This window comes from Clarias gariepinus, chromosome 20 (genome assembly GCF_024256425.1).
Source record: "Clarias gariepinus isolate MV-2021 ecotype Netherlands chromosome 20, CGAR_prim_01v2, whole genome shotgun sequence".
In the NCBI taxonomy this organism is placed as follows: Eukaryota; Metazoa; Chordata; class Actinopteri; order Siluriformes; family Clariidae; genus Clarias; species Clarias gariepinus.
This window is the reverse complement of record NC_071119.1, coordinates 7,406,341-7,478,429: the sequence shown is the minus strand read 5'-3', so window position 1 is coordinate 7,478,429 and position 72,089 is coordinate 7,406,341. Positions and strand designations below refer to the sequence as shown.

General features: G+C 39.8%; 2 protein-coding genes across 2 annotated transcripts in view; one reads left to right on the top strand and one right to left on the bottom strand.

Annotated features, from left to right (window-relative positions):
* Positions 1-4,967, top strand: part of LOC128508246 (CD209 antigen-like protein C) — an 8,376-nt gene extending 3,409 nt beyond the window's left edge. The window contains exons 2-5 of the mRNA XM_053479470.1: positions 3,687-4,028; positions 4,337-4,461; positions 4,554-4,660; positions 4,757-4,967. Of these exons, the coding sequence (XP_053335445.1) occupies positions 3,687-4,028; positions 4,337-4,461; positions 4,554-4,660; positions 4,757-4,901 (719 nt within the window). The 3' untranslated portion in view covers positions 4,902-4,967. The remainder of the gene's footprint in view (positions 1-3,686; positions 4,029-4,336; positions 4,462-4,553; positions 4,661-4,756) is intronic.
* Positions 4,968-29,191: 24,224 nt separating this feature from the next.
* On the bottom strand, positions 29,192-49,976 carry LOC128508245 (CD209 antigen-like protein A). The gene is made up of 5 exons (XM_053479469.1): positions 49,733-49,976; positions 39,847-40,065; positions 33,506-33,633; positions 29,506-29,612; positions 29,192-29,339 (listed from the first exon to the last, which is right to left on the bottom strand). Exons 1-5 carry the CDS (start codon positions 49,974-49,976, stop codon positions 29,192-29,194), a joined length of 846 nt encoding a protein of 281 aa, XP_053335444.1.
* Positions 49,977-72,089: the final 22,113 nt, after the last annotated feature.

Genomic DNA, 72,089 nt, shown 5'->3' with positions numbered 1-72,089 from the left:
AGAGAAATGAACATTCAATTCACGAGCAACAGCTCTGGTGGACATTCCTGCTGTCAGCATGCCAATTGCACGCTCCCTCAAAACTTGCGACATCTGTGGCATTGTGCTGTGTGATTCAACTAAACCTTTCAAAGTGGCCTTTTACAGGTGGCCAGTCTAAGGCACACCTGTGCAATAATCATGCTGTCTAATCAGCATCTTGATGTGGCACACCTGTGAGGTGGGATGGATTATCTCGACAAAGGAGAAGTGCTCACTATCACAGATTTTGACTGATTTGTGAACAATATTTGAAAGATATGGTTATTTTGTGTATGTAGAAAATGTTTCAGATATTTGACTTCATCTCATAAAAAATGGGAGCAAAAACAAAAGTTTTATTTTTTTTAAGTTTATATTTTTGTTCAGTATATTTAATTAAATTCAATATATCATGAAGTATATTGTTAAATATAAAATTCAATACATTAAGATATACACTACATTTAAATATATTTCTCAATATATGAAAAGCGGCAATTCCTTATGTATTTTTCAATATATTGTAATACAGTGAATCCTCGGATTACGAGTAATGTGGTTTGCGAGTGTTCCGCAAGACGAGCAAAGATTTTTAATAAATTTTGATTTGGAAAACGAACAAGTCTTGGTTTACGAGCACCAAGTATCATGTTTCTCGCATGCGCTTTTTGTTTTGACGCCGAGCGTCACGTGATCACAACTGAGCCAATGGTTTTTCTCTCTCTTGTGCTGCGGAATTCTTAGTGCTCGTCTCTTACTGGTATAATCAACATCCATACACGTGTGTACTGTTTACTATAACACTGTGACTACGTGTGTGTGTAAAACGTATTTTATATTGTGTATGTAAGCGCGTGTGTACAGCGCGCGTGTACTTTTTCTTATAACACACGTGTGTGCGCGCGTGTAAAGCAAAAGAAAGGCTCATTAGAAGGTTAAAAATCAATTTTCCCACTCCCTTTCTGTTTCAGCCTGTGTGAGCTTGTGTGTGCGCGTGCGTAATTTGACAGTGCCGGGTCACACTCTCTCTCTCTCTCTCTCTCTCTCTCTCTCTCCCCCCTTAAGTGTGTGTGTGTGTGTGTGTGTGTGTGTGTGAAGCGCCCCCTCTCTGCTTCACAAACATACACACACTCTGCCTTACACAGAAACTCATTGCGATTATTTTCAAAGGTAAAGTGCAGGTTCATTTGTTTGTTTGTTTTACTTTACAGCAGTGATTCCATTAGTATGCGCTCACATGAGTGTCATTAGCGATGTTCCTTGCAAATTTTTCAGACAAAACAGTCTTTCCGTTAATGTGTGTTTGTGAAATTCAAATTGGAAAGGATAAAGGTTTACTGTGTAATAAAGTCTCATTAAATCAATTTTCTCCCTCAGCCTCTCTAATGTGTGTGCGCGTGCGTAATTTGACACCGTGCAGGTTCACACACTCTCTCTCGGGCCGGGAGGGGCTTCACACACACACACACACACACACACACACACACACAGCACCTGCGCGCATAAACAGAATCACTTATCTGTCGTGATTTATTTTTACTTATTTATGCTAAAATGCATATATTTATATATGTTTTAATTATATATTTTTTATTATTTTATATACTTATTTTCTGGGGCTGTGGCATGAATAATTTGAGTTTCTATTATTGCTTATGAGAAAATTTAATTTGGTCTACGAGTGTTTTAGAATAAATTATGCTCGTAATCCAAGGTTCCACTGTATATTGTAATTGTAATATATTGTAATACAATATATTATTCCGTATATTGTGAATATATTTAGACATTACCCAAATCCAGGATGAGGCTATCGTGCATTTAAACTCTGGAATAACCTGCCAACTACAGTCCATTTTAACACTTTTTTATATACTTTGACATTTAATGTCTCAGGCCTGAAGGTTGCATGTTTTTCCTCCTGGTACTCTGGTTTCCTCCCACAGTCTACATGCCAAGTAGGCTAATGACCATTTCCAAAATTGCTTGTCGTGTGTGTGTGTGTGTGTGTGTGTGTGTATGTGTATGTGTGTGTTAATGCCCTCTGATTGATTTACATCATGGGAACACAAAAGAAAAACCATACACACATAAAAATTCTTAAATCCATTATCTTAATTAACATAAACCTAAAGCTATAAACATGAAAATCACACTCTAAATGAAAACCATAAATTAATAACATTAAAAGTTAAACATACAATCAAACAGCTGATTTGTTTAATGTTTGTGATTGCTGATTTACACTTAATGAAAAGAAAATAGGTTTAAAACTAATAAACATGATAAATTATTAACCAGCTGCTCATGATGAGGGAGAAACAGGTGAACTGAATTCTCTGTAACACTGATCTGCAGTGAGATCATGTTTGACGCTGAACCAGTCAGATCACAATCTTTTACTTAGTTGCCAATAAGCACTAAGACTCAGCCCAATATAAAAATTCACTGAGCTCAGTGAATGCAAACACTGAATTGTAAACACAAACTAAGGTGTTAAAACAAAGCAGAAAAAATTTAGAAGTGTAATTGTAAAATAGTATTGTAATTGTAAATGTAATTGTAAATCAGCAAAGCTGTGTATGCTTTAAGTGTGTAAGTGTAAGCTAATCTGATGCCCAAAACAAACCAGTGCATGTTCCCTTGTTAGGGAGTACAGATAATGTACCATAAAACATTCATGATTCAACCGTGTCCAGCAGTCATCCTCTAAGGTTTCTAACATTCGAACTAAGGTTAAAAATGCACGTGTAAAGCTATTGTATAAACTAAACACACACTGCTCATACCTCAGCTTCACTTAGTGTGCATATTAAAAAAAAAATTCATGCTATTTCTTGTCTTCAGCCCAGTGATTACACTACAGTATCACACATGGCTTTGTTATATAACATGATGTACACACAACATCTAAATTACATTTTACATTTACATGTTCTGTGAAATTACATACATTTCATAAAACACACTGTGGACATAAGCGTTGAATACCTTTCATTTATACCGCTGTAATGACTTCAACGTCAGTGAAAGTGTGTTAACATTATTGTCTTGGCTTGAACATTCTCCAAAACCCTTTGAACACATTTAAACCACACAGATCAGCCACTGTGTCACACAGGAAGTGTCTTCACTTTACTGATCACATGACAGAAAGAAGTGACGTGATTGGCTCATTACAAGAAAATGAGTTTTGCTTAAAAGTAAAAATCCTCAAAATTTGCTCAAAATCCTAAACTTTAATTATTCTAAAATAAGGTTATAATAGCAGTTTTCAAATTAAAACTTTTGTTATAGACAATGTTGTGTTTTAGAGAATAATAATTCTACTGAGAAGAAGTGTTTATATGACTGATATTTACAGATTAATGGACTATCAAAAGTTTACACAACTCTCTGTTCAATTAAAAGTTCATTCTGAGTGGCCAGACATGATCCAGTTTTATTTTATTTTTTATTTTTATTTATTTTTATGATTATTAGTGGAATATTAAGATCTATGTAAATGCATGACAGATTCTACATTATACACACACTAATGTTGCACTTATGTGAATAATTACATAAGTGATCATGTTCAGGTGTTAGAGGCATGGTCTGTAATTAAATTTAAATTTAATATTGTTAAACTTGCAAAACACTTTTCTGTGGTCACATATCATTAGGTGGAGACACTACATGGAGAATATGTTACAGAGTGACTACAGTGTGTCTGGTGCTGCTGTGTGTTCTCCTGCTGTCTGCCATCACACTGCTGTGGATCGAATACAACATCCTGAATACAGAAAACATCCAGTTACAGACCAGTTACAACAACCTGACTATAGAGAGAGACCAGTTACAGACCAGTTACAACAACCTGACTATAGAGAGAGACCAGTTACAGACCAGTTACAACAACCTGACTATAGAGAGAGACCAGTTACAGACCAGTAACAAAAACTTAACCACAGAAAGAGACCAGTTACAGAAGGAAAAAAAGGAAGTCCAGAAGCTTCTAAAACGAGGTGCGTAATACCGTAAAACTGTCACATGATTGTTAATGAACACCGTCTTAGTTTTAATTATTCATAGTTACATTCAACATAAAAAAATAAAATAAAAAATTCTGTTATCAGTGCATGATATTGTAGCGGATAGTCTGTAGTAGTCAGTACTTTGTTGTTGTTGTTGTCGTCGTTGTCATAATAACACTAGGAAACCAGAAGCACTAAGTTGTCAGTGGTGTAACTTACTCACTTACAAATAATAATTGTTAGGCCTAAAAAATGTTAATCATTATTCTCAGTTTATATATAAATTCCTCTGATTACAGGATGGGTCCATGTCAGCTCCAGTATTTACTACATCTCTACTGAAAACAAGACCTGGACTGAGAGCAGACAGGACTGTATAAAGAGAGGAGCAGACCTGGTGATCATAAACAGCAAAGAGGAACAGGTGTGTGCATGCGTGTGTGTGTGTGTGTGTGTGTGTGTGTGTCAGAGAGAGATTTTTGTTTATTTGTATATTTTTACGACAAATCGTGACAGGAGTTTATCAAAAAGCAGCTGAGCAGCAGAAAAGCTTGGATTGGTCTGAGTGACACAGTCAGAGAGGGCGAGTGGAAGTGGGTGGACGATACACGACTGAGCACCAAGTAAGAAATCACTGAACTAATAATTTACTCATGATACAGTTACTGACTCTTCATTAGTCTGAGAAACACAGCAGGTCCTCTGATTCTCTCCTTCAGGTTCTGGATAAGTGGAGAACCCAACGGTAAAAAAACCGAAGACTGTGTTGTAACTGGTCATAAAACTGATCCTGTGTGGAACTGGGCTGATTATCCCTGTAATGATAAGTTTGTTTGGATCTGTGAGAAGACAATCTTTAACTGAACTGCTGTATGTGAATAAAAAGCAGTAAATTGAATGTACATGTGTATCTGTGTGTGTGAGTGTGTTGTGTCTTTAAAATCCTCATTACTGTTAATAACTCTGTAACCATCATGGTGTCACCTGTTTAGCTTTTAGGTTTATTTATGAAACGCTACAGATTCTACAGTAGTGACGTGTACAAACACCAGAGCTGTGGGGTTAATTTGGGATTTAACTGCATTTGGATGATTTTACAGTCATGCGTGTGTGTCAACATGGCCGCCAGATTAACTCACGTTAAATCTGATTTACGTGTTGCAGCCTAAACAATTACCTTAAAATAACTAAAGTCCTGATGTACCTGTGCAATCAGACCACAGAGACTGCATCACTCTCCCCTAGGATTCAGCAATATAGTAATATTTCTGGACCTTTGAATGAATTTAAAATCATGTTTTAACAGATCTTACATTACCTGGGAAATTAACTAAAATCATTTCAGTGTAATCTGTCATACAGAGTCAGACTTCTAAGCATAAACAGTGTATAAGAGTGAATTATAGACAGATGAGAGTGATGCACTGGTAGATCAGTTATTAGGAGGTGAGACAGTGATGTGCTGCTTTATAAATGAATGATGTGATTTAAACTCACTTCAATGTAAAGTTCTTTTAACAGCAGACAAGCAGCTTCACATGAAGTCCAGGTGTAGAGTGAGATATCGGCCTCATCGAGAGCATCCTGTCAGGAAGCATCACAGCCTTGTCTGTATCAGCACAAATCAGCTAAACACACGATGCACATGATCCATTCTGACCTGCAGTCTGTCTACAGCCAGTGTTGATGGACCAAGGCCAGGAAGATAGTGAGGGACCTCAGACATCTGAACCATGGACTCTCTGTGTTACAGTCAGGGAAGTGTTTTCCCCAGACCATTCGGAGTACACACTCTCACGCACACGCACACACACACACACACACGCACACACACACACACACACACACACACACACACACATACACACACATCTCTCTCTCTCTCTTACCCACACACACACACACACACACACACACATACACACACACACACACACACTCATCTACACTACATCCTTACAAATACAGAAGTTGTATCCCATGTTTATAAATATATTTATTTATTACTTACAGTAACCTTTTGACCTCAGCCTGATACTGCACATATCTTACTGTATATGTGTGTGTGTGTGTGTGTGTGTGTGTGTGACAAACAAAAGGTGAAATTACTGTAAAAAACCTGTAAAATTCAGTCCAGTGGAATACAGATACAAACTGTACAGTCTTGTCTTTCATGTCTGAGATCAGGACTGTTTTTACAAGCAACCATGGAGTAGAAGTTTCATTCTACAAAATAACCAAACTATAATAATCTCATGATGAAATGAGAAACATAAGACTGAGTAATAGTAGGAGGAGAGTGTTAGCCTGAATAGAGCTGTATGTTAATCTCTCTACAGAAAGCTATTAGGAAAGTATATTAAATATAAAAGAATGATTTAACTTACTGTACTTTGACACAACGCAGAACATGATAGCACCTGATAGAGGTTATCACCTTTAGTATACTGTATATAAACACACTCAACCCCAAGAACTGTTGTATAAAAGTAATGAAACACTTGAGGTCATGCTGTTTTACTGAATCAACATGGCTGTGACATCTTCTGTACTCAATACAACAGCACAACTTAGAGTTGATTTGGTTCAGATGACACACACACACACACGCACACACTCACACACACACACACTGGGGAAGATGTTAGCTTACTTATAATTTCTCTTTAAAGTATCCTGCTTGGTTTAATCATGGTCTGACTAAAACCGGACTAACGGGGATCAGCTCTATTACAGCAGACCAATAGATCTAATCAGGAGTCAGATCTATTGGTCTGCTGTAAGCAGCCGCAGGAGTAGGGTTGGGTACTGAAAACCTATATAACCGGTATGTACTGGCCCGAAACAGAACGTGAATTTCGGTGCATCATTTTGATGCCACTTAAATGCCTGAACTGTCAATTGAAATATTCGTTCCCTGGGGCTGTGATGACACAGTTGTAATAAGCACCAGATTCATCAACACACATGATCGCTAGTAAAAATTTAAATACTGCATTCATGGTGTGTCAAAAATGATCGGGAAAATAAATTATTTCCTTAATTAGAAAAATCTTGAGAACTTCGGAAAGCTTTGATAATAGAAATCCAAAACGTTGCAGTTGTCCTTTTTATTTTTGTAGATTAAAAGTTTATTAGATTAGATTAAAAAATTAAAAGCACAAATCATCAGGAAATAAGAGACCATCCGAGCTTTCGTTAAAATGCCCAAAACTAAACGGTAGAAAGTGTGGCTATATTTCACAAGAAAGGGTTCCGACACCGCAATGTGCAGGGAATGTTTTACAGCAGTTTCGTGTTAAGCGGGAAACACATAAAATCTAATGAAACATTTGAGGGCACACGAAATAAAGTTAAAAGCAGAGGGACGCACCATGTATGACAGCTTGCGGACAACAGCTGGCACTATTGGTGTGGGTGAACCCCAGCCCCATTCATACCAACCGTAGCAAAAAGGAGTCCACCGATTATGATGACGACAGCAGCCTTTCCGCAGGTTAGAAGTAGAATAATTTAATGTTAATTGCAAAATGCAAATCTTGCAACAAATGGTCAAACGATTTGTAAAATACTAATGTACAGTAACATGGATTCTGTTTATAATTATGGGTTTCCAGCTAGTACTACAACAGTGACATACTGTAAGGTGGCTTATGTTTTTTTTTTTTTGTATTTACTTATATATTTATATATACTTTAAATTTTTAATATATTGATTTTAAGCATTACATTTTTTGGTTAATAAAAATGCATTCTTGAGTCATCCACCATCATTTTGTGCCTTTTGTAAAGTATCGGTTCAGGCACCGTTTTGGCACTGGTATCGTTTTAAAAGTATCGATTTGGCACCGCTATCGAAAAAATACCAAACGATGACCAACCCTACGCAGGAGTGCACTCTGATTAATCAGAATAGTGGAGCAGCACCATTCACAGAAGGATGTGTGCTGAAGACACCTGTGAGGAGAGGACGATCACTGGAATTGATTCTACAAGGCACACACACACGCAAGAACACACACACACACACAAGTCCTAAAAAGATGCTTTTAAATTCACCTTAAATTCATTAATCGGCGTGTATAAACCAACAGCCTTAACAAAAGGCAGCGTTTTGATCAAAGGGATGATAAACGCGTGCGGAAAAATGCAGACATGAAGGACTATACTCTACTATACAAGAATATAGAGAATAAGAATCATGTTTATAATAAGATAATTAATTAAATAATAAAATTTTACCAAATAAGAACTTTATCTAAAAGCCAGACCGACCAAATTTCTCATTCACTGCTGAAGTAGTTAAATATTCTTATACTGTAGATACGTAGGTTACATTTTTAAAGTACAATCGCAAGTATATTACAAACAGGATGTATTGTTGTAAAATATGAATTAAACAGTATTAGACACAAATTTATGATATAGTAGTATATATGCAATAAAAAGGTTTTTACACATGAGTGCTCAAATGTAAAGCAAATGCAATTATTAATTTATTGTGTATATTTACCTTCATTCAGCCATTTAAGTTATAGGAAAAATAACGTTCCTACCAGCCCACTATTATTTTCTGTTCAAATTTAAAGATGCCCGCGTGTGTGTGCAAATAGACAAATTTTACAAAGAATACAAAAGTGTATAATCTTTAATAAAGTTAGCCTAATACAATATTGTTTCCAATGCTGAAGCAAACATGATTTTGTTTTAGTCTATTCTTTGAATACAACGCGACAGCGCACTCCGAGGTGAAGCGCATCCACAGTTACTGTAATGCCTCTTTTCACCCTTCATTCAAATGCAGATTGACCTGTATATCAACCTACATGTGAAGCGCGTGTCGACACACACAAACCGCACGGCAAAGAACAGCTTTATTTATTTCAGTCATAAATTCACAATCACATTCCAGCTCTTATTCCCAGCCGTGGTCAAATAATGGATGAAATAATTTTTTTAATGCTGGACACAAACAGCAAAAAACATGATAAAAAGCCCTAAGCACTTTATGAAATAATATTTACATAATATGATAAAATTATATATATATATATATATATATATATATATATATATATATATATATATATATATATTGTTCATTCATGTCTTCTGATGATGTCGACACATTTTTACGTTTTAAATAAGATTTGTTGGCATATTCACGAATCAGGACATTCGCATAGTTAACACTATCAGATAGCCTACTATCAGGAAATTTAATTAATTTCAAGACCATTTAAACCGAGGCATTGCCATGTCTTTCATTGTTTTGTCCCTGTTAAGACATTACAAAAACTATATAAGAAACTTTTAAAGCACAAATTTGAGCATTTTAAATTCCCAAATGTTGCCTGCGGCAAGTCGCGGCACGTCGCGCGCTAATTTGTGGCATCTCGCTGAAAAACACGCGCAGTCTTAATGGCGACATCTGTATGTAGCTGAGGTAAACATTCCAAGAACCGACCATGTACATGACTACTGGAGTGGACACTTGAATCCTCGCTGATATCAGTTTGCACTGAGACACTTGAAGCCTAACTTCCCTGTGAGCTGCTTCACCCTAACCACTTTTATAATGAATAGAAATACATCACTTTTTATCTTCTCTCCCCCTTGTACCCTGTGCACCTCAGTTGCATTAACAAGTCTCATCACACAATCACTAAAAATAAGAAACAAAAATTAAAATTAAAATAAGGGAAGAGGCGTCATGTTAAACCATATTGAATGACACAACACTGCTCTCTAGTGGCACAATGTTGCACTTAATTTAGTAATCACTAGAGTTTGTAGAAATATTTAAAAGGATAAAGATAAAAAGATCAGCATCTGACACATAACTTCTCTTCTGCATTTGGATTTAAATCAATGTATGAAACATAAACACATCATTGAAAGATTGAGTTCTGACTAATGTACAGAGAAAACCTTTTTTTATTTATATAAAGTGAGTTGCTTTAAATCTTGTGTAAGATTGTGTAAAACATCAAGCAGCTAATTATTTTAATAAGGCAACTGATCCTACTCAGTTTAATCAGGACTTGTAAAAGTATGCTCTAGTCATGACAAAGCATCAGTCTGTTTGATGTAAAAAGACATGACTACAATAAAAGGACATCATCAAATAAAATGTTGTCATTTTAGCAGTATAAAAGCAGACATTTTACTTTGTTGTTCATTTTATTTCTCCAGGTTTCAGAGTTGTTTATGTCATCCAACATATGGAATGTCAAGACGTTAAAGCACTGGATTACATGAAGACATAGACATGGACACAGACATGTAGACAGTTTAATGCATGTAGACTCAGAACACTCTGATAGACAATAAGTTTTTCTATGCATATTTGCACACCATTATATTTCTATTTGTACAGTATATTTCTATTTTCAGTTTCTATTTTTAGTTCTATATTTCCTAGTTAAATTTTATTTTTATTTTTTTATTTAAAATTTCTATCGTATTTCTTTTATTCATATTTATTACTTATTATAAGCTTTAATTCTCTTTTTAAGGTCACTGGCGGTCGTGTAAGCATTTCACTACATTTCGTACTGTGTATGACTATGTGACAAATAAATTTAAATTTGAATTTGATGTGTATTGATGGATGCTATAGCGTCAAAATGAAATGTTTTTTTCCCAACTTGTTATATTAAGAGTCTCTCAGTGAGGTTTGTATCTGTACTAAAAACACTGAACAGGAAAACACACTGATCATGGTTAAATAAATACATGGCAGTCTGGATATCATTTATGAGCAATTTGTTATGAAAGCACTTTTTATATCAGACATTTTCTTTATGCTACACTTGGATCACAAAATCAGCTCAAACACTTAGGGTGTGTTTAGGATTGTATGGAGTTTTGCGGGATTATTTGGAGTTTGGGTGAGGTAATGGTTTTGAAACATAAGCTAAAGTAACACACTAGCATTAATTATTTTCCTACAACAGCATGTCTTGAAGTGTCCTGAAGTTCTAAAGCACTGATATTGGAGACTCCTTCCACAAAAAAAAATAAGTAAATATAAAATCTCTTATTTGTCTTGCTTTAGTTTAATCCCTGGAGGAGTTGAGATGCTTCTGTAATAGAGATGACTTTGATGCTACCTTTATCCTGTTTATTAAATATTTGTCTGTCACACTTTACAATTATAAATATTATATCAAAGAGATATCACTTCCATGAGTAATAAAGCAAAGCTTAGCAAACACAAGAACACAGCCATAAAAATCTCACTCACTCACTCATCTTCTATACGGCTTTATTCTGTATTCAGTGTCGCGGAGACACCTAGGAGGCTTAGGGCATGAGGCGGGGTACACCCTGAACAGAATGCCAATCCATCGCAGGGAACACAAACACACACATACACTCACAAACCCATTCACACACTTTGGGAATGCCAATTAGCCTAACCTACATATCTTTGGACTGTGGGAGGAAACCGGAGAACCCGGAGGAAACCCACCAAGCATGGGGAGAACAGGCAAACTTGTGCAAACAAGACAAGATGGGAATCGAGCCCAGACCCTGGAGGTGCAAAGCGACAGTGCTAACCGCTACACCACCGTGTCGCCGCTATAAAAATCTATCCGATATAAACAAAAATAAAAATACTGCAACCCTGCATTAGAAGCCATGCTTCATTTATTTATTTTATTTTTTTTTTCTGTACCTGTGCATTTCCCAGCATCACCGTCTTCATTCTGTGTGTTGGGGTCATGACCTTGTACATTGTCTCCTATCTTTTTCATAACTACTGTACTTGCATCTCCTCATGTTGAGAAGAACTTCTCTGTGTGGATGAGACTGTTAGGCCTGATAGTCTCTGTAGAGCTTGTAAATTAAATGTCATGATGGCAGTAAAGATCTGAAAGAATTTGATTAGATTAGTAGATTTCCTTTTCCAGAGACTTTTATGCAGCTTTAATGAGAGATTGTAAAACAAAATTGTAAAATAAGCATTAGACACTGTTCTCTTATAATAATGACAACAATAATAATAATAGTAATAAATAAATAAATATTCACATCAGAAACCACACAGAACACACAGTTACACACACACACACACACACACAGGAAGGGACACTTTTTATTTAATATTCTTTTTATTTTAACAGTAAGTTTTCAGAAGAGGATGTGAGTTGTGGATTCTCATTTGCACAGAACGCTGCATGTTTCCTTTTTTTTTCAAGAAAACAGGGAGGCGTTTGAGGAAATCAGAGGAGATACAGATAACATAAGATATGTTTTACAGATGTTTGACAGCATTAAATGTATAAATGGACTTAAATACCTACTTCATTACTAATTGATACACTGTTTACATTAATTACTTTGATTATAATTGAAATCATCTTTACAGTTTGAATAGAAAAGCAGCTGCAAACCAGGAATAAAGCACTTTATAGTTATTTTACATCATATCTCTCACTCTAGGAGCAAAAACAATATAATCCATTTCAATCCAGCCTTGCTTGACCTCAGGCTTCTGGGCCCAGTTTTTCAAGTAATCCAGTGGGATTTTGGATCACAGATTGGATCAAATCTTGGAAATGGGGTCTTCAAGAGTAAAAGAGGGATTCTGAATGAAGATCTGACCACGTAATCCAATCTTGCATATGATGTAAGATTGGATTACATCACATAATCCAATCTTACATATGATTTGGTAGCTCAGTGGTTAAGGCATTGGACCACGGTTCGGAAGATCCCAGGTTCAAAACCCACAACCACCAAGTTGCCACTGTTGGGCCCTTGAGCAAGGCCCTTAACCCTCAACTGCTCAGATGTGTAATGAGATAAAAAAAATGTAAGTCGCTCTGGATAAGAGCGTCTGCCAAATGCCTAAATGTAAATGTAAATTTGGATCAAACCTGTCCTTTGCGTTATTCAAAACTTTGAACTTAGATTGGGACCTATTTGATTAAAAAACAAAAAACAAAACAGGATTATCCTGATCCCATTAGAAGGGTGGATTCAGTTGTGATTTTTTGACCCAAATAAACCAAATTATATGCAAATCATATATATATATATATATATATATATATATATATATATATATATATACTCAGCCAAAAAAGAAACGTCCCTTTTTTCAGGACTGTGTATTTCAACAATTATTTTGTAAAAATCCAAATAACTTTACAGATCTTCATTGTAAAGGGTTTAAACAATGTTTTTAATGCATGTTTAATTAACCATAATCAATAAATTAACATGCACCTGTGGAATGGTCGTTAAGACCTTAACAGCTTACAGAAATTAGGCATTTAAGGTCACAGTTCTAAAAACGCAGGACACTAAAGAGACTTGTCTACCGACTGTGAAAAACACCCAAAGAAAGATGCCCAGGGTCCCTGCTCATCTGCGTGAACGTGCATTAGGCATGCTACAGGGAGGCATGAGGACTGCTGATGTGGCTAGGGCAATAAATTGCCATGTCCACACTGTGAGACACCTAAGACAGCGCTACAGGGAGACAGGAAGGACAGCTGATCATTCTCGCAGTGGAAGACCACGTGTAACAACACCTGCACAGGATCGGTACATCCGAAAATCACACCTGCGTGACAGGATGGCTACAGGATGTACAGGATGGCAGGATGGCTACAACAACTGCCCGAGTCACACCAGGAACACACAATCCCTCCATCAGTGCTCAAACTGTCCGCAATAGGCAGTCCATGAGGAGGAGATGCACTGCAGTACTTCAAGCAGCTGTTGGCCACACCAGATACTGACTGGTACTTTTGATTTTGAGCCTCCTTTCATTCAGGGACACATTGTAAAACATTTTTAGTTTATGTCTTATGGTGTTGACTCTTTTAGTGTTCATACAAATATTTACACATTACTTTACTGAAAGTAAAAACAGTTGAAAGTCAGGGGACCTTTCTTTTTTTGCTGAGTATATAAGAGTGGAGGCAGAAGCACTCAGATTGACTACATCTTGTGTCGACGTTGTCATCTGAAAGAGATTAGTGACTGCAAAGTGTTGGTAGGGGAGAGTGTAGCCAGACAACACAGAATGGTGGTGTGTAAAATAACCCTGGTGGTGAGGAAGGTGAAGAGATGTTTAGAATAGATGGCTGATCATCAGCTAAAGTTCAATCTCAGTAAAACCGAACTGTTGTTTATCCCTTGTGACTCATCCCCAGGTCAAGGCCTTGTGGTATCCCAGGACACCAACCAAATTACTCCTTCAGCCACCGCCAGCAATCTTGGGGTAACCCGTGGACAATCATCTGTCATTTTCCCCACACATCGCTAACCTTACTCACTCTTGTAGATTTCTTCCTTACAATATCAGAAGTATTCGCCCATTTCTTTCTTCACAGGCTACTCAGGTGCTTGTTCAGTCACTTGTTATTTTAAGACTGGACTACTGCAACTTACTCCTGGCAGGCCTGCCTCTGTCCACGATTCGTTTTCTGCAACTGATCCAGAATGCAGCAGCACGTCTCGTTTTTACCTTCCCAAGTTCTAACACACCACCCCAATCCTCGGCTCCCTGCACTGGCTTCCTGTAGCTGCCCGCATCAAATTCAAAACGCTGATGCTTTCCTAATGGCCCAGCACCCACTTACCTCTCTGCTCTAATTACACCACGCACTGCACCACGTTCCCTCCGATCCTCCAGCACCGCTTGCCTCATCCCACCATCCCTCAGGGATCGAGGGCGGTGATCCAGGCTCTTTTCTGTTCTGGCACTGAGGTGGTGGAATGAACTTCCTCTAGATGTCCGTACAGCAGAGACTTTGACTATCTTTAAACGACGACTCAAGTCGCATCTGTTTCTCCAGTACTTGGACTACTCCCCCCAAGAAAAAAAAAATCTCTTTCCAGTTGAGTTGGACTAATGGCGCTTAGTTATTGACCTAGTTAACCCAGTGTATGTAAGTATGTATCCAATGATGTAAACTTTAAAGCACTTTTTGTAAGTCGCTCTGGGTAAGAGCATCTGCCAAATGCATAAATGTAAAATGTGAATGTAAATGTAAAGAAGACAAAGGCAGAGCAGAGGACAAAGTGGTGGAAGCTGAGAAAGAAAAATATTGTGTAGTCTTTAGGGAGGAGTTTGGACAGGCTATGGGTGGTCAGAAGGTGCTTTCAGTTGACTGGACAACTACAGCCAATGTGATCAGGGACACTAAAAGGAGGGTACTTGGTGTATCATCAAGCAAGGCAAAAGTGGACAAGGAGACTTGGTGGTGGAACGAGGAAGTCTAGGAGTGTATACAGGAAAAGAGGCTAGCTAAGAAGAAGTGGGACTTTGAAAGGACTGAAGAGAATAGACAGGAGTACAGGGAGATGCAGCGTAAGGTGAAGGTAGAGGTGGCAAAGGGCAAACAAGGAGCATATGAGGACTTGTATGCTAGATTGGATAGTAAGGAGGGTGAGGTGGACCTATACAGGTAGGCAAGGCAGAAAGATAGAGATGGGAAGGATGTGCAGCAGGTTAGAGTGATTAAAGATAGAGATAGAAATGTACTGACAAATGCCAAGAGGGTAATAGGAAGATGGAAGGAGTACTTTGAGGAGTTGATGAATAAGGAAAAAGAAAGAGAACAAAGATTAGAAGAGGCTACTGTTGTGGAGCAGGAAGTAGCAAATATTAGTAAAAGTGAGGTGAGAAGGGCGTTGAAGAGGATGAAAAGTGGAAAGGCTGTTGGTCCTGATTACATACCTGTGGAGATATGGAAGTGCTTAGGAGAGGTGGCAGTAGAGTTTCTAACTAGTTTGTTTAACAAGATTTTGGAGAGTGAGAGGATTCCAGAAGAATGGAAAAGTGTATTGGTGCTGATTTTTAAGAACAAGGAATATGTGCAGAGCTGATGGCAATTACAGAGGCATAAAGCTAATGAGCCATACAATGAAGCTGTGGGAAAGAGTAGTGAAAGCTAGGTTAAGGTCAGAGGTGAGCATTTTTGAGCAGCAATATGGTTTCATGCCTAGAAAGAGTACATCAGATGCAGTATTTGTTATGAGGATGCTGGTGGAGAAGTACAGAGAAAATAATAAAGAGTTGCATTGTATCTTTGTAGTTCCCTTTCGAAGGCTACACTCGATGCTGCTAGGGGAACATCTTGTCATGTTACCGATTGGGAAGCATGTGTGTATCAAACACGCCAAATTTTGGCTTATACAGTGGTGTGAAAAACTATTTGCCCCCTTCCTGATTTCTTATTCTTTTGCATGTTTGTCACACTTAAATGTTTCTGCTCATCAAAAACCGTTAACTATTAGTCAAAGATAACATAATTGAACACAAAATGCAGTTTTTTAATGAAGGTTTACGTTATTAAGGGAGAAAAAAAACTCCAAATCTACATGGCTCTGTGTGAAAAAGTGATTGCCCCCCTTGTTAAAAAATAACTTAACTGTGGTTTATCACACCTGAGTTAAATTTCTGTAGTCACCCCCAGGCCTGATTACTGCCACACCTGTTTTAATCAAGAAATCACTTAAATAAGAGCTACCTGACACAGAGAAGTAGACCAAAAGCACCTCAAAAGCTAGACCAAAGCAATTCAGGAATAAATGAGAACAAAAGTAATTGAGATCCATCAGTCTGGTTATAAAGCCATTTCTAAAGCTTTGGGACTCCAGCGAACCACAGTGAGAGCCATTATCCACAAATGGCAAAAACCTGAAACAGTGGTGAACCTTCCCAGGAGTGGCCGGCCGACCAAAATTACCCCAAGAGCGCAAAAACAACTCATCCGAGAGGCCACAAAAGACCCCAGGACAACATCTAAAGAACTGCAGGCCTCACTTGCCTCAATTAAGGTCAGTGTTCACGACTCCACCATAAGAAAAAGACAAAAACGGCCTGCATGGCAGATTTCCAAGGCGCAAACCACTTTTAAGCAAAAAGAACATTATAAGGCTCGTCTCAATTTTGCTAAAAAACATCTTGATGATTGCCAAAGCTTTTGGGAAAATACCTTGTGGACCAACGGAACAAAAGTTAAACTTTTTGGAAGGTGCGTGTCCCGTTACATCTGGCGTAAATGTAACACAGCATTTCAGAAAAAGAACATCATACCAACAGTAAAATATGGTGGTGGTAGTGTGATGGTCTGGGGTTGTTTTGCTGCTTCAGGACCTGGAAGGCTTGCTGTGATAGATGGAACCATGAATTCTACTGTCTACCAAAAAATCCTGAAGGAGAATGTCCGGCCATCTGTTCGTCAACTCAAGCTGAAGCAATCTTGGGTGCTGCAGCAGGACAATGACCCAAAACACACCAGCAAATCCACCTCTGAATGGCTGAAGAAAAACAAAATGAAGACTTTGGAGTGGCCTAGTCAAAGTCCTGACCTGAATCCTATTGAGATGTTGTGGCATGACCTTAAAAAGGCGGTTCATGCTAGAAAACCCTCAAATAAAGCTGAATTACAACAATTCTGCAGAGTGGGCCAAAATTCCTCCAGAGCGCTGTAAAAGACTCGTTGCAAATTAACGCAAACGCTTGATTGCAGTTATTGCTGCTAAGGGTGGCCCAACCAGTTATTAGGTTCAGGGGGCAATTACTTTTTCACACAGGGCCATGTAGGTTTGGATTTTTTTTCTCTCTAAATAATAAAAACCATCATTTAAAAACTGCATTTTGTATTTACTTGTGTTATCTTTGACTAATAGTTAAATGTGTTTGATGATCAGAAACATTTTGTGTGACAAACATGCAAAAGAATAAGAAATCAGGAAGGGGGCAAATAGTTTTTCACACCACTGTATAACCTCGGTCGGGTGACGTCATCTGATGAGACGCACCTGCAGGTTATAAATAGGAGTGAACCAGAAACATTCCTCAGATTCTTTGTCTTCACCGACATTGTGCGCGTGTGTTTGTCAGCAAGCATAAAATACATTCAAAGCAGATAAAAGCATAAAACTCACCAGCAATAATGGCGGAGTTTAGAGCTAGGTGTCTCTCTCCTTGTGAAAGGGCGATTCACATGTCCTCTGCTTCAATGTTTGGGTGAGAGCCACGCTCTCGAAGGACTTAGAGGAGAGTGTAAGCATTGATTGGCCACAGGAGCAAGCTCACCCAAAATAATAAAAATTAGACAACAGATTTCTGTCGGGTGGCCAGCAGATGGAGCCACGATGTTGCTCTCTACCCTTTTTTGATGACCTCCACAACAAATTATCTTGTTCATGGCGTAAACCTTTCTTATCTCATATTTTTGTACCTTCGACTTAATTTTATTCGAACATTGTTGATGCAAAAGCATGAAGTTATATGGTGATGCCTCAGATAGAAGAGACGCTCGCAGGCTATCTCTCTCCTGTTTTTGTATCGTTGCCGCGAAAGTTTTGCGTTTGTATGTTTAAATTACATACCTTTTTTATTTATATAATAATAATATTAATAGCAACTAGTTTTTACATCTTCATACTATTTGGCTTCGCCTTTTTCCGCGCTTTTTGGAGAACGCACAAGTTTCTTCGTCTAAAAACAACAAACGGAATTCAGCTCCAAACAACTAAACTCAGAATCTAATATTCAGCTCGTTCAGTGTGTGGAGTGCAGGATGTTTAGACATTCTTCCTCCGTCGTTAGTGGTAATTTTATTTGTGATAGGTGTGTGTTAGTGAGCACTCTGACGGAGAAGATATCAGCGTTAGAGGAGCGCATCCAGACTTTTAGTATTAGAGAGAGAGTGTGAGAGCAGCGTTATTCCCATAGCGGACAGTCAGTGTGCCGCAGGCGGAGATAACCAGCCCCCAACTCCGGCATTAGAGCCCCCACAGTGGGGCGAGTGGGTGACGACTCGGCGGCATACTCGTTCAGCCAAAGCTAACGCTAAGGCTAGCACACCTCTTCTGCGCTTCACCGGTCCAACAGGTTTGCTCTCCTCAGTGATGCACCCACTGAGAAACCTGAAAGAGCTCTGGTTATGGGAGACTCAATAATGAGACATGTGAAATTAGCTAGGCCTTTAGGTGGTTAGGTGTATCCCGGGAGCCAGAGCACCGGGCATAGCAGGTAATCTAAGGGCTCTAGGACAGCACAGGTTCTCCAAGATAGTGGTACATGCTGGAGCTAATGATATATGCCCTCGTCAGTCAGAGGTTAGTAAGGGTAACTTTATAGAGGTGTTTAAATTAGCGAATGCGATGTCCTATGACGTAATATGCTCTGGTCCCATCCCAATGAGACGTGGCGACATAGCTTACAGCAGGTTATGGTCGCTGAACCGCTGGATGTCCAGGTGGGCTTCATTGATAATTGGAAGACCTTTGAGGGCAAAACTGGCCTGTTAGGGCGGGACGGTGTCCATCTTACTCGGGAAGGTGTCGCTCTCATTTCTTGCAGTATAGCTCATAGTCTCAGAAGAGGCCTAGTTAATCGGTGACAATCCAGAGCCCAGGCCAGGGAGCAGACAGACAGGCTAAACCAACCGTCTGCTAGCTGCATAGAGTCGTCACTCAGGGTTCATTATATTGAGACTGTGTCTGTTCCCCAGGCTAAAAATAAATTTAGAAAGACTCAGAAAGTCTGTTTTAGTAATTTAATTAACATAAAGACCACAAACTCAGATCATACTAAATGCGCAGCCGGCACATCTGATCTGAAGCTAGGACTGTTAAATATTGGATTCTGCATCTAAAGCAGTTATAGTTAATGAAATTATCACGGATCAGGAATTTAATATACTTTGTTTAACAGAAACCTGGATTAAACAGGACGAGTAAGTACCTCTAAATGAAGCTAGTCCTCCTGGATACAGCTACATACACCAGCCTCGGCTAACTGGTAGAGGAGGAGGCGTCGCAGTTATTCACAATGATAATTTGACTACTATTAAAAACACGGACACAAATTTAATTCATTTGAAATTCTTTATAGTAACATAAGTGTATTTAACTATATTAAGTCAGCTCAGTCGATTCCGCTAATTGTCATTTACAGACCTCCAGGGCCGTACTCTGAATTTCTTAGTGAATTTGCAGATTTCCACTCAAACCTAGTCGTTTCTGTAGACAAAGTGTTAATTGCTGGAGATTTTAATATTCATTTTGAAAATCCAGAAGACCCTCTGAGAACAGCATTTATGTCCACACTGGACTCAGTAGGAGTAAATCAGTGTGTAGTAGGACCCACTTATAAAGCAGGTCACACTTTAGATTTAATAATATTATTCTGATTAAGTATAAGAAATTTATTCACAATTCCGCTATCTGAAGTTATCTTAGATCACTATCTTGTCACAATTCAAGTGTGTCACAGTAATAATGTACGCACAGCGCCATGCTACCGTATTAAACAAACATTCACATCAACTACTAAACAGAGTTTTATCAGTAATCTCCCAGAGTTCCCAACTTCGATTAGATTACCGTGTGACCCCACAGAACTCGATCAGGCGACTGAGTCAAGTCGACATTTCGCTATACCTTAGAAATGTAAATAAAAGAAAAATTATTAGAGATAAGAAACTTGCTCCCTGGTATAACGATCACACTCGCACTTTAAAACAGACATTAGGAAATTAGAATGTAAATGGCGTCAAACTAAATTGTTAATATTTCAAATAGCATGGAAGGAGAGCATCCTGAACTAAAGAAAAGCTCTAAGTGTAGCTAGATCAACATATCTCTCCACTCTTATAGAAAATAACAAAAATAATCCTAGATTTTTATTTAATGCTGTAGCCAAATTAACCAGAAATAAGACCACTGCAGAAATCTCCACAACAACATCATGCAATAGTAAGGACTTCATGAACTTTTTTAATAATAAAATTGTAAATATTAGGCATGAAATTGAGGTTTTGAAACCAGACAATGCAATTGATGCAGATGTTAATCTAGCTATGTCAGATCAGAACCTAGAATACTTTACTTCCCTTGAAGAGAATAAACTAATTTCACTCATCTCTTTTGCAAATTCATCAACCTGTATATTAGATCCTGTACCCACACATTTTCTTAAACAGATAGTACCAGCAATAACAGAACCCCTGTTGAGAATAATTAATTCTTCAATCAGCATTGGTTATGTTCCAAAATCTTTTTAAATTAGCAGTTATCAAACCAATAATTAAGAAACCTGACCTCGACCCCTGTCAGCTGTCCAGTTACAGGCCAATATCAAACCTCCCCTTTATGTCCAAGAATCTGGAAAAGATAGTAGCGGAGCAGCTATGCTCATATCTACATAGAAATGGCATACATGAACTGTATCAGTCAGGATTTAGGCCTCATCACAGCACAAAGACAGCGCTCGTTAAAGTAGTAAATGACATCCTATTGGCCTCTGATCAGGGTTGTGTAACTATGCTTGTATTCCTCGACCTCAGTGCAGCTTTTGACACCATTGATCACGCTATTCTGCTTCACAGATTAGAAAATGTAGTAGGAATTAAGGGTACAGCCCTCTCCTGGCTCAGATCCTATCTGACTTATCGTTATCAGTATGTAGACTTAAATGGTGATTATTCTGCATGTTCTCTAGTGGAGTTTGGCGTTCCGCAGGGTTCAGTTTTAGGTCCACTGCTTTTTTTCCCTTTACATGCTTCCTCGGGGCAACATAATCCGTAAGCATGGTATTAGTTTTCATTGTTATGCTGATGATACATAGTTATATGTCTTAGCAAAATCTGATGAAAAAAACAGCTTACTAAAATTGAGCAATGTGTGCAGGACATAAGAAATTGGATGCTAATTAACTTCCTTCTGCTTAATCCGGATAAGACAGAAGTTCTAGTCATAGGACCGCATACAGCTAGGAGTAAAATTTTAGATCACACCGTAACTTTAGATGGCCTTTCTGTTCCATCAAGTGCAACAGTGAAAGACCTTGGTGTGATTATTGATTCCAGCCTTTCATTTGAAGCTCGTGTAGATAATATTACCAAGATAGCATTCTTTCACCTCAGAAATATTGCCAGGATAAGAAATTTATTGTCGCTAAACGATGCAGAAAAACTAGTTCATGCTTTTATCACCTCTAGGTTGGACTATTGTAATGCCTTACTGTCTGGTTGTTCAGCTAGATGCATAAATAAGCTTCAGCTAGTCCAGAATGCAGCAGCGAGAGTCCTCACTCGAATAAAAAAATATGAGCACATCACCACTATCTTATCTTCACTGCATTGGCTCCCTGTGAATTTTCGCATTGATTTTAAAATACTACTCTTGACATATAAAGCATTAAATGGTCTCGCGCCGCAGTACCTGAGCGAATTGCTAGTGTCTTATGAACCGCCATGCCTACTTCAATTAAAGGATGCAGGCTGCTTGTCAGTACCGCGTATTATGAAAATACAGCTGGGGGCAGAGCTTTTTCTTACAAAGCCCCAAAATTATGGAATAGTCTTCCAAATAGTGTTCGGGACTCAAACACAGTCTCAGTGTTTAAGTCCAGGCTAAAAACCTATTTATTTAGCCAAGCATTTTTATAAATAGATTTGCCTTAGGTAAAGGAGCAGATCTGGAGGACTCATGGACGTAGAGTATTATGGTAAACTGGTTTGTTTGGATGCTGTCTTCCTCACTCCCATTGATCACTCAGGTTTGCTGATGGTAAGGTGATTGTTTCCTTTACATTTCGGGAAGCCCTCATAGTAATGCTGTCATAGTTAGTCCTGCCGAAGTCTCTGCTTGCATTCTACAGTTAATATACATTCACATTATACATTGTGTGACTGTGACCATACCTAACTGCCATCTCTCCTCTTCTTCTCTTTCTCCCCCTCATTCTCTTTCCTCTCTCCTCCTGTCTCCCCCTTTCACTCTTTCTCTCTCTCTATCGAGCTACACATGTCGTTCCCGAGCTGCCAGTGATCCAGACTCCCTCTGCCCTCCGGACCTGTCTGACCCATCCTGGTGCCCCGCTTCTGGCTGAAGATCTCGTCACATGGATGCCCCGTGTGTCTCTCTGGGATGCGTCTGGTGTCTGGGGATGATTTTTCTCTACCTAGAAGATGGTTCTGGCCTTTACTGGTGTTGGCAACTGTTTCTCTGGGGACTTGACAGTTCGATAGTTCAGGACTGGAACTTCCTACAAGTCTAACTGGGTCTTCAATACAGTAACTACCTGGACTGCATATTAACATCAATTAACATCAGCTATTATAGCTTAACTGCCTGCCACCTAAGACACTGTATAAATGCAGATCATTTACTGCTTTCTGTTTCACCCAAATGAGGATGGGTTCCCTGTTGAGTCTGGTTACTCTCAAGGTTTCTTTCTATTACCATCTCAGGGAGTTTTTCCTTGCCACTGTCGCCCTCGGCTTGCTCACCAGGGACAAACTGACAATTTTGATTCATACAAATTCACATTTCATACAAACTTAAATAATTCTTTTGATTGTGTAAAGCTGCTTTGCGGCAATGAAAATTGCTAAATGCGCTATACAAATAAATTTGAATTTAATTAAATTGAATCCTGGGACATCATCCTCATTGAAGAAACCAACACTTCCCTCCAAGCCGTGTGGAACTTCTTCTACCCTGGTAGGGAAGGCGTTCCAAGCAGCAGGTCAGGCCGGCGCTTCCTTGCACACTATGGTGAGTTTGCAGGCATACCATGCTGATCTGCTGAAGGATTTGAGCACGAGCGGCACTGTGAATCAGGAAGCATTCACAGAATTACACTGGGCTACTGATTTATCCCTTCGTGTGACTAAACAGACAGCCCGTGCTATTAGCAGTTCTATGGCCTCCTTGGTGACCGCTGATAGGCACCTATGATTAAATCTGTGGGGCATTAAGGATAAGAATCGAACTTTCCTCCTTGATGCTCCTGTCTCACCTTCCGGCCTATTCGGCAACGGAATTCATCGCCACTAGGTTTCGAGAGGCTAGGCTATATGAACAGGCCTTTGGGAAATTTCTCCCACGCCGTGCTCGAGTCGAGACCGATCGTAATTTGCCGCTAAGGGCGATTTACATTTCAGGGCATATGAATGTTGGAACAGTTGTACTGTCCAGGCAATCTCTGTCACACGGGGAATGGAAACCCCACCCCGAAATAGTCAGTCAATCTGGAAGAAATTTCATGTAGCAGAGGTGGACCTATTTGCCTCACAAAATCAGCAAATGTCTCCCTTACTACTCTCTGATTCTTTCAGCTCCCCTGGGTCTGGATGCCTTGGCCCGTACGTGGCCCAGGTTACGCCTTTATGCGCTTTTCCTGATAGCTCTGCTCCCGGGAGTCTGGATGAGGGTCCATCAACAGTGTTTCCGCCTCTTTTTGATGGCGCCCTGTTGGCCGACCAGAGTTTGGTTCTCGGATCTAGTATCCCTCTTCAACGGCTCACCATGGGTGATTCCAATGAGGTGGGATCTTCTGTCTTCTGATGCAGGGGACGATTTTTCATCCCTGGCCCGAGCCTTGGAACCTTCATGTTCGTTCCCTAAATGGGACCAACTAAGTCAAGGTGATCTTCCAGCTAGCGTAATTAAGACTATTTTAAGTGCTAGGGCTCTCTCCCTTAGAAGAGCTTATGCCCTCAAATGAAATGTATTTGAAAGTTGGTGCATGACGAAGCAGGTAGACCCAGTCCACTGCCGAATTGTTTCAGTGCTGGAGTTTCTGCAGGAAAAGTTGTCCTCGGGCTTGTGCCCTAGTACTCTCAGGATGTACGTAACTGTTATTTCAGCCTGCCACGTCCTGATTGATGAGGTTACTGTGGCAAAACACCCTTTTAGTTACCCATTTCATTCGTGGAGCTAAATGGTTGAGGCCACCCACTAGAGGGTCAATGGTCCAGAGCAACGGAGAGTGTGGAAAGGAGGTGAAGAGGCGGGTACAGGCAGGTTGGAATGGGTGGAGAAAAGTTTCAGGTGTGTTGTGCGATAAAATCGTATCAGCAAAAATTTAAGGAAAGGTGTACAGGACAGTGGTGAGACCAGCAATGCTCTACGGCTTAGAGACAGTGGCACTGAAGAAAAGACAGGAGGCAGAGTTGGAGGTACAGAGCAGAAGATGTTGAGGTTTACCTTGGGAGTGACAAGGATGGATAGGATCAAGAATGAGTTCATCAGAGGGACAACCCATGTTAGATGTTTTGGAGATGAAGTCAGAGAGGCCAGATTGAGGTGGTTTGGACATGTTCAGAGGAGAGATGGTGAATATATCGGTAGAAGGATGCTGAGGTTTGAACTGCCAGGCAGGAGGTCTAAAGGAAGACCAAAGAGGAGATTTATCGATGTAGTGAGAGAGGACATGAAGTTAGTTGGTGTAAGAGAAGAGGATGCAGAGCATAGGGTTAGATGGAGGCAGATGATTCGCTGTGGCGACCCCTGAAAGCGAACAGCCAAAAGACAAAGAAGAAGTAGTATATATTTTTACGTCTTCTTCTTTGTCTTTTGGCTGTTTCCTTTCAGGGGTCACCACAGCGAATCATTTGCCTCTATCTAACCCTATCCTCTGCATCCTCTTTTCTCACACCTCACGTCTGTGAGGCGAGTACACACAGAGTTTCGGTTCATTTTCGAACATGCTCAAATTCACTAAAAAACAATACAGAACCCTGTTTACTTTCTTTATTTAACAAAATCATAACTTTTTCTTCATTAGGAGTAAACTTAAATAAAAGTAGAGTCTTATAAATTCAATTCAATTCAATTAAATTTTATTTATATTGCGCTTTTAACAATTGTCATTGTCTCGAAGCAGCTTCACAAAAATGAAAGAAATTAAATTTCAATTAAAAATATATAATAAATAAATAAATAAATAAATAATAATAAATTGTGTATGTGTGAGAAAAATGTGTCTAGATAATAATGAGATAAATTAATGAAATGTCTCTGATGAGCAAGCCAAGGGTGATGGCGACAGTGGCAAGGAAAAACTCCATGAGATGGCAATAGGAAGAAATCTTGAGAGGAACCAGACTCAACAGGGAACCCATCCTCATTTGGGTGATAACAGATAGAGATGATATAACATTATGTTTGTTATGCAGCTGAAAGTTTAATATAACAGAAATTCTTTAAATTAACATAAAGTCCAGTTCAGCATAGGGACGAGTCAACAGGTGCAGAGGGCAGATGGGGTCTGGATCACTGGAAGCACAGGAGCAGCATGTGTAGCACCAGCCATCATGAAGCAGAATCCAGCTTGATCTGGTCCTTCTCTGGATGCCTCAGGATCCTCGCAGGGTTGGTCTTTGTCTACTGAAGCTTGCACAATCTCCAGATGCCTCGTGATGGGTAGAAAAATACAGAACAGATGGAGAGAATTAGCGTAGTTGCCATTCAGGATAGATTTACTAAAGTATAGTTGCTGTCTAATATGACGCCCAGGTCTTTTACTGTTGAGCTGGTAGTAACAGTACATCCTTCTAAACGCAGGCTGAATTGTGAGAACTGTTGTGTGCTGGTTTTGGGGCCGATGAGTAATATCTCTGTCTTATCTGAGTTTAGTAAAAGAAAGTTATTGGTCATCCAATCTTTTATGTCCTGGACACACTCGGTTAATCTAGGCAACTTAGGTATTTCTAAACTAAACTAATTAGAAACTAATCCCATGTCTTCTAATGATGTCACCCAGGGGAAGCATGTATATTGAGAACAGCAGAGGTCCTAAAACTGACCCTTGTGGGACCCCATATTTCACTGGCATTACACCAGACAGTTCTCCATTTAGATCTACAAAATGGTATCGATCAGACGGGTATGATCTAAACCATTTTAATGCCTGTCCCTGAATACCTATATGATTTTGTAAGCAATCTATGAGAATATTATGATCTATAGTGTCGAATGCAGAACTAAGATCAAGCAAGACTAGTATTAAGATGCAACCTTGTTCCAAAGCTAAAAACAAGTCGTTTGCAATCTTAACTAGTGTAGTTTCTGTACTATGATGGGGCCTGAAACCTGACTGAAATTTTTCAAGGATGTTGTTTTCCTGCAAGAATGTGCATATTTGAGCTGATACTACTTTTTCTAATATTTTTGATATAAAGGGAAGGTTTGAAATAGTTCCGTTTTGTTATTTAATTCGCATCCAAATGAGATTTTTTAAGAAGTGGCTTAATAACTGCCAACTTGAAAGGTTTAGGGCGCGAGTATGATTATTGTACCAATATGCAAGTGGTTTATGTCTGCCTTTTTTTAATCTGATGGGAGCAACAGTGTCTAATGTACTGGTAAAAATAGTGCCCATGCTAGTCTGCATTTAGGGGTCTAATAAGAAATTGGGACTGATCCGGCAAGTTACTTGTGAATCTGTCTTTAGTAGTCGAATTCATATTTCTAACAAATCGATAACGTGGGGTTCAGCTAATCTGATTTTTATACTCTACGGGTAAAGTATATATCAGGAAGTGATGATCTGTGATATCATCAATTTGAGGTAAAACCTCTATATTAGAGACATCTATACCATGGGATATAATTAAATCTAGCATATGATTACAGCAGTGAGTTGCTCGATTTATATTTTCGATTTATATTTATATTTTATAAAGGCTATGTAGCTTATATAGTTTTACCGTTCAAGTTAGGCATAAAATGCAGACTTTTGTGGAAGACTAAGAAGGTTGTATGGAATTTCCTTGAGTTAAATATTTTCTGGATACCAGCTTGTTAAAACAGCGAGGGGAGTTCAGCAATGTAAACCGACTGAGTGAGTTATCTAACCCAGCTACATGTACTTCAGGGGGAGTGTTGCTAATCTGGAAATACAGGATATCTTCGGGAAGGTGATCAACAGTTGCTACTCGGCGTGTGTACAGAAACTATAGGACAAGCAGGATTCGGTGAATAATCTCCGAACAGGGAATAAGGTATCGTCTGTTTACTTTTGGTTTGTTGCTCTTTGGAGTGAAACAACTATTAAGTTTTTGGTCTCAGCGACCCCAAGCATAGAATCAGGCCTGCAACTTTTTTGTTTCTAGTAATTTTGATCAATTATTTAATCATTAAACTAAGTAAAAGAGGAAAGCCAATTGAGTTATTTTATAACAAACTTTAATAATTGTTTAATTTGTTTTATTGTTTAATTAACACTTGAATATATATTTTTTCTAAACAAGCTTAGTGATTGTTTATTATGGTTGGTGCATAACAAATACTGTTGTGACTTTGAAGTGTAAGTGCACATAGTTGTTTTATTCGGTACGTATAGTCTTGTTATTTAGCATAAGAGGTATATATTGTTATAGTGACCAAAGTCTTATAATATTAAAAATATAGAATAATCTGAGTTATCATAAAAGTAAGTTAGACTAAAAGGACTCAGGACTCTATGTACAAATGTCAAATGTCCAAAAAATTAAAAAGAGGCATGTGATGTGAAGAACTAATGACAGAACAAAAGAAACTGCAGACTATATATGTATGTGTGGCTGTTTCATATATATGTTTGCAAGTGTTTCATGTGTGTGTGTATGGGCAAAGTTTGATTTAAGCCCTATAAGCTAAGAATTTACTCATGATTAACTAATAAATGGTGTGCAGTTATTATAAAGTGTTACCATTTAATCTAATTGTAGCAGACTTTATTGAATTACCTATTGCTGAGGGGGAAAAATGAAATAAATCAAGGTCACTGCCTACATAAGTAATTTGTTTCCTATAACAACAAATAATTTTAACAATGAACAGCATTACAATATGGAATAGAAAAAAAAAAAACATAAACCAACAAACTGAGAAGCAATCTTGCCAGTAACATTCTAAAGGATATTTAAGTTAAAATGAATAAAATACTAAACATGACAATAAAAAGATCAAACAACACAAAAATGTCATACTTTGAGCAAATAAGTAGAGAAAGTTCTTAATGACAAAAATGTGAGCAGGACAGCTTAGAGTGTTCACAATTTAGATGGCGAATGGTGGTCAACAACTTTATTAAATAACCTTGCTATTGTCATGTGACTGTATATCACAGTGATTTTATTTATACAGTATTTTAAGAGTCTCTGATAATCTGTTCCACTGAATGGAACTCCTGCAATGTCATGAAGTAAAGGACACTAAGCCTAATGAGAGGGTGAGCTTTATATTATCACAGCTTACTAGTTAGTTAAGCAGTACAGATGAACATATAGGTGCCAAATATAATAATAATAATAATAAACAATAATAATTCCATCAAGACACAGTTAAAACTTATCCTACTGATTAATATACTCAGCTTGATTCATTTGGGAGCATTGTTATTTTCTCTTCTCACAGATCCAGCCTTGTTCATGAGAGCATGGTCTGTCATTCCACTGCTGTTCATCACGAAACCCAGTCTCACCACAGTCCTTCTCATTTTTGCCACTGTCATTATCTGGTTGTTGGTAAGCCCATTTCCTGAAACTAAGACAATCTGATTTAGTCTTTAGTAGATTCCAAACAAATCACAACAGAATGATCTTTAATCAATAAAAATATCAAAGAAAAAATATTCATCTAGGTTTATTTATTTACTCTGCAGTCTCAAAGTCTCAAAAAATATCATTGACACACACATGTGGTCTCTTACCCAGGGGTCAGTGGTGTACCGTCCACCCATTTCCACTCTCCCTCTGTGTCTCTGTCACTCAGATCAATCCAAGCTCGACTTCTGTTCAGCTGTTCAGTGATGAAGTTCTGTGTATTTGATAACCGAACAACTTGAGAACTTTTATTACTATCCTGCAGTGGACACATAGTGCATACTGACTCCACCAAAGGGAAAACACACCCTTATTGCGGGAGGGAGGAAATACTAGACCACCTTTCAAAGATGTAAAAGTTTAGGGCAAATATTAGCACTCTGAGAGGATGGATAGTGAGATTTAGACAAATCCTAACAGAGACCATCCTTGACCGGAGATACTCACCTGCACAAAAAGAAAAGATTCGTATACTCAATTTTTTTAATAGTCCAGGCCAAACTATGTACCTGTCTCACATGTATAAACCAAATGAAAGGCAGTGACACACTGAACCCAAAACTGATGAGGAAAGCCCTCTTAAAGGCCAGACTCTGGGGTAAATTTGTTTATGCTAATATTATACACAGGGAACTGTGTAAGGTTTGGGGACAGGGTGAAGTTTTATGTTGTTTTTAAAAGGTTTTTAACAATCCAATCATGTGACAGAGGTACAAGCTGGGAAATGAAGTCCTAGCCAACGTCCCATGGGTGAATGGCTCCCTCCATGTGTTATCCCTGATGGGTGCTATTTTATAGCTTACTGTACATTCACATTCTTCTGTAACATCACATTGCTTGATGTTTTTAATCATTAAACATTTATACATGTATCTTGTATCACACCATGGCCTCTGAGGCAGGTGTGGAGATGCTGTGTAGTGGTGGTGTTCCTGACCAAAATAAACATTGTCAGCACACTGACAACAAAATGAACACGCGTAAGAGAAGCCACGGTCCAAGTTACCCCTCTGCCTGTCCCAGCTACACTTGTGATGATCTCAAATGTGCTTCCATTCATAAAAGACGAGGTAATAATGGAGGAGCTGGCCTGCTTTGGGGAGTTCGTCTGCCCCATAAGGGCAATCCCGCTCAGGTGCAAGAGCTCCAACGTGAGACATGCCCTGTCTTTCTGGGAGCAGATTTGTATGGTTTAAAATGACAAAGAAGGAACACTTAATATAAATTTTAAGTGTAAAGAGAAGGGCAGTAGCTACACTGTTATTGCCACCATGGAGCGGCTGAGGTGTTGTAGGATGTAGGACATAAAAACTGAGCTATCCACACGGAGTTGCAGCTGGGGAGCTCAGGATGGATATGCCCACAGGGAAACAGGAGCGGGAAAACACCGGGGAGTCAGTCTGAGATGGGTCAGACCTGAACACACTGAGAGCACAGGGACACACAGCACACCCGGCGCTGACATGAACACCAATACTACTGTTAACAGCGCGAGTGTAAAATCCGATGCCCTCACAGTAGTTAGCATTGACAGTGATCACGCCCCTAATGCTGACCCCGCCCCCTAACATATCCCCCAAAGAGGTTCAGCAACCGGAGATCTGTACACCACCACCGACACCGACAGAAAACACTGCAGCTAAACCAAGAAGAAAAAGAGACGAGACGTTAACAACAGAATCAAACACAAAAAACACAGTCAGACCCTAAGCAAGGCAGCACAGGAGACTGAAGGAGCAGCACACACACACACACACACACACACACACACACACAGACACACACACATAGACATTACCCACACGGAAAAAACCTATATAAAACATATATGTTTTAATATAGGTTTGATATAGGTTTTTAATATATGTGACATATATAAAATTGGCCGTTTTCCTATATTATATGTACGTATATGTACATATATGCGTACATATATGCGTGCGTGCATATATGCGTGCATATATGTACCTATAGACATATATGTGACATATATAAAATTGGCCGTTTTCCTATATTATATGTACATATATGTACATATATGCGTACATATATGCGTGCGTGCATATATGCGTGCATATATGTACCTATAGACATATATGTGACATATATAAAATTGGCCGTTTTCCTATATTATATGTACATATATGTGTACATATATACGTGCATATATGTACCTATGTGCATATATATGCACCTATATTTTTACCTAGATATTAGTAAAATTATTAAAATCCATAGCTGTTAGACAACATAAATAAAAGCCCAAAATGTAGAAATTTTTTATTTTTTATTTTTTTAAGAACAATCAAGTGGTAAAAGAACAAAAATAAGACAAAAAAAACTCAACAGGAAGAAAACATATATATATTTTGAGGACCTTCTCAGCTTCGTGAGCTTTGAATTGATAGATGTGCCTGTCTGCCCTCGGGTGGCTGCCGGCCACTTCTTCAATGTAGCATCTAGAAAAGACAAAAATAATAAGACAGTATAATAATAATAAATGATTATTTATTAAAACGTTTATAAACATCTGTAAACTCCATAAGGCATTAGCTTAGCCACCGGGAAATATCATGTTTGTGCTACATACAGAAAGGCAGCATGTTAGCATGATTTACCTAAACTATGTAAATGGCATTGAAAGTCAATGTGTCACACAAGCTGACAAGAGCTAGCTGAAGTGAGGAAAATATTTACTAATATTAGTTTAATATTATCAGAATAAGAGTTATATAAGACTTAATAACTTACCCAGTGTGTCCTCCTGGATTCTCTCTTCAAAATGCTCCCCGTTCGTCGTCAGGGCCACACAGTCTTCTTCTGAGGTAAATATAAACTCCTCCCACTTTCCAGAACATTCTGAAGAGTTTCCTTGTCCGGGGGCGTGGCCTAGTATGTAAATTAGCCGGACTGATTTCCGTGTGATTGGCGTGTGGGCGTGTCCTGCCTCGGGTCATTAGCAGATAATGCGACAGAAATTCTAAAATGTGTTTTTTATTTAGTTAGTTCTTAGTTATTGCCTTAATAATAGAAAATATGAGCGCATCATGTATGACAGTTGCCAAAGTGAGATATGAGCTAAAATGAGCAGATCCTGCCATGAGCTATATAGGAGACATATCTTGTATGTACATATAGGGCTTATATGTGGATATAAAGAAGCAATACAGGAGACCTATATGGCCTGTATATGCACATATATGCACCTCAATTTTGCCTATATGCAGCATATATATTATCATATATATGCATATATACTGCATATAGGCTTCATATATGCGCATATATCCCCATATAGGTCAGGATATATGTGCATATATACTGCATATAGGTGAGGATAAATGCGCATATATACTGCATATAGGCCTTCATATATGCGCATATATCCTCATATAGGTCAGCATATATGTGCATATATACTGCATATAGGTGAGGATATATGCGCATATATACTGCATATAGGCCTTCATATATACTGCATATAGGCTTCATATATGCGCATATATCCTCATGTAGGTCAGGATATATGTGCATATATACTGCATATAGGTGAGGATAAATGCGCATATATCCTGCATATAGGCCTTCATATATGCGCATATATCCTCATATAGGTCAGGATATATGTGCATATATACTGCATATAGGTAAGGATATATGCGCATATATCCTCATATAGATTCTTTCCATGTGGGTAAGGAGTAAATTAACCGTTTTTTTTTTTTATAACTGTCAAAAAAAGAAAAAAATGTGGGGTAAAAACACTAATGACTGAACAAAAGAAACTGCAAAAAAATAAAAAATAAAATCCAATAAGTAACAAAAACAAACAACCACTGTCAAAAAGCAAAAATGGACAGCGAGTAAACAAAACTATAACTTTGAACAATATATTTAAAAAATATATTTAAAGGTGGGTGGGGGGGCTCAGTGGGAATTCTATTTACCTAAAAAACACTGTAAATATGTAAATAACAACAGACACATGAAAATATGTAAATATTTTAATATTTTTTTGACTGACATTGTTTCTTAAATAAAGTCTGTTAATATCTTAACTCTCTCTCTCTCTCTCTCTCTCTCTCTCTCTCTCTCTCTCGCTCTCACCTCTTCCTCTGTGCTGTTTATGATCACCAGGTCTGCTCCTCTCTTTATACAGTCCTCTATGCGCTCAGTCCAGTTCTTCTTCTCATTAGACATGAAATAAAGACTGGAGCTGAAGCTGACACACTTCCCTTTAATAAATTGAGAGAATTTACAGAGATTAAACACACAGTTTCTGATATATTTTATGTGTAGTGACATTTTTTTATCTGTTTATGCTGCATAATATAAAAAAAAAAAACATTTTTAATATATACATAAATTTACAACGAACTTTACAACAAAATTTAAAATAAACCTTACATGGCCTGACTATATTATTATGTAACATAAGGTTGCTCTTACCTGATTGGGATTCAAAAGAGAGCTAACATGATCATTTTAATTGTAATTAATATTAAATAAAATACTGGGGTTTGACTATTTGTACCATGTTTCTTTCATGCTTTTAACTAGCTTGTTCATTAATATATATTAGTTTAATAGTGTATTTGGAGACATATACCTGTACGTGATGTAAACAGTTAGCTCCATTGTTTCTGTAAAATGCCTGTCCAAATATAAATCTATAAGCAAGTTAATATAATCATGCTATAAGCGCTAGCTTACTAAAAGAGCTAAGATAGCAGAATGTCAACTGTTGCCTATCAACTATTGCTAAATGTACACTCCTGTATAATGTAGTGGTTTTATCATAGACAGAGATCTTCTGAATAGTTAGTTCTTACAACAATATACATGTCCTTCTAAAAAAAATTTGCATATTGTGATAAAGTTCATTATTTTCTGTAATGTACTGATAAACATTAGACTTTCATATATTTTAGATTCATTACACAGAACTGAAGTAGTTCAAGCCTTTTATTGTTTTAATATTGATAATTTTGGCAAACAGCTCATGAAAACCCAAAATTCCTATCTCAAAAAATTAGCATATTTCATCCGACCAATAAAAAAAAAGTGTTTTTAATACAAAAAAAGTCAACCTTCAAATAATTATGTTCAGTTATGCACTTAATACTTGGTCGGGAATCCTTTTGCAGAAATGACTGCTGTGGCGTGGCATGGAGGCAATCCATAGAGTTGAATATTGTAGTTGAATTTATAGTTGAATATATAGCAAAACAGTTAAAGTGCATGTAAAGCATTGCTGCAAATGACACTGAATAGAATCAGATGTTACTCAGAGGGTACAGGCTTATATACAGTATGTGATTTTAGCATCAGTAATGTTTTTCTGCTAACTAAAGCATGCTGCCTTGGAGATATTAGTAACATCTCTGTTTCAGTTCAAACAACATATTCCATAATATTTATGAATACATTAATCCCATATGTTCAGCAGTTAAAACAGAGGTTCTTAAACATTTTACAGCGAAGGACTCCTTCAACTGTAAAACAAACACCTCTGCATACATTTACTCATAGTGCATTTCCAAAAAATAATTTTTGTTATTCAAAAAAGAATTTTTTTTTGTTTTCATTTAAATGATTACTGCTTACACCTCCATGAAAATCTAGTATGTAAAAATATTAGAATATTTTACTTCGATCACCGCACCGATGGCCTGCACACTAGCAGAGCTGGAGCAGCGGTCCTTTCAGACAACATCTCCAGGACATTACGAACCATCTGACTGGCGGTAAGTCATACCGTAGATTCCAATCACATTAGCCACATCACAACTCACCATACTGATAGACGCACACACATAGCTTGTCCTATAGAAATTGTGTCTGTTTCCCGAATATTGAGAAAAAAGAATAAACTCCTTAAATTTGCCTGAAACAATCTGATAACCAGAAAACCAGAAAAAGCTCAATAAGTAATCAAAATATATCTCTAAAGTTTGGACTTCTCAACATCAGATCCCTTGCGCCTAAAGCACTTATTGTTAATTAAATGATCTCGGATTATTGCCTTGACGCACTCTGCCTCACCGAAACCTGGCTTAAACCAAATGAATATATTGGTCTGAATGAGTCTACTCCGTTAGAATATTTCTATAAGCATGAGCCCCGTCAAACTGGTCATGGTGGTGGTGTTGCAACTATCTACAATGATGTGCTCATTGTTACTGATGAAACAAGGCCCAGGTTTAACTCATTTGAAGTGCTTATCATTAATGTTGCACTCAATAAAATACATAATAAATCCTTGCTATATTTTACTCTGGCCACCGTGTACAGACCCCCCGGGTCATATGTCGATTTTCTAACTCTGACAAAGTGTTAATAGTAGGAGACTTTAACATTCATGTAGATGATGCTAACGACGCTTTAGCATCTGCATTTATGGATTTACTAAATTCTTTTGGGGTAAAACAAAATATTAATGGAGCAACTCACCACTTTAATCATATGCTAGATTTAATTATATCCCATCGTATAGATGTCTCTAATATAGAGATCTTACCTCAAAGTGATGATATCACAGATCATCACCTCCAGATATATACTCTACCCATAGAACAGATTAGCTGTGTCTCCCCACGTTATCAATTTGCTAGAAATATGAATCCGACCACTTAAGAAAGATTCACAAGTAATCTGCCGGATCTGTCCCAAATTCTTATTAGACCCCTAAAGGCACTATTTTTACCAGTACATTAGACACTGTTGCTCCTGTCAAATTTTAAAAAGTCAGAGATAAAACACTTGCACCGTGTTACAATAGTCATACTCGTGCCCTAAAGAGAGCAACCCGTAACCTCGAGTGAAAATGGAGGAAAACTAAATTAGAAGTTTTTCGAATTGCGTATAAAGACAGTATGTGCAGCTATAGACAGGCCCTAAAAACTGCTAGGACCGGGCATCTTAGCCAACTGATAGCAAGAAACAAAAACAATTTCCCAGGTTCTTATTTGGTACAGTGGCTCGCCTAACTAAACCTAAGATGCCCGCAGAGAGTATCCCATCACAGTTTAGAAGTGAAGACTTTATGGACTTTTTTAATGAAAAAATCAATAGTATCAGGAAGAAAATAACGGAAGTTCAACCTCTAATAGCATCTCATGATCAAGTTCAGCCTAGAGCTTCACATTTAGATTTTCAGTGCTTTACAGGTATAGGACAGGAAGAGCTGTATAAACTTATCACCTCAGCTAAATCAACAACGTGCCTGTTAGACCCAATACCAACCAGATTTTTAAAAGAAGTGATGCCTACAGTTGGAGAGCCACTTTTAAACATTATTAATTCTTCATTAGTGTATGTCTAGGTCACATCCTTAAACCTTTCAAGTTGGCAGTTATTAAGCCGCTTCTTAAAAAATCTAATTTGGACGCGAATGAAATAACAAATTACAGACCGATTTCAAACCTTCCGTTCATATCAAAAATAATAGAAAAAGTAGTATCAGCTTGAATATGCACATTCTTGCAGGAAAACAACATCATAGAAGAATTTCAGTCAGGTTTCAGGCCCCCATCACAGTACAGAAACTGCACTAGTTAAGATTGCTTTCAGCTTCAGACCAAGGCTGCATCTCAATTCTAGTCTTACTTGATCTTAGTGCTGCATTCGACAATATAGATCATAATATTCTCATAGATCGCCTACAAAATCATATAGGTATTCAGGGGCAGGCATTAAAATAGTTTAGATCATACCTGTCTGATCGATACCATTTTGTGGATCTAATGGAGTACCGTCTGATGTAATGCAAGTGAAATATGGGGTCTAACAAGGGTCAGTTTTAGGACCTCTGCTATTCTCAATATACATGCTTCCCTTGGGAAACATCATTAGAAGGCATGGAATTAGTTTCCATTGTTATGCTAATGATACCCAATTATATATCTCAACAAAACCAGATGAAATACCCAAGTTGTCTAGATTAACCGAGTGTGTCCAGGACATAAAAGTTTGGATGACCAATAACTTTCTTTTACTAAATTCAGATAAGACAGAGATATTACTCATCGGCCCAAAAACCAGCACACAACAGCTTTCACAATTCAGCCTGCGTTTAGAAGGATGTACTGTTACTACCAGCTCAACAGTAAAAAACCTGGGCGTAATATTACAGTCTTTTGAAAATCATATTTCCAATATCACAAAAACAACCTTTTTCCATCTTAGAAATATTGCCAAACTTAGGAGTATCCTATCCGTATCTGATGCAGAAAAGCTAGTTCATGCATTCATGACCTCCAGACTGGACTATTGTAATGCATTACTAGGTGGTTGTCCTGCATCCTCAATAAACAAGCTACAGTTAGTCCAAAATGCAGCCGCCAGGGTTCTCACTAGACCCAGAAAATATGATCATATAACCCCAATATTATCATCCCTGCACTGGCTACCTGTTCAGTTTAGAATTACGTACAAAATAGTATTACTTACTGTACATACAAGGCTTTAAATGGTTTAGCTCCCACATACCTAACCAGTCTTCTGATACGCTATAATCATTTACATTTACATTACGGCATATGGCAGACACTCTTACTCAGAGTGACTTACATTTTTATCCCTTCATTTGTCTGAGCAGTTTAGGGGTTAAGGGCCTTGCTCAAGAGCCCAACAGTGGCAACTTGGTGGTTGTGGGACCTGGGATCTTCTGAACCGTAGTCCAATGCCTTAACCACTAAGCTACCTCCGGCCCCACATATAATCATATAATCCACCACGTTCCTTAAGGTCACAAAACTCCGGACTTCTGGTAATTCCCAGAATTTTTAAATCTACAAAAGGGGGCAGGGCATTTTCATATTTAGCTCCAAAACTTTGGAATAGCCTTCCAGACAGTGTTTGGGGAGCAGACACGGTTTCCCAATTCAAAAGTAGACTCAAGACGCATCTCTTTAATCTGGCATACGCGTAACTCATCCCATAACCTCATACTCCAGTACACCTATCCTGAATGGCAACTACGCTAATTCTCTCCATCTGTTCTGTATTTTTCTACCCATCCCAAGTCATCTGAACCCTGCGAGGTTTCTGAGGCATCCAGAGAAGGACCAGCTTCAGCTGGATTCTGCTTTATGATGGCTGGAGCTACACATCCTGCTTCTGTGCTTCCAGTGACCCAGACCCCATCTGCCCTCTGCACCTACTGACTCCCTGTGCTGAACTGGACTTCATGTTAATCTACACAACTTCTGTTATATTGAACTTTCACCTGCACAACACACATGATGTTATTTCTATCTGTTATCACCCAGATGAGGATGGGTTCCCTGATTGAGTCTGGTTCCTCTCAAGGTTTCTTCCTACTGCCATCTCAGGGAGTTTTTTCCTTGCCACCGTCGCTGTCACCCTTGGCTTGCTCATCAGAGACATTTCATTCATCATTTATTTATATATTTATCATCTAGACACATTTTTTTCACACATACACACTTCCAAATATTCTCTTTTCTTTTCCATAAAAAAAAAAAATTCTTAAATTTTTTGTAAAGCTGCTTTGAGACAATGACCATTGTTAAAAGCGCTATATAAATAAAATTTAATTGAATTGAATTGAATTGAATTGGAAGACTGCTGACCTAACAAGTTGTCAAGAAGATAATCATCTACACCTTCCAAAAGGAGTGTAAGCCCCCTAAGGTCAACCAACTATTTGTTAACCACCAACTATTTTGCTGACTATTTAGTTGCTTGATTGGCCAACAATCTCACCTGACCTTACGTTTCATGGGAAAGATGAGCTAAAATCTGGGATAAATTTACAAGCTGAATGCTTTAAGTGTGATCTGCAAACATAAGGATGTCATGTTAAACAGCTTATTGCAATGGGTTACATAAAAACACCAACTATTTTAAAACATGTAGGCTTATGAATAGTAGCAACTTATATCTATGTACTGTAAATGGAATGTTCAAGAATAAGAGTATCATAAATTGCCAAATTTATAAACACATTTATAAGAGAAAAAGCACACATTTACAAGGGAAAAACACATTTAAAAGGGAAAAGGCACACATTTACAGGGAAAAAAACACATTTATAAGGGGAAAAACATACACATATACGGGAAAGATGATTTGCCCTTCTGGGCCACCATAAGACTCAGTAATTACTACACATTTAATAGTGAACTGATACAAAAATGCTTACTAATAAGAGAAGTAATTAATTATCTAGTCATTAATGTTAGTGATCTATGTGTTAATGAGGAATTATTATTCCTTCCGCAATTGAGTCATAAATCAGAATTGTAAAGTATCACCAATATTAATGAGATGTTTTCATTCTAAGAGCTCTGTGTAATTATATGGAGGAACAGGTGAGAGGATGTGATTTAAATCTTTACCCTCTGGTTATAAGACCCTCATTGATTTCCACTTAGGACATTTAACTTTTGGCAGAAAATGTAATGCTAAATCTATCTACTTACCCAAATTCCAAATTTTTCTGAGGTTTTTAGCTTTCTCCCTCTGTAACTGGTCTTTCTCTATAGTCAGGTTGTTGTTGCTGGTCTTTAGCTGGATGTTTTCTATCTTCAGGATGTGGTAATTGATCCACAGCACTGTGATGGCAGTCAGCAGGAGAACACACAGCAGCATCTCACACACTGCAATCAGTCTGTAACACCTGCTCCATGCAGTGTCTCCTCCTAATGGTAAGTGATCACAGAGACGTGTTTGTTTTCTTTTTTTCTGTGTTTATGTTTAACCAGAGTAAACTCATTGATCCTGAACACATGTATATGGTCATATTTGCAGTTATCTGTCATGTGTTCACATGGATGTTAATATTCCACTAATAATCATAATAATGTCCTGATCTAAATTAAACTACATCATGTTAACTACTTCAGTCAGAACAGCCTGACCCGATCCAGCCAATCAGAATGGGGGGGGGGGTAAACCCTGATAATCCATTCAGTAAGTGAATAAGTCCATTCAGTAAGTGAATATTTGATGTGTAAAGACTTAATCAGATTTTTTTTTCCTCATTTGATGGAACGACATGAACAGTTCAAAAGCAGAACATGCAGAAACTTTTACTTATTTACAGACTTTTACTTATTTTGCCAAATTCTTATTCTGTGACACACGACACTGTCCATGACGACCTATTTAATTTGAAAACTGCTATTTTAAATTTATTTGAAAAGCATAAACTTCTACGTTTTGAGCAAAGATAATTTTCATGTGTTGTGACAATTCAATCGCATCACTTGTTTCTTTCATGTGATCAGTGAAGATGTTTCCTGTGTAACACAGTGGCTCTGAGTCCCTGGGCGAGACTCCCTCCCGCCACCCACCCCCTCTGACCTCAGGTTTCAGTAGCCCTGAATTCACCATAGATGATGATGATGATGCTCATTGTAGGAAATATTTAATTTTAAGTGTTTCATGATATTCCGTGTGCGTGAGAACAAAGTCTTTTTCTTTGTTTTACCTCGACACAAGCTGCACTTTCAATAAACACATTCTATAGTAGTTTGTGTTAAAGGTCGTAAAACTGTTGAATGCTCGTAAATGCAGAGCTACTCCCAAGTTTTATGTTCTTCTTTACCTTATCTTTTATAAATATTCGAGGATAGATATAAACACTCCTGCAGCCACCTTTTTGTTCTCACTGAGCACTGACTTGTGTGTATCATTGTGGGGTTCCCTGGATCCAGGCGGGACAGCAGAATACAGGCGGAGCACTAAGTAGACCAAAGGGGGTCTACCAAAATTCAAGAAATCCTTACACTCATCTACTGATACAGTCGGTGTGGAACGCCTGTTACACAATGACATCATGACATAAAAGTTAATGACGACGCTGCCTTCCTGAGCAAACTCCAGCCTGATTCATTAGACATTCACTAGACTTTTTCCCGTATTGTTCACCTTTGATAAACAAACATGGACTGGCACATTGATGTCATCAACAGCAAATTCAATAATGTTTAAGTAAACAGTTTTCTTTGTGCTTGTAGTACTTTTTTAGTTTAAGTAAATTTTAGAGAATCGTGGTCTTATGACTTTAACTTGAGTAAAATGTTTGAAGCAGTATCAGGATAGTCCTATTTTTTTTAACAAAGCTATGCAACATTATTCTGCTATTTAAACTCATACTACTGTAGCCTACTGCTGTCTTCTGTCTGCCTCTAAGGCTCTAAAACTAATAAAATTCTAATTTTATTAGTTACATACAGTCATACACAGTATGATATGCAGTAAAAAGCTTAAAGAGGACTGGAGCTGTACTGCTCAGAGCTGTGGCCCTGAATCCTCTCTGTTCTCTGCAGTGTTACTGCTAATGAATACACAGCTGATGGATTTACGTTTTTCACACAAGTAACTACTGCTGCGGAGCCTCTGGACTGATCGTACTGAGTGTAGAGAGCCATGTGGGAGAACCACAGCATGGCTGATCACATCCATTTAATAGATCTTGTTCAACATTGTACCTCACTTTCAGCTACCCAAAACCTGGTTTGTTCTGCATTTCCTCCTTAAAGTTTCCAAGTGAAACAAACAGACTCGCTATTTAGTGTTCAGAGATTCGGACATTACAATTACACTAATTATTCGAATATGCCATTTGTATATACCCTGTATACCCTTTTAGATACTATGATGGGAAAGTTATGTGACTGACTTGTTTAGCACTTCACTAGGTGTAAGTGAATGCTCGTTATATTGGAGATTTTTATTTTATTTATAAATTAAGCTCTCAGGTTAAGCATAAAGTTTGCACAACCCCTCTCTCTCCCCATAAATCCTCGGTAAGGGCAAATGCCCCGAGAGGATAATAGTTTTTGTTTTGTTTTCCAGAGCCCTGTCTGTTCTTGCGTAGATGGCAGAGCTCTGTTTAGTATTTTGTGTCATCAGTTTTCATTTGTTTTACTTTAAGTTTCCTAATTAATAATCCCACACCATTTCCAAATGGGAAGGTCTTCCAGTGTGTATCATAAGCACTCACAGCCTCCTATTTCGTTGATCCCCTCTAAAGCCCTGCGTCTGGGCTCTTATCAGGATATAAGCAAACAATGGAAAACTTTTAATTTGTAAAACACACGTTATCACACCAGTGTGTCTCAATAATATTCGTACCCAATTTTATATTGGTTGTAAATAACAATTAGAGAAAAGAAGAAATATGTTTTGAAGCGCTACATCAGTTACTTGTGTGTGACTTTGCATAGTACTGGAGATCCCTTAAAGGTACATTTAAAACATATGATTATAAATGAGTAATTGGTTTGCAGTCACAGGTTAACCATAGACATCATGCAAATAAATATTAAAAAAGCTTTTAACAGCTACAAAAAAAAAAAAAAAAAAAACATTTTAATAACTGTCTTTACAGGCATCTTGACAGAACCTCAGGTTTGTAAAGCAGAGCTGCAGTTCCTCTAATGTTTATTCTCTAAGTGTTCCCTTTCAAAGGCTACACTCGATACTGCATGAAAACGCTATGGGAACATCTTGTCATGTTGCCGGTTGTGAAGCATGTGTGTACCAAACACGCCAAATTTTTGGCTTTTATAACCTCGGTCAGGTGACGTCATCTGATAGGACGCACCTATAAATAGGAGTAAACCGGAAACATTCCTTAGATTTTTGTCTTCACCTAGTTGTGAGCGTGTGTGTCTAACCAGCAAAAATAAGTGTTTAACTCACCGATAATGGCAGAGTTTAAACGAGATGTCCCTCCGTGTGTATAATCCTTTTTAGAGGGCGATCTCTACACTTTACTGCTTTGATTAAGTGCTACGCGTGCGCTTCACATTCCTTGCCTCCAGCCTCCGCGCATTCCTGGGGCTTAAACTCGTGCATCCGGCAGAGCAGTGAGAGACTGATTTAAAACTCCTTTCTTTCGCGTTCTCATCAGATCGGGAAATCCCTCTGTCCGCTCTCAAGCGCGCACTGGCGCTTCTTGTGAATGGGCAAGGATAAACATCCTCTCTTGCTTCCGCGGAGATGGTAATAGCCTCTAAGCACCTAAAAATAAATAGATAAAAACATAGACAGCAGGCACTGTCGGGTGGCTGGGGGCGGAGCCTCAACGACGCTCTCTCCCCTTTTCTTAGCAATTTCCATATGAGTTAACCCTTTCATGGAGTAAGCTGTACAGTATTCATCCCGTGTTTTCCTGCCATCAACTTATTTATTTATTTAAATATAGTTGAGGTAGAAACGCGGAGTTATATGATGACACCCAGATAGAAGAGACGCTTCCAGGCTATCTCTCTTCTGGGACATCATCCTTCCTGAAAAGCTATTACTTCCTTTCAAGCTGTGTAGACTTTTTATCTTCCCTGGAGGGAAAAGTTTTTCAGGCAGCAGGTCAGGTTGGCGCATTGCACACCATGGCGGTTTTTCCTACTTGGCGATGTCGTTAACTTAGTCGCCACTAGGTTCATGAGGCGAAGTTATATAACAAGCCTTCGGGAAATTCCTTCCCCGCCTTGCTCAAGAGTCAGGACTGTCGGCCACCCAGTCTCGACCGGGTCTGACTGTTGCAAGGCATGAAACACACAAGGAGAGTGTTTTTGAACTGGGCACCCCCTCGCAAGATTGGGGTGCGTCACGCAATCCGCCTTAAAATAGGTCAGACTGGCATATTGTCTTCACAAAGAAGCCCTGAGGTTCATGTGCCCAGGACCGTGGGGGGTTGCCCCCCAATGGGGAGAGGCACGTAGAATTCCTTTTAAAGAATGAAGCGTTCTCCCTGGCACCCCCAGGAGGTTGCTGTTCTTGCTCCGCCACCACTGGTGTTTCGGGCAACTCCAGTCTCCAATAAAATGTTAGTTCTTCGGGTTTTCCCTGCCATGTTTCAGGATGCCGAAAATCTAACATCCCCCCCGTTTAACCAAGCTGCTGAGCTTTGCCCCTTTCAGAGAAACTGGCAGCGTGGAAGCTACTGCCAAGTATATCTCCTTGGGTACTAAGCACTGTACAGAGAAACTACAGGATTCAGTTCTCACATCACCCTCCGCGTTTCAATGGCGTGGTCTCCACTTCCATGAAACCGGAAAGTGCGCAAGATGAACGGGGGGCTGCGTCCAATTTTTTAGATTTTGCGGGCTTTACCGCTATCTAAAAATAAATCAATGGAAATATTGCCACAACACAGGAGGTTCCCGAGGTTCGCTTTCGGGGGCGAAGCTTACCAGTATCGGGTCCTTCCATTTGGTCTAGCTTTTTCACCCGCACATACACAAAATACATGTGTATTCACATGTTTTTTCTAAGTTCTGGCTCTTACGACTCCAGAGCATCCGTATTGAATTACATGACTGGCTGGCCCAGTCTCAGTAGCTAGCACTTCGACATCAGCATGTCGTTCTAGCTAATCTTTGTTTCCTAGGATTGAGATCCAATGTCATGAAAGCATGCTCTTTCCTGTTTAGAGGACAACATTTTTGGGTGTCACATGGAATTTGAGCGTAAGCGGGCACAACTGTCTCCCGCTCGTGTCGAATCCATTCTTAACACCGTCAAGGAAATCAAGCTAGACCAGAAAGTGACCATCACTTTCAGAGATCTTAGCTCTCATGGCAGCTGTATCCACTGTGACACCTTTGGACCTTCTGCACATGAGAGCATTTCAGTTGTGGCTAAGAACCAGGGGATTTTACTCTAGGGCCAATCCCCAATAAGGGCTACGTGCCAGGTGCTTCGTACCCTTCCTATGTGGTTCAGACCCCGGTTTCTGACTCTGGGTCCCACTCTAAGTTTGTCTTGTCGTCGCAGATGCTAATGACAGACGCTTCCCTCATGGGCTGGGGTGCGGCCTTAAATGACCGTCCAGCCCAAGGGAGCTGGGGAGGCCATCTTTTTGCGCGGCACATCAATTGCCTCAAAATCATGGCTCTATTTCAGGCCCTAAAGCACTTCCTCCAGCAGTTGAGACTACCATGTCCTAGTGCGGGTGGTCAACACTATGGCAGTCTCATATATTAATCGCCAGGGCGGACTGTGCTCGCGCCTCTAAATATCTAGCGAACCAGATTCCTGTCCCTCAGGGCGATTTACATTCTGGGAAAATTTCATGTAGCGGAGGTGCCCCCTTGTTGAACCACTAGAGTCAGCGCCTCAGGTTTCTGACCCTTAAGATGTTTTTTCTAAATAGTGTTACCTCTCTAAGAGGATCGGAGATCCCTATTGTTTTTGAAGCCTTCTGTCCTCCACCTTTACAGCTTCAGAGCAGGAGAGACTTCACTCACTGTGTCCAGTACGTGCTCTTCAGATTTATGTCCACCGCATTAGCCAGTGGCGTAAGTCAGAGCAGCTTTTACATGTTTTGAAGCCGCAAGCTGCGTGAGAGATGCTATTGCACTCTCCTATGAGGTGCGTGGGTTCACTTCGCCTCTAGGATTAAGGGTTCATTCAACCAGGGGAATCGCCTCATCAATTGCACTAGCAAGAGGTATCCCTTTGCAGCATGTCTGTGATGCAGAGGGTTGGTCCTCTCCGCACACATTTGCCAATATGCCTCCTATTATTTTAAAGCCTTCTGTCCTCCGCCTTTACAGCTTCGGAGCAGGAGAGACTTCACTTACTGTGTCCAGTACGTGCTCTTCAGATTTACGTCCACCGCATCAGCTAGTGGCGTAAGTCAGAGCAGCTTTTACATGGTCTGGGGCCGCAACGGGGGGTGGCCCCCACTACACTGGGCTATTGCCCTCTCCTATAAGGTGCGTGGGCTCACTTCGCCTCTAGGAATCAGGGCTTATTCAACCAGGGGGATCGCCTCATCTATTGCACTAGCAAGAGGTATTCCCCTGCAGCAAGTGTGTGACACGGAGGGTTGTCCTCTCCGCACACATTTATTACATTTATAGCCTGAATGTTCATGCTACTCCGGGCTCACGGGTCCTCGAGTCAGCTACCCAGACATAGTTCTGAGACCTTCTCGGCCTTGTGCACACACGCTACACAACTTGCAGTCACACTTGCAGTGCAGCGGCGTTGGTACTCTTGTTCCCATAGCGTTTTCACGCAGCATCGAGTGTAGCCTTTGAAAGGGAACGTCTCGGGTTACTTTGCTGTAACCCTGTTCCCTGAAAAGGCGGGAACGAGATGCTGCGTCCCAATGCCGCACTGCCTATGTGACTGGACGTCCGTTCAGACAAATCAATCTGAGGAATGTTTCCGGTTCACTCCTATTTATAACCTGCAGGTGCATCCTATCAGATGACGTCACCTGACCGAGGTTATATAAGCCAAAATTTGGCGTGTTTGATACACACATGCTTCACAACCGGCAACATGAAAAGATGTTCCTATAGCGTTTTTACACAGCATCTCGGTCCCGCTTTTTCAGGGAACAGGGTTACGGCAAAGTAACCCGAGACGTTTTGTTACGTCCTCTGGGGTATTTATTTTATGTTTATATTATATTGTGTAAACATGAACTGTCATGCTACAGTATTTTGTTTTTTCTCTTTTTTCTCTCGTCTACCACACTGAAAGCTTGATGTAGCTTAGCTGTGCCTAATTGCACCAATCACCGCTGGATCCACCTTGGCTAATAAGGGGAACTCTGTGGGGTTAAAGGCTGCAGACACTTGAAGGACCTGCGCGTACTGTGGATGTGCAGTGCAGTGCAGTGCAGTGCAGTGCAGTGCAGCTTAGGAGAGCCTCCCCCCTCTTCTGACCACCTCACCAGAGACTATTGTGTTTTCTCCGGTCTTAGACATTAGCTTGTGTGCTATTGCTAGTGCTATTTGTTAGCTTGTTGTTTGTGCTAAGGTGTTAGCTTGTGCTAAGTGTAACTTCACCAGTTGTCATCTTTTTGTAGTCATTGCTACAACCCTGTTCCTACTCTTTTCTTGAACTTAAGTGCTTTATTGTCTTTACTTACTTACTTTATGTGGAGCAGTAGGGTGGAGGATGCCATTTACTTTTGTACCATCTTTTCTCATGTGTTAAGTTAGTAAGGGAGCAAGGTAAGACTTCTGTTGTTTATTTGGTATTTTCTTTTGTGAGGTTAACCAGCTTTCTTTAAAACTAAGGTAGAACTGTTATGTTATTTTGACCTAGTTCCCTCCTGAAGTTTGTTTTGCTCCATCGTTTGGATATTTAAGTTTGTAAATAAAATCTTTTGTTTGGCATTTGAGATTAGTGTGATCTCTTTTGAAGTGTTGGGACCAGGGAAAAGCAAATTTAACCTTGTATTCTTAATTTTAGATCAAAATCTGCTATTTCAATTCATTTTGTTACTTTCCTTCCACCCCTAGACTAGAGGGGAACGTAACAATTTACTTTGCCATGTGTCAGTGTCTCTGTGACATCACTACCATTCCTCCCACTTCCTCTTTATTATTCTATCAAGATGATTTCACTCACCTGTTTCCCTCGTTTTTGTTATAATCATTCACCCTATTTATTCCCTCTTGTCTGTTGCCCTGTTAGATTGTTGTTCCATGTCGCCAGCCGTCTGCCTGTTTCGTGTCCTGTCTAGTCTGGTATACAGGTATGTAGTTTCCTATTTTGGCTCCAAGCCAGTATCCTATTTAGTTCCTTTGGTGGCCCTGCTGGCCACGTCTACAGCCACATCTAATAGTCAAGGCCTTTTTCCTTTTCAGAGTTTTTTTTTTTTTTTTTTTTAGGACGTTGGCGCTTCTGTGTTTTGCTTAGAGTTCAGTTTGTTTCTGTTTTGTTATTTTTTTTTGGCTGAATCAAGGCATTTGTTCAACAAATAAAACCTTGAAGGAAGCCTGCATTTGTGTCTGTTCTGATTACCTGACACAAACTGGTGTGCTAACTATTGTCTGTTATATGCATTTACAGTTTCCCCTTGTTTGTTTACATCCTATTTATATTATTTTTTCATGTTTATAATATTCTTATCAACATGGGACTGACAAATGAGCTTGCTTTATGCTATTTTATTTTTTCTATTATTGCAATAATCCAATGTTGGGTGTAAGCCATTACAAATTAATGTGTTAAACTACTTGATGTAACGAGTAATCTAACGTGTTATGTCTGCCATGTAAGTACTCAGTTATTTAGTTATATTTTCAAAAATTTAATCAGTTATTCAGTTTTTGTAATCTGTGAGCCAGACAGCAGTCATTCCGTTATTGTGTGTGAAAGTCGTCCTACAAGCCCTGCCCTCTGAATAACCTGCCACCCCCCTTATGGGGGAGCATTCCTATTTCTAAACTTGAGAAACTGGTCTCCTCGGTCCCCAGATGTCTGTTGAGTGTTGTAAATGGCCTTGTCCCAACTTTTTTGGGATTTGTTGACACCATGAAATTTAAAATCAACATATTTTTCTCTTAAAATTATACATTTTCTCAGTTTTAACTTTTGTTCCGTGATTTATGTTCTATTCTGAATAAAATATTAGAAGTTGGCACCTCCACATCATTGCATTCAGTTTTTATTGTATAGTGTCCCAACTTTTTTGGAATCCGGTTTGTATGTTTTCAAACTATTAACAGTGGAAAAGTTTTAAGTAACTAGTAACACAATTGTGCATTACCTTTGCTTGAACAGTGTTTCGGCTATCTGTGTATTTTATATTAATTTTCTGTCCAACACTTGATATTCATGTTTGTAGCTGGTGAATGATCAAACTACAAGTGACTCACGTGTGCACTGTGACACAACAGCCATCAGAATGTAGTGTTGACGCCGTAGTGTTGGCATGGAACACATTCAAATACAAGTGACAGGTGTCCATGTCTACTGTCAACTGTTCCTACATTCTGAAATGCTTTTCTGTTCACCACAGTAGTAAAGACTGTTTATCTGAGTTACTTTTGCTGCCCCAGATGAATGTTAAACTTTTGTGGAAAAATGTTATTGATTTATAATTGTAGTCAAGTGGAAGGTACCAAATACCCAGAAGGCCTTTGTTTAAGAGGCTTTGATCCTCGCGGTACTTGTTCAAAGAGGCGCCCGCACGACAAATTGAGGAAGTGAGAAAAACATGCAGGCAGGAGGCAGGTAACAGAGCAATAGATTACATTAGGGAAAAAATAGTAATCTGTAATGATAATACTAATAATATTTACTACGATTTTATTATCATATTTACTCTTACGTTGGTTAATGATAGTTGGGTAATAATAATTAAGAAAAAATATGCAAAGTGTGACCCAAGAACAACCCGTACACACAGAGTGCAAGAAATTAAGGAACTTTATTGGAGGGGAAAATACAGAAAATGCAGGCAGTGATCCAAAATATAAAAATAAGCTTTCAGTTCGGCTTTAATTGGGACAAAGCGCAAAGAGCCAGACTTCTGCTTAAAAAAAAAACAGATAAACAACATAAATCATATTCAGAACAAAATTAATCACTGATCTTAAGCAGTACCATCATCCTCAGAAGAATGAGGATAATGGACTGGAGAGGTGGGATTGAGGCTGACGCTGGGTGAAGATACTGGAGAGGTGGGATTGAGGCTGATGCTGGGTGAAGATGGGGGAGAAGCAGGAGTGTTATCACCGGGTGGTGAAACACCCGTGGACCTGTAGTAAGGTCGCACTGGGGGATGCCTTGGTGAAAAGAGAGCCTCAATCTTGGCAATCACAATTTCCAGGTGGCGAACTAGGCACATCCTCTAATCAGACACAAATTGTGACGGTTTGGGTAAGGGAACTAGTAGCCATCTGCTTCCAGAAGGAATCTCAGATGAGAAGTTGAACGAGAAGGGCGCTGCCTGCGAACTAGAACAAGAAAGAGAATTTTTGTAAACATGGGCCCAATAAAATAAAATCTGGAGAAATGCACTAATGTGTGCACTTTGCACATATTAAAAGAAATATAACAAAACAAGACATACTGCAACATGCTACAACTTAAATTAACCCTTACTTTACCAAATTGAACTAATATAGACAATAATAATCTACTATGCATGTAATCATGTGATCACATAATCTTGATTTTAAGAGGTGTAGGTTCAAAACTAGCAATACAAATAATCATGCAATGATCAGATTGATGTGATTGTCTTAAACTAACCATAATATGGAAATAGTAGTAGGTAAATGAAAAATAAATATTAACAAACATGATCAATTAATTGATTTAATCTGATTTAATTCATTTTTAAACTCAATACTTATCCTATAATAATAATAAAAAAATAAACTAGTTGATATATAAGGTTAAAATCATTAAAATAATCACTTAGGTATAGAAATATGTTTAAAGTATAATCAAAATGAATAACCAGAACATATTATTAAAGTACTAATAGACAAATAATCTCTGTACATGTAAAAATAGATAACGGACAGTTAAAGACAAATTAGATAAAATATACTGTGATGGGAATAATAATAAAAATAATTAAATATAATAAAAATAGAACACTTACACATTTTGATGAGGAAGATTTAGAAAAATTGCGGCTTTAACAAAACCCGAGTCACCAACGGTGATCAATGGTCTGGTCAAGAAAAAAGGAACAAGCCAAATTTTCTCCAAAAAAAGGAGAGCGTAAGACTTCTTAGGTCCAGACTTGAATAAACATGAAATGAAAATAAATAAAGAAAGAAAGAAGAAGAAGAGATTATGCAATTGGGAGGTGCTATATCAATCTGACCTGAGCAAAATTAACTTACATTTCATGTACTGTATATTAAGTGGTTTCTTGACTTAAGGACGAGCAAACAATGATGTAATTGTTAATGAAGGTACAGTATATAAACCATGTAAAATTAGGGAAGTGAGATAAGGTGAGGGAGAGACAACTTTGCAGAATCTTGTCTGTTTGTCTTTTGTCTGGCTGGTCCAATGCTGTCCATTTACTTTTGGCTGCAATAAACTCTTTTATTTTTGAGTTTTTACTTTTACTCTATTGGCATAGTTCACAGCAAATTTGCCACAATACTTTTTCACCCCTTTTTTTCCCTTATCCAAGATGGATTGTACAGGGTGATGCAGGATACTTCCACCAGACCACGACACTTTTTCACCCCTTTTTTCCATTATCCAAGATAGATTGTACAGGGTGATGCAGGATACTTCCACCAGACCACAACAACACAACAGTTGATTCCTACAAACTACTTGGAAATGTTACAGCGGAAACTCGGTTCACAAACTTAATTCATTCCTACAGGTAAGTTCTGGTCATGACTCGATTTGGTCGTGGACTGATTTTTCCATATAAAATAATGAAAACTCAGATTATTCGTCCCACAGCTCAAAAAATAATTACCACAAAATCTAAAAATAAAGCAAATTAACCTGCACTTTACCTTTAAAATAAATCCAGACAGATAAGTGTTTCTGTTTATGCGCGCAAGCGCTGTGTGTGTGTGTGTGTGTGTGTGTGTGTGCATTTACCCAGCAGGGGAGATGATTACTTGCAAGAGAGAAAAAAAACTGTTGGCTCAGTTGTGATGACATGACGCTCGGTGTCAAAACAAGAAGCGCATGCGTGGTAAATGATACTCGGTGCTCGTAAACCAAGACAATGATCGTTTTTCAAGTAAAAATTTATAAAAGATCTTTGCTCGTCTTGCGGAACACTTGTAAACCACTGTACTCGTAATCCAAGGTTCCACTGTGTATATATATATATATATATTGTAGCGTTTTACCTCCGAAAGGGATGTTGGAGAGACGAGTGAGCTTACTTGATGCCCAATGCAATGGCTGGGAGTACTTTATTTCACGTACACAGTCAAACAAACGCATGAGCAGCACATTCACACGAAGCCTACCTTCAATTCAGCCTAAGCATGAACCGGAGCACATTCCCCACATCACACACATACCACACAAACAGGGCCGAAACCACTAACCCAAACACCCTTCCCACGGTAAACACACCGACATCCCCGCAAGGCATGCTGGTCGTCAGCCGCCGCCCCGCCTATGCCACACTGCCCCCACCCGAGCTGTGACCATCCCGGGTCACCATGACGAACTTCGTTTCGGAGGCGTGGAGGTGGTTGCTGCTGGCGTTGGGAATGCCGGAGTCTTTTGCCAGGTGAGGGATGAATGCGAACATTGTCCTGAGGCGGTCCGGCCCCCACAGAGTTCGATGTTTCGTCGGCGTGCAGCCGGTAAGGCGCAAGACAGTCCCGGGGGAGCACAACTCATGCCCGCCCCGCCAACCGCACCAGGTAGATAACATCGGAGAGCCTAGCAATTACCGTACAGGGGACCACCCTGGGGAACATAAGCTTGTCCGAGAGCCCCCTCTTCCTTCCGGAGGAACACACCCATACCTGCTCTCCCAGCAGCAAAATCTCGCCCCTGGCTGTGAGTGTCCACGCTGGGTAGGGCCCTTCTGCTTGGCGATGAGCGGATCACAGTTCAGCTGTGACACAGGCAAAGCGACTGTGGGTGACGCTCTGGGTGATGCAGTAGCTCGGCTGCACGCTGGCTCGGACAGCTGATCACCGCCGGAGAGCCTGGACGACTGCATGGGGAGAATGTTCGGCGTCGAGAGTTCTACGTCCACAGCGCTCCACTCGCCCACAGTACCGACCACGCGCCTTGCTGCCCGGCCGGCGAGGTAAAGCCCCGGCGTTAGCGCGTAGATTTCCCATTCGGCCTGCTACCGGAAGTTCCGCCCCCCGGGTGTGTGCTTCCAACCTGTGTTAGGACCCATACCACTGTTCTGCTGTGGTATGGGTCCTAGCAACCTGGCTATCCCGAAGTTACCACGCAGAGTTCCATTAGCCAAATTAAGCACCGCACCCCATCTCTCCAAAATGTCCAACCCCACAACGCAGTCCTCCTTGACACTCCCCACTAAGAACTCAAGTGCACAAGTTCGACCACCCACCTGGACTCGCACCGTGCGACACGCCCGTACCTTTACGTAGCCCCCAGCAACGGTGCAGATGTTGAAGGCAGGATCAGGCTGTCTGCAAACACGCTTGCTTTGCCCCAGTAATCCAGAAAGCCGCAGCGAAACAGTGGAGCCGGTGACCACGAGCGCCCGAAGTAAGACGCCGTCCAGCACACAGTCGACGTAAAGCCCAGCGCGGCGTCCCAAACGTCCCCCCCGGCAGTGGTGCAGAGGAGCAGACAAGCGAATTAAGAAATTCTGTCTTTTAATGCTTTAAGATCAGCTATGGTTTCTCAATAAGATCTGTCTTATGGGTAACAGACCCATTTTGTAGCTTGCCATTTTGTAGCTTGTTTTGTAGCTTGTAGCTAAATACTGAAAATTATATTTTAGTTCTTTATCTTGTCTATACCATGTGTACAAACTAAATATAATACAAAAAAAAGACTACCAGTTCATACACATAATGAATTATGTTTATTGTACTTGACAAGTTTATACATAAAAAGGAGTAAAGGGCAAAAAGAGATTTCGAGAAAACAAACTTAAAAAAACAATTAAAAATAATTACAGACTGAACTAATCAATCCAATGCAGGGGCAAAAAGAATAATTGAAATGACTTAAATTGAGTTAAAAAAAAAACTGTCCAACATATTTAAAGAAAGGCCATATAAAGGAAGGACATATTAAAATAAATTTATTTAAAGAAGACTGCACATCTATGAATGATAATTCTAGGAATTTTGGCTCAGAGCTCACTGCAGCCATTCCTTTGAAGCTTCAGCAGGTGGAACGCTGTTACATGAAACTTGTCTCTAACTTTCGGAAGGGTCTGTGTAAACTGTAAACACAATCATTCACCCACACCACATGCACATAACAGGAACAAAACTGGGAGTTATGGCCACACCCCTTGTACAGTCTTGACCTCACTCCAAGTCATTTCCACATGTTTGGCCTTCTAAAAGAGTTCCTGGGAGGCCAGAGTTTCAGATGTGATAAATCTTTCTACCTTGATGGTATACAAGCACTAGTGAAACACTGGGATAAGTGCATCAGTGTAACAGGGGATTATATAGCGAAATAATGGGAACTGTGTTTTGGTATTATGCACATTTATCTTTTTTTCCTGACAGCACTTGATTTGGCCTCCTCAGAGGCATGACATTAACTGAATTGAAAGTCTTTAGGATGTGTTGGAGAAGATTTATTCTGACTGTGCATAAGTTTGGTTGAAACAATGCCGTGGTAAATGTAACATAATCAAAGGTAAAGATGATCAAACCAGTTTTTTGTTTTTTTTTGACCAAGAAGTGTATGCATGTTACAAATTCATGTAAGTCTTAATATAAGAAAGGAGAAAAAAGTGAGGGTGTTTGTGTCCTTAAAAGACAGAATGACAGCAAAACTAAAATTAATTGTGTTAGAAGAGTATAAAAAATTGCAAAAAGCATCTATAAGAGTGAGATAAGAGTGTATGTGAGTGAGTGTGTAAGACTGAGGGGAAGGTAGGGGTGGGTGTGTGTGTGTGTGTGTGTGTGTGTGTGTGTGTGTGTGTGTGTGTGTGTGTGTGTGTGATGAAAAGCAACATTTGGATTTACAATATATACTCAAAAAAAATTCTGACATCACATAAAAAAGTAAAGGTAAATTAGAAAAGAATTCTCAAACTACACTGAAACAGAAGCAGAGTAAAAATTACTCTAAATGGTTGAACATATTTGTTCACACATGCTGGGTTTATGGAATGTTAAAAGTCAGTACACTGTATAAGCCCATAGATTAGATTACATTTGATTATATTTAGTATTGTTATATTGTTTTAGTAAAATGGACTACATTCAGTTAAAAAGTTAAAAGGGAGCTACAGGAACCAAGCAGACACAAAATAAAATTTTACACAGACTGAGAAGATTAAACCACATTTACACTCGCACTTACACATCACTGCTGTAGAATCTAGAGCTTTTTCTTAACACATCTAAATGGAAAAATTGTCTCCGTGATGGTTACAGAGTTATTAACAGTAATGAGGATTTTACAGACACAACACACTCACACACACAGATACACATGTACATTCAATTTACTGCTTTTCATTCACATACAGCAGTTCAGTTAAAGATTTTCTTCTCACAGATCCACATAAACGTATAATTACAGGGAACATCACCCCAGTTCATGACATAATAATAATAATAATAATAATGAATAGGATTATAATCATAATAATAATAAGTATAATAACTCATTACAACACAATCCTCATCTCCTGCAGTACTGTTTGGTTTTCCATGTCCCCAAAACCTAAAGAAGAGAATCAGAGGATCTGCTGTGTTTCTCAGACTAATGAAGAGTCAGTAACTGTATCATAAACAAAATATTAGTTCAGTTATTTCTTACTTAGTGATCAGTGGCGTATCGTCCACCCACTTCCACTTGTTCTCTGTGTCTCTGCGATTCAGACCAATCCAAGCTGTTCTGTTCTGCTTTTTAGAGATGAACTCCTGTAATGGATCAGTACAATATAAGAATAAACAAGATCTCTGTCTCTCTCACATAAAATAAATAGACAAACAAGCAGACTCTAGATAGAAGGGGGTTTCTTTTCTCCCTTGTACCTTTTTGGACACAAGAGTGCCATGCAAGGCATTTGCACAGTAGAGGAAATGTGAGATAAAACATTTAACAAACTGAAGTACACATCATTCCACTGTCTTTCTAAGTCAGACTAGTTTAAGCTGCAACATTGATCTTAATATAATTTAAAATTTAGGTCACATTACAAGGCTTTTTGTTAGGAAAAAAAAAATGTGTGTCTCATACTAATTTACATGGACTTTGCGTATGATTGTATGCTGAATGTTATCAGGGAGCCTTTAGATTTTTTTATATGGACACACTCTCTCTCTCTCTCTCTCCCTCTCTCTCACACACACACACACACACACACACACACACACACACACACACACACACACACACACACAACTGTTCCTCTTTGCTGTTTATGATCACTAGGTCTGCTCCTTTGTCTCTGCAGTCCTGTCTGTTCTCAGTCCAGTTCTTCATCTCTGTAGACATGCAATAAAAACTGGAGTTAAAACTGAAACAGCTCCCTTTGTCTGTGGAGATAAATAGAGAGAATATACAGAGATGAAAACACACAGCTTTTGGACTGTTTCTTGTGCATAGTCATGATAACTATGTCACCACATAGACTATGGGCTATAAAATAGGTTAAAAAAAATCATTTAAAATTTACATTCAGTTAAAATAAAGAACAATAGTTAAGTATGGTTGGTACAAGTAGGTAAGGTGCAGGTAAATAAGAAGACCTATGTAATAAATAGGTGTTTTTATCCCAACTGTTCTGTTTCAGGGTTTAAAAATGTAAGATTATTTGGTGAGTTACCGTTTTGATTGGTTATTTATTTTGAGTACTTGGGGTTTTCACACTGCACATAATAAAAAAAAAAAGTTAGCTATTAGTTCTCCAGGGGAAATGTCAGACTGATTAAAACTCAGTAATTACTGCACAGTTAATATTGAACTAACACAAGCAGGCTTACTAATTAGTTGAGAAAGTAATTATTTACTAGTTAATGTAAGTAATCTATGTTTTAATGAAATATATTGTAGCACACTTAGACAAGACTCAGTGTGACATAAATATTTTTCCTCTCTTTACTGCTAAACTGCAAAAATACAGGCATAACAGCACATTGTAAACACATTTCTGTCCAACACCCCTCTGTCATGCACACTCGAAACGTGACCGGCACTAGGACCCGGAAGTTAAGCGATCGCGGACCAGGAAGTATAAAAAAGATAAACAAACCATAGCACCTCGCTCAGTCATTGAGTCGCCGATGCCACGTCGAAATTCTTCAACAAACCGTGAGTACTCACCTTCTTGGTTTAATTTCCTGATCGAGTGTGTATTTAGATTGTGTCTTTCCCTTACTCCCCATTCGTGAGAGTTCTTAGACTAAATAGCGTGATTATCCTGCCTATTCGTGTTCTTCCGCATTTGGGTTTACCATTCACGCAACAAAGGGCTAAACGCTAAAGCTACGTCTTCTGGTCACCTCAGGTTAGTTCTTGACAGAATGACTGAGCCAACCGGGGTGAACCCAGCGGATTACGTGCATCTCTGCAACGTGGTAGATCAACACGCCAAGCTCATCAACACGCTCACTGGGGAGATCGCTAATCTGCGCCGGAGCGTCCAATACGTTACGGCCTTGCGCCGCGCGGTTGCGGAGCTCTGGCGGGAGAATGAGCATTTCCGGGCGGCTGTGGATGGCGCGGCTAGCCGGTCTACCGTCGCGGCAGCCTTGGCGCCGCATCAACCTCCCCCTCCTACTTCTGATGTATTTCTGGCACTTCCGGATAAGTGGGATGGCACGGACGGAAAGTGTAATGTGTTTTTAACAGCGCCTAATCTGGTGTTTGAGTTCAATGCCACCAGGTACTCCACCGATCATCTACGTATCGCGCTTCTGGTCTCGTTGCTATCCGGGCAGGCAGCTGAGTGGGCCACGGCAGTTCTCCAGGCGGATACAGACACTGCGCACTCATATAATGAGTTCACCTGCCAACTCCGACACACTTTCGAACACCCAGCGGGCGAGGTGGAGACCGACAGCAAGCTCTACCATCAGTGGCAGGGGGGATTGTCCGTGAGCCGGTACCCAGCTGAATTCCGGACCATCGCTGTGCAGAACAACCGCGCTCCGGACATCTTTCTACGAGGGACTGGCTCCACGCATAAAAGACGAGCTCGCCGAGCGAGAGCTTTCTGCCACCCTGGAGGGGATGATCCAGCTCACCCTCCGTATCGATCAGCGTATCCTCTCTCGCCCGAAGCCAGCCCCGAGGACCCTGCCGCCTGCACCCACCTTCTCCTACACCGCACCACGACCACCTACTGCTCTCACCGCCCCAACTACTGGATCTGTCGGATCTCCACCTCCTGCCGTAGCTAACACCAAAGCCAGGGAACCCATGCAGCTAGGACGCGCCTTCTTGACCGTGGCGGAACGCGAACGACGGTACAGAGAGGGGTTATGTGCCTATTGTGGGTCAGCGGCACATCACCGGCCGATCTGTCCAATTCGCCCGGGAAACGCCCAGCCCGGGTGAGTGCGAGGAGAGACTCACCGGGCCCTCTCCACCTCTCCACCACGACCAACGCCACCATCTCACGTCTCACGGTCCAGTTAATTCTCCAATTTGGCCACAAACAAGTTCGAAGTACTGCATTCATCGATTCCGGTGCCGCTGGTAACTTCATTGACTCAACTTATGCCAAAGAATTTGGGATAAGGATCGAGGCGTTATCCAAGCCGGTTCAAATCACTTCAGTCGACGGTCGGCCCCTCTCATTCAGTCCTATCACCCACCAGACCCAACCAATCACATTCATAATCTACCAACACCAGGAACAGCTCCAACTTCACCTCACCTCCATCTCATCTCCTCCCATCATCCTCGGATACCGGTGGCTGCTGCAGCACAACCCCCTCATCTCCTGGAACCAGAACCGTATCCTCCAGTGAAGCCCGACCTGCACTGAACTTTGCCTACAGGCCTCGGCTGGGACATGTTCCACGGACTCCGAGGCCCCCGATGTCGTCATCAACGCCATTCCGCCTGCCTATCGTGACCTGGCTGGAGTCTTTTGTAAAAGAAGAGCCACCCACCTTCCACCTCATCGTCCCTACGATCTGGCCATAGAGCTCCAGCCGGGTTCTGTTCCCCCCCGCGGCCACCTCTACTCCCTGTCAGCTACCGAAACGCAGGCGATGAAAGAGTACATAACCAACGCTCTTCGACACGGAACCATCCGGCCCTCCCCGTCACCAGCAGCTTTTTCTTTGTGAAAAAGAAATGAGGGAACTTTGCCCGTGTGTCGACTATCGAGGGTTAAATAAGATAACCATCAAGAACCGACACCCGTTGCCGCTCACAACCTCAGCCCTGGACGCCCTCTCTGGTGCCACCGTGTTCACAAAGTTGGACTTCCGGAGCGCCTACAACTTGGTGCGCATCAGAGAGGGCGATGAGTGGAAGACGGCCTTTATCACCCCCACAGGACATTATGAAAGCCTCGTCATCCCATTTGGATTATGTAACGCACCCTCGGCCTTCCAACAATTTATCAACGATGTCCTGAGAGACATGTTGGGCCAATGGGTGTTCATTTACCTGGACGACATTCTCATCTACTCCCGCACCATCACAGAACACACCCAACATGTCCGGGCTGTTCTAAAGAGATTGCTCGCTCACCAACTGTACTGTAAGTTAAAAAAATGTGCTTTTCACCAGCACTCCACCACATTCCTAGATTTTGTCATCTCACCCCAGGGTGTGGCCATGGACCCGCAGAAGCTAAAGGCTGTGCGTCATTGGCCCCTACCCAGGACGCTCCAACAGCTTCAACGGTTTCTCGGGTTTGCAAACTTCTGTCGTCGCTTCATCCGGGGCTACAGTACAGTTGCAGCACCACTGACCAATCTGACCAGGCCCGCAACTCAGCCCTTCCAACTCACTCCGGCCGCCATCTCGGCATTCAGAGAACTCTGCCATCGCTTCACCACCGCACCTATCCTTCTTCACCCAGATGCCAACCAACCGTTTGTTGTGGAGGTGGACGCGTTGGATGTGGGCACCGGCGCTGTTCTCTCTCAGCGAGGTCCAGGCACGGTGGGCATTATTCTTCGAACAGTTCAACTTTCATCTGTCATACCACCTGGGTTGAAGAACACCAAGGCGGACGCCCTATCTCAACAACAGGAGGAAGACGTCCCCCGGGCGGACCCCGTGCCTGTCCTACCAACTTTACGCATCGTGGCATCTCTCCAGTGGGATCTCGAGACAAGGGTTCGCCAGGCTCAGGCTGCGGAGGCCGGGCCGGCAGGTGCGCCGCCTGGATGACTCTTCATGCCCCAACCACTAAGAGCTGAGGTCCTCCAGTGGGGTCACTCATCGCCCGTCGCCGGACACCCGGGAAACTGAAGGACCTTGCAGTTCGTAAAACGGGCGTTCTGGTGGCCCCTTCATGAAGAAGGACATCGGGGAGTTAGTTCAGACGTGCCCAGTGTGCGCCAGGGCCAAGGATACCAACCGACCAATCCCCGGAGAGCTCCAACCTCTTCCCGTTCCTCGACGGCCCTGGACGCACATCGCCTTGGATTTCATCACGGGCCTGCCGGTTTCCGAAGGGAAGAACACCATCCTCAAGATCGTCGACCGGTTCTCCAAGGCAGCTCACCTGGTGGCCCTCACCGGACTCCCATCAGCTAAGGACACCGCCAAGCTGATATTGGAACACGTAGTCCGCCTGCATGGGTTCCCCAAAGACATCGTCTCGGACAAAGGGGCCCAGTTCACTGCCCGGTTCTGGAAGGCCTTCTGCCGTCTGATCAATTTCACCACTAGTCTGTCCTCTGGATACCACCCCCAGACTAATGGTCAGACGGAACAGACCAACCAACAACTGGAGCTCCTGGGCCCGCTACCTCACATGGGCTGAGCTGTCTCACAACCTTCACGTCTCCTCGGCTACCAACTTGAGCCCATTTGAGGTATGCTATGGTTTCCAACCTCCGATGTGCACCCATCAGAAACCGGAGGTTGACGTACCCTCGGCCCAACAGTTGGTCTGTAGGTGTCGATGGCTATGGAAGCAAGCCAACCGTGCCATCCAAAGTACCAACGCCTGCTACATCACCCAACACCGCCGTCGACACCCTCCGGGACGGTTGTTCAAAGTAGGTGATAAGGTCTGGCTCTCAACCAAGAACCTCCATCTCCACACAGAATCCCGGAAACTTTCACCAAGATTCATCGGCCTGTACTGCATCAATCTACAGATCAACCCTGTCACCTACCGGCTCCAGCTGCCTGCGGCGCTCCGGATCCATCCAGTATTCCATATTTCGCAACTAAAAACCCTTCACCACTTCACCCATGGTTCACTTCACCCGGAAGTTAAGCGGTCGCGTACCAGAAAGTAAAAAAGAGATAAATAAACCATAGCACCTCGCTCAGTCATTGAGTTGCCGATGCCACGTCGGAATTCTCCAACAAACTGTGAGTACTCACCTTCTTGGTTTAATTTCCTGAACAAGTGTGTATTTATAGGACGTGGGTTAGATTGTGTCTTTCCCTTGCTCCCCATTCGTGAGAGTCCTTAGACTAAATAGCATGATTATCTTGCCTATTCATGTCCTTCCGCGTTTGGATTTACCATTTATGCAACAAAGGGCTAACCGCTAAAGCTACGTCTTCTGGTCACTCCAGGTTAGTTCTTGACACCCTCGGAGTTGCACTACTCACCGTGCATATTAGCAACTCTTTGAGATAGCAATGTTTGCTAGTGTTATCCCTCTTGTGGTGCATGTCAGTAACAACACTGTTTCAACTTGCTTTTAAATGCACTATCTCTGTGTATTGGAAACTGGTATATGGATAATTTATAAACAAATAATAAGCAAAAAGAAACATTACATATACCATTAGTTTAATTTGTTAAATTTTAATTAGGCAAAATAATAATATATAAAGGGGTTGCCCCTTTGAGTGCTTCACTAAAGTCAAAAAGTAATATATTACTTTTTTACTCTTACAGTTCTTTACAAGTTATAGATTAGAATCTTAAAGGTGTCACAGATGCTTTCATTCTAAGAGTTTAGGGAAATTATACAGATGAACATGTAAGAAGATGTTAGTTAAATTTTAAGACTTCAGTTTTAAGATGCTAATGGATTTACTGTTGGGCAGAAAATGTAATGCTAAATCTATATACTTACACAAATCACAAAATGTCCTCAGGCATCCATCTCTCTCTCTCTGTAACTGGTCTCTCTCTTTAGTCAGGATGTTGTATTCGATCCACAGCACTGTGATGGCAGTCAACAGGAGAACACACAGCAGTACCCCACACACTAACATCAGTCTGTAACACTTGCTCCATTCATTCTCTCCACCTAAAGGTAAACACACAAACATATATTTTTGTTGCATTTTTTGTGTTACATAAGCGACAAAGTTGTTTTTGAATTGTTTATATTGAAAGTTTAATGTTTGTATTGACAGCTACACTCTCAGGGAAAAAAAAAGGTACACAGTGGTACAAATAATGAAGAACAGCTTTGTACCTTTTTAATAAATGTACTCTTAAAATAATGGTGGAAAAGACCTCTGATGTTACAATCTTTTACCTTTTAACCCTTAGGGGTCTGAGGCCTTTTTGGAGACCTGCAGTGATTCAGTGCTTTTCTTAAATTTGTGTAAAATTCAATTCTTTACCAATTATAGCAGGTTCAACCCCACGTGCATGGGCAGCAAAATGAAGCACGGACACGAGGCAAGGTCTTAGAGAAAAAGGTCATTTATAAGATAATTTATTTAGAAAAAATGGGAAAGTAAAGGATTAAAGGTGCATTGCATGTCCGGGGGCAGTGCCCAGCTGGCATGCGGCCATGCAACTGGCGAAAGGTGGCAGTGGGCTTGTATGCTTCACTGCACGGCACTTAACGTACTTCCTGGACCCTGGACTAAACTCCACGCCTTGCTTCTGTAATGCAAAACAAGCCTGAGATCCTATTAATGTTAATAATTGCCAGCCGGTCCCGAATAGGCGGCCCTGTCCCTTCACATACCTGCAGAAGGGGATGCCGCCTAGCTAGGAAGCCTACGGAGTGAGTGAGGAGCGATAACAGATTTGGGCACACGCCCATCACAGGCGCTCATGACACAATATAGTAGCTAATACATTTTCCCTTATTTATGTAGAGCACAAACTGCACTGTAAAAAAAATCTGTAAAAAAACTTTTGCAACAGTAAGGCATTGTTATTCAAAAATACAGTTGAATACTGTGAATGCAAACTCTTTAAAAAATAATAATAATTAATTGCAAACTACTGTTTAATTCTACGGTACAGAACAGTATTTTTTAAGTCTAGTCACGTGTATCTCACAACTCCTCAGAAGAGATTCCTGCAGGTCTAATCTGAGCAAGATCATCAAATCTAGCCTCATCTTTACACCTGGTGTACATGAATATTAAGGAATGAAGGAGGAAAAGTTTTAAAACGCAATTATAAACTTATCGGCTAAAGCTGAACTGGTCGAGATAAACGGCATCCCGCACTGTGTTTTCCTCCTTGCTTGAGGTAAATGCAATTTTATCATTTTCATTGTTACACCGTACTAGCCTTTATTATATCATTTGCTAATAATGATCTAATAAAATCGTATTATGAGTATTATGTACTGAATTAGCAATGTAGTAGCTATGTTTGCATTGCCAGTCAACGTAAGTTTAGCTTATTTTTAGCTCAAAGAGGGCTTGTGTTAAACTAGCATTGATACAGTGGCTTGCAAAAGTAGTCGGCCCCCTTGAACTTTTCCACATTTTGTCACATTACAGCCATAAACATTAATCAATTTCATTGGAATTTCATGTGAAGGACCAATACAAAGTGGTGTATACTTGAGAAGTGGAACGAAAATCATACATGATTCCAAAGATTTTTTACAACTAAAAAGTGGGGTGTGCGTAATTATTCAGCCCCCTTTGGTCTGAGTGCAGTCAGTTGCCCATAGACATTGCCTAATGAGTGCTAATGACTAAATAGAATGCACCTAAGTGTAATCTAATGTCAGTACAAATACAGCTGCTCTGTGACGGCCTCAGAGGTTGTCTAAGAGAATATTGGGAGCAACAACACTATTAAGTCCAAAGAACACACCAGACAGGTCAGGGATAAAGTTATTGAGAAATTTAAAGCAGGCTTAGGCTACAAAAAGATTTTCATCCCACGGAGCACTGTTCAAGCGATCATTCAGAAATGGAAGGAGTATGGCACAACTGTAAACCTACCAAGACAAGGCCGTCCACCTAAACTTACAGGCCGAACAAGGAGAGCGCTAATCAGAAATGCAGCCAAGAGACCCATGGCGCCTCTGGACGAGCTGCAGAAATCTACAGCTCAGGTGGGGGAATCTGTCCATAGGACAACTATTAGTTGTGCACTGCACAAAGTTGGCCTTTATGGAAGAGTGGCAAGAGGAAAGCCATTGTTAACAGAAAACCATAAGAAGTCCCGTTTGAAGTTTGCCACAAGCCATGTGGGGGACACAGCAAACATGAAGAAGGTGCTCTGGTCAGATGAGACCAAAATGGAACTTACATTTACATTTAGGCATTTGGCAGACGCTCTTATCCAGAGCGACTTACAAAAAGTGCTTTAATGTTTACATCATTGGATACATACTTACACTGGCTTAACTAGGTTAATAACTAAGTGCCATTAGTCCAACACAACTAGGAAGAGGGTTTTTTTTTTTTTTTTTTTGGGGGGGGGGGGGGGGGGAGGGGTTAGTCCAAGTACTGGAGAAACAGATGTGTCTTGAGTCGTCGTTTAAAGATAGTCAACTTTTTGGCCAAAATGCAAAATTCTATGTGTGGCGGAAAACTAACACTGCACATCACTCTGAACACACCATCCCCACTGTCAAATATGGTGGTGGCAGCATCATGCTCTGGGGACAGGGAAGCTGGTCAGAGTTGATGGGAAGATGGATGAAGCCAAATACAGGGCAATCTTGGAAGAAAACCTCTTGGATTCTGCAAAAGACTTGAGACTGGGGCAGAGGTTCACCTTCCAGCAGGACAACAACCATAAACATAAAGCCAGGGCAACAATGGAATGGTTTAAAACTAAACATAGCCATGTGTTACAGTAGAATGTCCAGATCTAAATCCAATCGAGAATCTTGGCAAGATCTGAAAACTGCTGTTCACAAACGCTGTCCATCTAATCAGACTAAGCTGGAGCTGTTTTGCAAAGAAGAATGAGCAAGGATTTAATTCTCTAGATGTGCAAAGCTGGTAAAGACATACCCTAAAAGACTGGCAGCTGTAATTGCAGCAAAAGGTGGTTCTACAAAGTATTGACTCAGAGGGCTAAGTGTCAGATAAGCAAGGTTCCCCCATCAGTCTACCTCATCAATATTGTTTTAGCCATCCCAGGTCATGTAAATGCTAATCTGCAGAAAATGTGTTACTTACTTTACAATGAATAAGTAAAGTAGTGATGAGCATATTAGACACTGTTTACAATTGTTCTACAACTGTACTACAATTTGTCTTTATCAGTTGCCGGTGATGAAGCCACAATTGAAGGATGTATGATTACCATCAAAAATCATGTAATCTGTAAAGGTGTCGACCAAAGGTTCATCACAGGGCTTGCTGCAGTTTTTTCCACTTACTACGTCTTTAATCAAACTGGTAAATGTAAAATTCAATGCAATACATATGGGTCAAATCATGCCAGGAACAGCTTTAATGTAAAATAAATTGTAGCACCTAAACAAATGTTTAATATTTTAAAATACTTAATTTTTTCTGTATTTTGGGTCACTTTAGGAAAAGTCATATATTTTCATAAATTTGGGTTATTTTGTTTTTAAATGTCAAAATGGCTCTAATTTGACCTGAAGGGTCACAGTCAAACATCAGACCCCAAAAATAAGTAAAAAAAAAAAACCCACACACTAGTACATATCTGCAGAGTCATAAATAACCAGGTAAATATTTCACTGTATGATCCCATAAAACAATTTGTTAGAAATAAAATCATTTAACTATTGTGCTTTCAGTGGTGGAGTGTCATGATACGGGATGGTGTTGGACTGTGGGCTTGAGGTGTGAGGCATAGATGCAGAGAGTACAGACTTGGAGTATTTTTATTAAGCAAAACATGAACAAAAGAAGTTGGCTTTATAAGTGGAGCATGTTTCAAACAAAACATTCACAAAATAATAAAATCTGGGGGTCTTTTTTAGCAATTTAAGTTGCTGCTTTTGGGGCCTGTCTACCCTAGGTTGCTGTATCCTAGCTGGCCCAGCGCTCTGACCCCATGTGATGTACTGTCATTCTTGATTTTTTTTTATATTGTGAAAAAGTAAATTTTCTTTTGTAAATTATTTTAAAAAGTAAATCTCATATACTACATTCATTACATGTAAAGTGAAATGTCAAGCCTTTTTATTTGTTTGTTTCAATTCAGCTGATTATAGCTTACAGCCCATGAAAGAAATATTTTTTTTAAATGTTTATTTATTATTATTTGTAATTTTTTTATTTATTTTATAAGATCAATAAAAAAGTATTTACAATATAGAAATGTCCAACATCTAAAGAATTAGCAAAAAAAATGGAGCTGCATGGAACATGTATACACACTCCTCACTCACTTGATGACTTCAAGACTGAGCTTTTACAGAGGTATGTAAATCCTTTAAATGCAGGAGATGATCCTGTTGATTAACAAACTGAGGGTGCACTGAGTGAAGACGAAGTAAGTGCAGGGGTTGAAAAAATTTTGTAAGTTGCCCAATTTAATTGAGAAAAATTTAGCTTACTTATTGCTAAAACTGGAAAGCATATACAATGCACCTCAGATATGTATTGATGAGATAGTGAAAGAATTGCAGCAATTGCACTCTGCTTCAGGTCTCACTCTAAAAGAGACTTTACGCTCAAGCCTTATTAAGCATAATTCTAAGGTTAATGATATAATTCTTTCAGATATGGTGGCAAAGCTTTGTAAGTGCTACCCAATTACACTGGCTCCTGGGACCTATGGTCCTCTTTCCACCTCTTACAAAAAAAGACAGTATTTCAAAGACAACTTTTGTTTAGTGGAACGCACCGAGTATTTGCTCAGTGCTAGGGAACAAAGAAGCTTCCAATATACAGTTGAATCTTGGATTATAAGTATAATTCATTCCGGAAGTGGGCTCGTATTCCAAAAAACTTGTAAACCAAATTTATTTTTCCTATAAGAAATAATGGAAACTCAAATTATTCATTCCACAGCCTCAAAAAAATAAATACATAAAAATAATTAACACAAAAAAAATTGTTAAAAAATTAAATATAAAGTAAAAATAAAACAAATTAACCTGCGTTTTACCTTTTAAAAAAAGTATGTATGTGTGTGAAGCCCCTCCCCTCCCGAGAGAGAAAATGGGTTTTTAACCTTCTAATGAGACTTTCTTACCCAGTAAACTTTTCCCCTCTCTTATTTAAATTTCACATAAACACACATTAACGGAAAGACTGTTTTGTCAAAAAAATGACACTTGTGTAAGTGCATACTAACAGAATCACTGCTGTAAAGTAAAACAAACAAACAAATGAACCTGCACTTTACCTTTGAAAAAGATCGCGACAGAGCAGTATTTCTGTGTAGGGCAGAGAGTGTGCACATTAGAACTGACCCGGTCGTCGCAGAGTCGCACTTAAAATTTCTTCAGAAATTTCCGCTCTCTAGTTTATTTTTGCACTCTCTCACTCTTCTGTGCGCTCACTGTCAAAAGCCACACTTGCACAAACTGTAGCAGCGTTATAAGTCTACAACTACACTGTAAAACTGAACAACTGTACTACTAACTAAATGAGAACACCATAATTAAAATCGGTTAAATAGTTTATTGAACTTAAAACTATAGCATTTTTTAAACTAATGACTTAATTTTAATTTTACGTTTCTTATCATTTTTGAGTATACTGTACAGTACATTGCTAATGAAGCAATATTTTTTAAGTATACGGAGTGACGTTCAATGACGTCATCTACGTCAGGACGTACGTCGTCATCCTGACTGACGCTCCCAGAAAACATAACCAAGATGGCGGACACTCGTGCGATTCTGGATGCACGTTGAGAGATTTGTAAGTAAATGTTTTTTAATCTGCTTTTTATTTTATCATAATAACTACACGTATATCTTTTATAACATGATTTATGTTCTGCTTTGCTGTCTTTTTACTGGTAACGTTAATGTCAAAAGCTCGACAAGCGTCTCTGCAGTGCTCTGTTTCGCGCGCATTTTTTAAACCGTTAACCGTTAACCCCACTGCCATGTTTAATTGATATGTAATGTTAATATTGTAATCAGTTAGTTGGCATATTTTTTATTCTGTTTTTGTTAAGCTATCTGTTCCGGAAAATGTGAATTTATGCTTGCCTTCAGCTGTTAATGTACTTGCGGCTAGCTGTCACTTTTATCCATTACGTTAAGGCTAATGACACAAAGTTAGCAATACATTGGTAAAATAGTTAATAATAAGAGTTGTGAAAACTAGGGATGGTAAACCAGCAAGCTCGTATTAACATTTACATATGTTTGGCCTTGTAGACTAAAGTGGATGCAGAGTCTGTGAACTTGGTAAGTATCCTTTTTTCATTTACTTTAGATATTTTAGATATTTTTTGCAGCTTTACACGTTATCCTGCACTGAATATTTATTTAATTTCGTACAGATCAAGTTAGCAACCGAGTGAAGTAGAATAACGTGTTTAGAGTTTACAAAGCAATGTACAAATTGTACAAATCAATAACTGAAACGTGCATTGGCTTTGGCCTCATTGGTCGAGTTTGTAGCATTTGCCAGATCTAATTTATTATAATCATGAAAACTAAAATGCTGTTATTTTTTTGTTTTCCTGTATAGATGTAGTGTCCCTGTTATTGTGAAGATTTGATTCAATTCCAGTGGTAAGTTCCATAACACAGTGTAACGTTAAGGCTAAATTTCTTTACTCCATTTATAGGGTTAAAAAAAAGTCAATGGAGTGGCAGTGCAAGTTGTGTGCTGTCTCCTCAGACACCCAGGCACAGTTATTTCAGCACTACAGTTTAAAGCACAGTCATTACACACAAGTTAGCCCTTTGCTATGCCTCTATGACTCTTGCATTTGCACATTTCAATTGACTAATGCACCAAAAATTCATTTGTTCAGGAGAACTGAGACTAGACATTCTACACAAAGTTGAGAAGAGTGAGAAAAACCTGTTGTTGATAGATAATCTTATGCAGATGACATTTTCCTTTTGTCGCCAGGAGACCGTACAGGAAAACCCATTGTTGAAGGACTTCCTGGTAAAATGGCCAGCACTTCAGATAGAGTAACAGGTAAAACATCGACATTTCTCTTTTCTGCCTCAACTTTAAATTATGTGTCCAGCTTCGGCAAACACTAAAAACTAGTTTGTCAATAAAACTTTTAAACTATTGGGGTTTGTTGCTGTTCATTAGCATTTTTTAAAAAATTGGTGAATATGTATGAATAGGCCACTACTTAATCTTTCAAAGATAGCAAAAACATTTTTTTGGATAATTATTCTTAACCTCTATCAAGATAATTGTATGTTTCTTCAAGGCTGTTTTGATGTCATTTATACATTTATGATTTTGGAGATTTGTGCAGAGTTTCATCGCATCACAAACAACAATCTTTGAAACTTCGAAAGTTCTATGGCGAATTGGACAGGCATACGCCACAACTATTTGCCTTGTACAGGCAAAAGCGTCACATTACTGGCCAGGTCTTGGAGGTGCTGCGTGACATCCTCAGGAATTATGATCGTGAGGTGAGTTAAATACTGTACAACCGTAGTATCAAACCCAGAATAACTTTGCTTGCTTGTTCATTGTTATTTTTGTTAATCTTTCAAGGATATGCATGATATCAATGTAGGGAATATTTGATTTTTAGTATGTTTCATTGTATTCTGTGTGCATGAGAACAGAGTGATTTTCTTCCTGTTCTCACGACATAAGCTGTGCTTTCAAAAAACACATCCTATGGAAGTTTATGTTAAAGGTCGTAAAACTGTTAAACGCTCGTAAATTGAGAGCTACTCCTAAATTTATGTTCTTCCTTACCTTATCTGTTAAAAGCATTCCAGACTGGATGTAAACACTTCTGCATCCACCTTTTCTTTGGTTCTTTGTGTGTGTGCGTATATATACTCCTGTCTCCCACAATAAACTTTGAACGTCTCACTGAGCACTGACTTGTGTGTATCATTGAGGGGTTCCCTGGTACCAGGCGGGACAAGCAGAATACAGGCTGAGCACTGAGTAGACAAAAGGAGGTCTACCAAAATTCAAGAAATCCTTACAATTTGGGGGCTCGTCCGGGATACCTCTAATCAGGTGAGTGCTGCTTTTAAATTTTTCTCTATAAGCATAGAGCAAGCACGCTCCCTGGTTTTTGGTATCTGGACCATATACAGTACGGGGGAGGATTGTCTTGGGGCTTTTACGCCTGTTTAGCGCGCGCTCGCTTCTGAAAGGTTCCTTGAACTGAAGCATAGTGTGGAAGCTGTATTCTGTTGCCCGCTCTTTGTTATTGTCTTTGTTGAGCTCTTTGTTGTTGTCTTTGTTAAAGTATTGTGTGTTGTTTGTTGAAGATATTGGTTTTTTCTGTCGCGGGTTTATTCACATTTATAAAATGGGTAATAAGAACACAACTACTTATCCAAAGCCGGACCCAGAAGAGGTTCCGCGTGACTGGATGAATAGGTGTGGACTTACTTACCTTACCACACCTTGGCTTAATAATTTATCAGGGTGGACTGAACCACAATCTCAATTTTTAACCTATCCACGAGGAGGTACTTTTAAGCCTGAATATCTAGCCTCTGCTTACTCTCAGATATATGAGGGTATGGGTGATCCAGGTTGGGATTATCCTTATATGGGTTCATGTTATCAAAAATGGGTAGAAATGAAAGCTATTTGGGATAAATATTTAGACATAAAAGAAACTAAAATACAGAAGAAAAAGATTCCAAAGGTTACATCTGAAACTAAATTCAAGCCGCCTGTTCACTCAACCTTTCCGATTCCTCCTCCATATCATGCTGACATAGTAACGTCAGCATCTAACCAACTAATTATTGAGAAAATCTATCCTAATTTGAATCCCACTAATCCTTTTGTGAGCTGCCCATCTGTTCCTGTCTCCCCTGTACCCACAAAACCGTGGGGAAAGACTCCCAAGAAGGTGTCAGGACGAACTTCTGACAGCCCTCTATCGGATGATCCCGAGGATACTGATGGTGAGGATGATGATAATTCGGACGATTCGGAAGGTCCGGATGAGAGGTCTCGCCCCAAACCTCGACAAGAAACACTGCGTTTTTTTTTTTCTATGGGACTAAAGGGTCCAAAAATCCTTCCACCATCCGTAAGCATGCTGAAGGACATTACTAAGATGCTCCCTTCTCCCAACAAACCTTTGCATTTTGTTGATATGCTGATAAAGGCTTCTAGGCACTGTCAGCTCGTGGGTGCGGATTACCGCTTTATTTTGCAATCGGGTACGATGAGGCTGATTTGATAAAAACAGTAAAATGCTTAGACCCTGAAAAAGACACATGGACTGTAGTGGTGAAACAGGAAGATGTAGAGGGTGGGGGAAGACGGAAAAAGAAGGAATATGACTTTCATTGGGGTAATTCTAATGAGGCTATGAAACTTTTAAAAGATGAGCTAACTACTTATCTTCTTGCACGTCAACAAGCTAGTCAAGATCTGTCACAGGTAACTAATTGTAGACAAGAAAAGAGTGAGACTACATCCAGGTTTCTGGAGCGGTTTCGAGAGACCTGGACCCTTTTGGGTGGTATGCCCCTCCCTGAAGAAAACCCTAACCCACTTTTCCTTACAACCTTCTTGAATAATTGTCGACCAGAAATCGTGAAAATTTTAAAGTTTCAATTGTCAGATCGTTCTACAATGACTATCAAAAAATTAGGTGAGCGTGTGAGAACACTAGAAGGAGATGGTATTTTAGAAAATAAACAAGTGGCATGTTTGTTTGTGGAAAGTGAAGGATACAGAGGTGGAAAAAAGGGAGGTAGAGGAGGCCGAAGAGGCCGTGGAAGAGGTAGAGGAGGTCTGCAGGGTCAGAGTGTACCCCGTAGATCTGGTTATTGTTATTATTGTTATAAAGAAGGTCATTGGGCTCGTGAATGTCACACGAAGGCCCGAGATGAGGGACGTAGTGGACAAAATGTGTATAATCAAT

Coding starts and splice junctions, on each gene's coding strand:
- LOC128508245 (XM_053479469.1), bottom strand. CDS start 49,976: ATGTGCCTAGTTCGCCACCTGGAAATTGTGATTGCCAAGATTGAGGCT. Junction 33,634..39,846: donor CAGAAAAATTTGGAATTTGG/GTAAGTAGATAG, acceptor AATTTATTAAAG/GGAAGTGTGTCAGCTTCAGC. Junction 29,613..33,505: donor TAAACAGCACAGAGGAAGAG/GTGAGAGCGAGA, acceptor TCAAATACACAG/AACTTCATCACTGAACAGCT.